Source organism: Coregonus lavaretus (assembly GCF_964263955.1).
Source record: "Coregonus lavaretus genome assembly, chromosome: 23".
NCBI classification, from domain to species: Eukaryota; Metazoa; Chordata; class Actinopteri; order Salmoniformes; family Salmonidae; genus Coregonus; species Coregonus lavaretus.
In genome coordinates, this window is record NC_140010.1 from 9,075,788 (window position 1) to 9,146,347 (window position 70,560).

At 42.4% G+C, this 70,560-nt stretch overlaps 2 protein-coding genes across 9 annotated transcripts; both read left to right on the plus strand.

Moving 5' to 3' along the window:
• Positions 1–24,360: 24,360 nt before the first annotated feature.
• erich2 (glutamate-rich 2) lies at positions 24,361–27,827 on the plus strand. 7 transcript variants are annotated; one of them, XM_084188191.1, is made up of 10 exons: positions 24,816–25,051; positions 25,328–25,370; positions 25,669–25,705; positions 25,836–25,872; positions 26,013–26,052; positions 26,134–26,275; positions 26,580–26,713; positions 26,897–26,954; positions 27,115–27,186; positions 27,412–27,827. In XM_084188191.1, exons 1-10 carry the CDS (start codon positions 25,044–25,046, stop codon positions 27,597–27,599), a joined length of 759 nt encoding a protein of 252 aa, XP_084044317.1. In that variant the 5' UTR covers positions 24,816–25,043; the 3' UTR covers positions 27,600–27,827. The 7 variants fall into 7 exon arrangements, with proteins under 7 accessions (XP_084044320.1, XP_084044319.1, XP_084044316.1 ...); XM_084188189.1 differs by having other exon boundaries at positions 25,839–25,872; positions 26,514–26,713; XM_084188192.1 differs by having other exon boundaries at positions 25,839–25,872.
• A 239-nt stretch (positions 27,828–28,066) lies between these two features.
• gad1b (glutamate decarboxylase 1b) lies at positions 28,067–53,802 on the plus strand. Of its 2 annotated transcripts, XM_084188408.1 has the most exons (17): positions 28,067–28,187; positions 30,560–30,701; positions 32,637–32,690; positions 34,931–35,083; positions 35,304–35,546; positions 36,808–36,898; positions 44,917–45,029; positions 46,069–46,184; positions 46,297–46,376; positions 46,511–46,565; positions 50,571–50,687; positions 50,780–50,844; positions 50,932–51,010; positions 51,240–51,389; positions 51,561–51,668; positions 51,869–51,961; positions 52,053–53,802. In XM_084188408.1, exons 2-17 carry the CDS (start codon positions 30,629–30,631, stop codon positions 52,224–52,226), a joined length of 1,764 nt encoding a protein of 587 aa, XP_084044534.1. In that variant the 5' UTR covers positions 28,067–28,187; positions 30,560–30,628; the 3' UTR covers positions 52,227–53,802. The 2 variants fall into 2 exon arrangements, with proteins under 2 accessions (XP_084044534.1, XP_084044535.1); XM_084188409.1 differs by lacking the exon at positions 32,637–32,690 and having other exon boundaries at positions 28,068–28,187.
• Positions 53,803–70,560: the final 16,758 nt, after the last annotated feature.

Sequence of the window (70,560 nt, forward strand, 5' to 3'; positions counted from 1 at the left end):
AGCATAATCCCAGAAACCCTAGACCCACTCCAATTTGCATACCGCCCCAACAGATCCACAGATGATGCAATCTCTATCGCACTCCACACTGCCCTTTCCCACCTGGACAAGAGGAACACCTACGTGAGAATGCTATTCATTGACTACAGCTCAGCATTCAACACCATAGTGCCCTCTAAGCTCATCACTAAACTAAGGATCCTGGGACTAAACACCTCCCTCTGCAACTGGATCCTGGACTTCCTGACGGGCCGCCCCCAGGTGGTAAGGGTAGGTAACAACACATCTGCCACACTGATCCTCAACACGGGGGCCCCTCAGGGGTGCGTGCTCAGTCCCCTCCTGTACTCTCTGTTCACCCATGACTGCATGGCCAGGCACGACTCCAACACCATCATTAAGTTTGCCGACGACACAACAGTGGTAGGCCTGATCACCGACAACGATGAGACAGCCTATAGGGAGGAGGTCAGAGATCTGGCCGTGTGGTGCCAGGACAACAACCTCTCCCTCAACGTGACCAAGACAAAGGAGATGATTGTGGACTACAGGAAAAAAAAGAGGACTGAGCACGCCCCCATTCTCATCGACGGGGCTGTAGTGGAACAGGTTGAGAGCTTCAAGTTCCTTGGTGTCCACATCACCAACGAACTATCATGGTCCAAACACACCAAGACAGTCGTGAAGAGGGCACGACAAAGCCCCCTCAGGAGACTAAAAAGATTTGGCATGGGTCCTCAGATCCTCAAAAAATTCTACAGCTGCACCATCGAGAGCATCCTGACTGGTTGCATCACCGCCTGGTATGGCAACTGCTTGGCCTCTGACCGCAAGGCACTACAGAGGGTAGTGCGTACGGCCCAGTACATCACTGGGGCAAAGCTCCCTGCCATCCAGGACCTCTATACCAGGCGGTGTCAGAGGAAGGCCCTCAAAATTGTCAAAGACTCCAGCCACCCTAGTCATAGACTGTTCTCTCTGCTACCGCACGGCAAGCGGTACCGGAGTGCCAAGTCTAGGTCCAAAAGACTTCTCAACAGCTTCTACCCCCAAGCCATAAGACTCCTGAACAGCTAATCATGGCTACCCGGACTATTTGCACTGCCCCCCCACCCCATCCTTTTTACGCTGCTGCTACTCTGTTAAGTAAGTATTTATGCATAGTCACTTTAACTCTACCCACATGTACATATTACCTCAACTACCTCAACTAGCCGGTGCCCCCGCACATTGACTCTGCAACGGTACCCCCCTGTATATATAGCCTCCCTACTGTCACTTTATTTTACTGTATATATAGCCTCCCTACTGTCACTTTATTTTACTTCTGCTCTTTTTTTCTCAACACTTTTTTTGTTGTTGTTTTATTCTTACTTTTTTGTTTAAAATAAATGCACTGTTGGTTAAGGGCTGTAAGTAAGCATTTCACTGTAATGTCTGCACCTGTTGTATTCGGCGCATGTGACCAATAAAATTTGATTTGATTTGATTTGACTAAATACTTTTTTTCCCCACTGTATAACAAGACCAAAAACAGTATAATCAATTCAAATTGTTTTCTGAGGGAAAATAATACATTGCACAGGTTTTAATTTCCAATTGAGGAATGAAGAAGATGTATAAGAGTTTTATTTTACAGATTAAATACATAATAATATATTGACAGTATCTGTAGAAAATCCCGTCTGAACCCTCTCTCTGACCCTGGGAGTTAGGGAGATATTTGTGATTATCAGGCTGTATCAAGTAGCTTACCATCCCCCAACCAGAGCCTGACTATTGTCTTGCAGTAGAGGGCAATTCACACCTCCGTTGTTAGGGAGGTTACTAGGGAGCCTTCTGGGAGAGTTCCAGAAATGGTCACAAACTCTCCCTTACTCCCAGGGTCAAAGAGAGAGGGTTCAGACGGGATTCTCTACAGTATCAGAGCAGTACAGTAGCATGGGCTAGCTAGCTGGTGGTTGGTAGGATAAAGTGACTGGATTTTAACAGTAAAATATATAGTAATAACGCTTACAGTAGGTTGGGTGGGTACATTGCAGTTAAGTCAGGTAAGAGGTAGTTGTTGTTGCATAGGTAGTGGTGGAGTGTGTGTAATGTATGGAAAAAAAACGTTTGAATCTTGACAAAAGGCAATATTTTAATACCAAGTATCCTGTGAACAACACACTCACTCACACACACACTGGCACTCTAACACACACTCACTTCATTTGCTCACACACATATAACTCGCACACTCACATACAATCATCACGTACGCTGCTGCTACTTTGTTTATCATATATCCTGATGCCTAGTCACCTTACCCCTATACTGTACATATCTTCCTATATCACTCCAGTTTCCCTATACATTGTAAATACGGTATTGGAATTTACCCTGTATATAGCTTACCTACTTTCTCGTGTTCTTCACATTTCTATTTCTCATGTGTTTTGTTCTACCTTACTTTATTTTATAGTACTACATTGATATTGATTACTGCATTGTTGGGATAAGAGCTTGCAAGAAAGGCATTTCACTGTACTTGTGCATGTGACATTAAAAACTTGAAACTTCATGTGTGCCACATTGACTTGAGTAGTTTGCCACTATTATGTAAATCAAAAAATACATCCATGTTGGCCTAGACCGGTTTTGATTACCATTTGTGTGCTGGCTGTGAATAGGGAGCAGGAACTCTCACTGGGGTGTCGGCACCAGAGTGGGAACGTTCATTTTGTCCTTTTTGAGCTACGGTGGTAAGGGGCAGGAGTCAGAATCGGGACTGTGTGCAGCTACAGTCTCTGCTTTGTCTGGTCTTGGAACACAGGCTATGTTCTTGGGTGGTCATCTTGGAAGTTGTACATGGGAGAGCGGGTCCTTGTACACCTGTCTTGTCCTCCCGTCTTTTCAGCACACGCTCTACCAGGTCCAACTGGAATGTCTGTTTAATTGGCTTGTAAATGTTCTTAGAAACCCAGGCTTTGGTTTGTTTTGAGAAAATCATATTGTACCTGGGTGTGCCTGAGGAGAAATTAAACTGCAATTAGCAATTTTCTCACTTCCGCGTAAGATTTACACACTAAGTCTGCAAGGTGTCTACCTTTCCTGAAAATAAGATTACAACATATGCACAATGACAGTGACAAGCATTACTGGGAAAATTGTGCAATTGTGTAACTTTCACCAAGCCTACAGAGATTTTTTTTTAAAATCTTTATTTTAACAGGGAAAAACTGACTGAGACCTGGATCTCTTTTACGGCTGTGCCCTGTTGACATGTACAGTTTTAGACATACAGACAAGAACATTTCAAACATACAAAACAAAAAACACAATTCAACAGAAACAATCACAGACAACATCATATTGATCCTCCATAACATTTTTAAAATGGGCAAGGGACACCAGAGTGTCTAACTTAAGTTGGATCTGCAGTTTGTTCCATAAATAAGGTGCAAAGGAACTGAAGGCAGTCCTACCCAACTCTGTGGAGACCACAGAAGTCTCTAATGTAATCCACATCTGTGATCTGGTTTTAAAATTAGTACATCTAGTGGAAATTAATGATGACATATATGGAGGTAGTTTTAAAAGAAGTGCTTTATAAATAAACAAGAGAGCATGTTGCTCTCGCCTCACAGATAGAGACGCCCAACCCACATATTGATATAGGATACAGTGATGAGTTTTGTAACTATCACCCGTGATAAACCTGAGTGCACAATGGTAAATAGCATCCAGTGGTTTTAATGTGTTTGCCGATGCATGCATATAGATAATATCACCATAATCTAATACGGACATAAAAGTAGCCTGCACAATTTGTTTTCTATTTACGGAGGACAGACAAGCCCTGTTTCTGTAAAGGAACCCTATCTTGAATTTGAGCTTTTTTCCCAATTCAGTAACATGTTTTTTAAAAGAAAGCCTATCATCTAACCATACCCCTAAGTATTTATATGCAGAGACCTGTTTGATTTGAGTACCATCCAAGCTAGTGATTACAAAAGTGTTTCTAATTGAGAGTTTAGACCTAGAAAAAAACATGACATTTGTTTTCTTAGCGTTTAAAACAAGTTTAAGCTGTAAAAGAGACCCCTGTAGTATCCTAAAATCAGACTCCAACTGCATTAAAGCTTGGTCCGCTGTTGGAGCAATAGAGCAGATCACTGTGTCATCTGCATATAAATGGAATTTACAATATCTGACATCATCACCAATGTTGTTTATATAAAGTGAGAACAATAGTGGGCCAATTATTGAACCCTGAGGGACCCCTTTAAGTAACTGTAAGGGGTCAGACTTGACCCCGTCGACCATGACGGCCTGAGTTCTATCTTTAAAATAGTCATTTGAAAACAATGACAATGTGATTAGCTTCTCCCTAACCCTAGACCACATGTCTCCAGTCACCATGGCCCTTTATAGAATCCATGACCTGTCCATTGCAAAACCATCCCATTTTACCTGCAGCAGTGGTTGCCTGTCAGATGTTTTTGTCCAGGGCTAGAACAGAAATATGTGATGTTGGCAGTACTCGAGAACCGGAGTTGGGAAACACTGATCTAAGGTGTAAGATCTACAAATTCTAACACATGTTGAATTCTGAAAAGCTTGTAAGAGTACAATGTAATCCACTCACTTGTGGTGCAACTTCATAGATTGGTTCTGGCTGACTTGGTGCAGTGGTCAATTCACTTGAGGTTTCCTGTGCGAAAAAAAAGCACACAACCAACAAGACAACAATGCCAATTCATTATTTTATACATATAAGCAAAATAATTAGTTGATTGTGGTACACTGAATCTCAGTCGCCATAGGTAATCCACTCATTTCTGTACTGCCACCGAAATCAGCCTACATAACATAGATAAATAGAAAAAACACAACTGGATCCACTCTATCCAGGGTCTCGCACTATTATGTATTCTACACATTAGCCACTATACAATACAGTGTTATCCGTATTCCACTGTCATCCTACCTCCAGCTCATGTTGCTCAATTTATGGGCATTTTCACATATGAAATTAAGTTCCAGGGACCATTGGTGAGAATTATACAAAACACGTTTAGTTTTCACAAGACCTGGATACCATTTCAGGATGCGATTTGCGAGACGCACATTCTCGTACATGACGTTAGCTAGCTACTGTAGCTAGCTTGTTTACAATGGACAAAAAGTTCCACGCGACTCGCCTGGGTATGAAATTGTGTTTCACTTATGCTTTATAGACCTAACTATAGATAGACCTACAGTTGAAGTCGGAAGTTTACATACACTTAGGTTGGAGTCATTAAAACTCTTTTTTCAACTACTCCACAAATGTCTTGTTAACAAACTATAGTTTTGGCAAGTCGGTTAGGACATCTACTTCGTGCATGACACAAGTAATTTTTCCAACAATTGTTTACAGACATATTATTTCACTTATAATTCACTGTATCACAATTCCAGTGGGTCAGAAGTTTACATACACTAAGTTGACTGTGCCTTTAAACAGCTTGGAAAATTCCAGGAAATTATGTCATGGTTTTAGAAGCTTCTGATAGGCTAATTGATATCATTTGAGTCAATTGGAGGTGTACCTGTGGATGTATTTCAAGGCCTACCTTCAAACTCAGTGCCTCTTCGCTTGACATCATGGGAAAATCTAAATAAATCAGCCAAGACCTCAGAAAAAAATGTGTAGACCTCCAGAAGTCTGGTTCATCCTTGGGAACAGTTTCCAAACGCCTGAAGGTACCACGTTCATCTGTACAAACAATAGTATGCAAGTATAAACACCATGGGACCACGCAGCCGCCATACCGTTCAGGAAGGAGACGCGTTCTGTCTCCTAGAGATGAATGTATTTTGGTGCAAAAAGTGCAAATATTTATTTGTATTTTATTTCACCTTTATTTAACCAGGTAAGCCAGTTGAGAACAAGTTCTCATTTACAACTGCGACCTGGCCAAGATAAAGCAAAGCAGTGCGATAAAAACAACAACACAGAGTTACATATGGGGTAAAACAAAACAAAGTCAAAAATACAACAGAAATAAATATATATACAGTGTGTGCAAATGTAGCAAGTTATGGAGGTAAGGCAATAAATAGGCTATAGTGCAAAATAATTACAATTAGTATTAACACTGGAATGATAGATGTGCAAGAGATGATGTGCAAATAGAGATACTGGGGTGCAAATGAGCAAAATAAATAACAATATGGGGATGAGGTAGTTGGGTGGGCTAATTTCAGATGGGCTGTGTACAGGTGCAGTGATCGGTAAGGTGCTCTGACAACTGATGCTTAAAGTTAGTGAGGGAGATAAGAGTCTCCAGCTTCAGAGATTTTTGCAATTCATTCCAGTCATTGGCAGCAGAGAACTGGAAGGAATGGCGGCCAAAGGAGGTGTTGGCTTTGGGGATGACCAGTGAGATATACCTGCTGGAGCGCATACTACGGGTGGGTGTTGCTATGGTGACCAATGAGCTAAGATAAGGCGGGGATTTGCCTAGCAGTGATTTATAGATGGCCTGGAGCCAGTGGGTTCGGCGACAAATATGTAGTGAGGACCAGCCAACAAGAGCGTACAGGTCACAGTGGTGGGTAGTATATGGGGCTTTGGTGACAAAACGGATGGCACTGTGATAGACAACATCCAATTTGCTGAGTAGAGTGTTGGAGGCTATTTTGTAAATGACATCGCCGAAGTCAAGGATCGGTAGCATTGTCAGTTTTACGAGGGCACGTTTGGCAGCATGAGTGAAGGAGGCTTTGTTGCAAAATAGGAAGCCGATTCTAGATTTAACTTTGGATTGGAGATTCTTAATGTGAGTCTGGAAGGAGAGTTTACAGTCTAACCAGACACCTAGGTATTTGTAGTTGTCCACATACTCTAGGTCAGACCCGTCAAGAGTAGTGATTCTAGTCGGGTGGGCGGGTGCCAGCGACGAGGAACATTTGGGGCGTGATGCGTCTCTCCAGTGTTCCATTCATGAGCTGCGAAGTGACTCCCGCTCAAGACGCCGGCTCATAAGGTGAGATTTCTCACAATTTTTGTGCGCTGGTTGGTTCGCTTGCTTATATGGGTGTGTGTGCTGGAGAAATGTACCGTTTAAAAGACTTATGTGTGCAAATTTGCTGTGGGATAGGAGTCCGTTCTAAATGTGTTTGCGCTGGTAACAACGCAAACAGGGGGGAGTGTCTATAACTATTGAAGAATAGAATGAAGGAATAAGGCCAAGGAAAAATGTATACAAATTAGGACATTGCGAATCTATGTTAAGCCCTCTAACGAGGCGATCATTAGGATGGGCCGAAAAATCCTAAAAGCACATTAGGTGAATTTAGGTAAGTCCCGGGGACTTGGGGTTGTGGTATATATATTTGGTTGCAAGTTACCGCTCAACTTATAGTTGACAAACTATATGTTTGATGTAACCGCTCATCGGATGTCAGCGAACTCGTGGTAGCATAAATTTAGGAACAAGGAAAAATACGGCGCAATGGAGGTAGAATACTGCCTTAGAGGTCCGTAGGAACGGAAAAAAGCCTCTTAAACTGTGTATGTGTGTGTGTGTGGGAGAGAGAAAAATAATAAAATAAAGACGTCTCTGTTGTGTTTAAACTGTGTGTCGACTCATGTTAGGATAAGATTTATGTTAGAGATATATACATATATATGTTTTGGTTGAGGATAGGGTTTTTTGTTTTTATAAGGAAATATGTAAGTTAAGGTTAAAAAATCTTATGAGTCTCCGTTGGTGAGAACGTTAATAATTGTTAACTATAAATGAGCCCCCTGGAAGGACGTTAAGGTAAAAAATCTTATGAGTCTCTATAAAAAGAGAACGTTTACTAACTATTAGAATATCATGAGCCTACAGGGAGGAGTTTTAACAGTGTATAGAGATGTTTTGTAATGGATAAGAAAATAACTATAAATCTGCAGATTAGGTTAAGTGAAGTTAAGAAACTTCAAAGTAGGATTTATGTTCCATGTTTTGTGTTGGTTTGTGAGCTCTGTTAAGTGTTACTGTTTGCCTCATGAAGAACGGAGGTAAAGTTGGTCTGTCTACTTTCTGTTGTTTAGCTGGGAGAGAGCTCCATCCACTCTGAAATCGCACTGGTGAATGTACTACGCATGCGTGTGATTTTATGAGTTTAGAGTTACGTAGAGCAAATATGCCACTCCTCTGCCTGCACTGAGCTGCTGGGAGACGCAGACTCAGAGCAGACAGAGAGGGTGGAGGAGATTTAAACACAAATGGAGTGTTCTGTTTGTTAAATAGGCTGTTGCTTAACGATGAAACTATTTGATTGAGATCTATTGAATTGATAAATGAGAGATATGTTGACGGATTAAAAATAAAACATAATTAAATAAATAAATAAAATAAAATGTTATTGAGCTATTTATACTATTCCTGAGTTAAGTTGTTTGCTTATTTTTTTAGAGCGAATGTGACTAGAGGAATATTGAATGGTTGAAATAACTCAGTGAGTGCATAAAATACTAAATTATTGTCTGTTCTTTGTTCTTCTGTGATATGAGAGACGATAAGAAGGAGGAGACAGAGAGAGAGGAAGTGCTGATGAGTGCATCATGCGACAGAGTGTGCTGCAACAGATCAAGTCAAATCAAGGCTAGTACTGTTCTATTCACAAAACATACCTTCCCATAGAGGATATTTTGGGTGCCTAGCATATTTGATGTTATGACAATTTGACAAGGACTTGGCAACAGACTGATCAATTGATGTAATTAAGAATTGCATATTGGAGTTTTTGTGCATGAGTGGGTTTGATTAGAGTTGAGTGGGGAAATCGAGCACTGACATTATTCTGTAAAATTAAGGTAATTGGGTGCTTATTAAGCAATGGGGTTTGTGAGTACTGTAGTGTTGCAGGATTAGAGGTCTTTATTTTTTGGATTGCTCTAAGGTGACTACTTTCATTTACTTTTCCTGATCGGATGTGGTAAGATTGCCACTAATCAATAATTTGGTAAAATAAAATAAAATAAAATGAACAAATAAGTAAATTGATGAATACATTTATAAATTAATTGATTAATTAATTAATTTGGGGAAAAAAAGAGAAAGAAAAAAAAGAGGGAACTATAAGCTATATAGTCTAAAATAATGAAATAATTCACAATAAAGGAATATAAAAGAGTTGTTACAAGGGGGAAAAGGACATAAAAACTATGAAAGTAATTACTCCTGTTTATGTAGTAGAAAATAGTAATCCTTTAGTTAATGGTATTGCAAGGTTATCTGGAAAGGGAATAAACGTTGACCTGGCATTGAACAACCATGGCTAGTGGAAGGGATTCTTAACCCTGACATCATCAACATGATGAAAGTGATTGAATAATAGAGAGAGGAAAAGCAGAAACGACCATAAAGATTAATCCAAAACTCCAAAAGTAGGAAGAAAACGAAATGTCTGGAAACTAAGGGTGGAGTGAGGTTCAGGAAGATGGAACTTGAAGATGATGATGATGATCAGAGTGATTGAGAAGAGATCATGGGTGGATATGACTCTGTGATCAGAAGGAAGTTGGCAAGAGAGGAAAGAAGGGGTGATGGAAGTTGAAGGAAGAAGAAGGATACTAGAGATTCGATCTCTGATGAAAGTGAAGATGGAGAAAGCGATGAAGATTTGGAGATTAAAGGTGCTTTATGTTAAAGAGGATTTTATCCTACAATTACTAGCACAGAAGAAATAGAAAGAGATAGACTGATGCGTATCATGCCTGGATAAGGGGAATAATTTAGAAGAAGAAAGAACTGAAAGAACAACTCAAGAAGCTGAAGATACAGAAGAGAAAAAACTGCTGAGAAAAGGATCCCAAGAATTGGAGAAGAATAATACATTGAGGAAAGGAAAGAGAGCACAAGTAAGAAGATGATGCAAGATGATATTTCGAGGACAGAACCTAGAATATAAGCCTTTGAAGAATATCGATATGTCAGATATACTTGAGAAGCTGTCTACTCTTCAAGATGGAGCATATCCTTGGATTTCAAAAAAAATTTGAAGAAATTATGGTGGGAACATAGTCTGCCATAGGAGACATTAAGAGACTTTTGGCTAATCTCCTTGGGATTCCAGATATGGAAGACATTTTTCAGAGAGCGGGACTTAATAGATATGTGGGGACTGCAGTGAATGACCCTGAATTGTTGGCTGCAAGTAGAAATCGGCTGTGGATACCACTGAAAGATATGTTTCCAACAAATGTGCATTCTGACAACATTCTGATTGACCCACTAGGTCAACAAGAAAATCTGAGAGCCTATGTGTCAAGAGTTCATCAAGTGTGGAGAAATATTGCTGGAAATGATCCAGATGTGAGTCAAATTGAGAAGTCAATTTTGAGAGCTAAACTGCAGATGGGACTGCCCTCACAAGTAAGGAGCAAACTGGCAGAGGTGGTTGGACTTGGAAGCATGACAAAAGGTGTCTATAGAGATCATATAGCCCATCAAGTGGATCTGTACAGGAAAAAGGAACACAACTAGAAAGAACAGGACCAAGAAACTCTCAGAAAACTTAATGAAATACAACTGGGGGAGAAGAAGAAGGAGAAGAAATAAGCTTTGGTTATGAAGAATCAGTGTGCACCAAATCAACAATCACTGCCACAGCTTCAACTGAACAAGGTCAAATGCAATTGTGCCAGCCACAACTAGTGGTACAAGTTGTTTCATATCCATAGATAGTTTCTGGACTGAAATAATTGGAGAGGAAGAGGACGAGAAGGCTTAGGAAGAGGAAGAGGAGGAAGATTTAAGCCATACTTCCAGCAATCTTTAGAAGTGTGTTATGATTGTGGACAGGTTGGTGAATTTGCTGTGAGTGTAATGGGCCAGAAGGAAACACAAGAGGGAATTTCAGAGGAAGATACAGGAGCAAGTGAAGATTATCTGGAGGACAGGTGAACCCTTATAGGGGCAAGGAGCAAGGATTCTAGGGGTGCCTAGAAGATCCGAAAGGGGGGTGTCAGCTGGTAGCACCAGTTAAGGGGAAAAATATCCAACAATTGAGGTGAAAATAAACAACGGGCCATGGGAAGTGATGATGGATAGCGGAACTGCTTTTATCTGTGTTCAGCCTGAAGAGGTTACACATCTCACTATGTCAAATCAACTAATTAGGACAGGGATTTGAAGGAGTGAAACAGTTGATTACTCTTAAGGAACCAATTGAGCTCTGCTATGAAAATGAAAAAAGTACAATACCCATACTGGTATCAGAACATACACCTATTGCATTGTTGGGAAGAGATGCATTGTGTAAGTTGAATTGTAAAATAAGATGTACACCAGATGGCTGTCTGGTAGAAGTGCCAAAGGAAAAGGTTTACCAATTGTTAATGATGACAGAGATGGATTTGTCTACAGTATTCTGGATTGGAAATCTCAGTGAAGATTTTTTGAAGCAGGCTAAGATATGGGAGAAATGTATTGTGGCAAAATGCCAGATGCGAGGCTTCCGGAATATCCATTTCATTGTACGCTCAAGTATTTCAAGAATGCTGCCCAATCGAACTCAGGGGAATGGTTGAGTCATCAACCAAAGAAAGTTCAACTCAGCTCATGTTGCATTATTTTAGGACTACAAGGAGCAGCTATGAAGATAAACACAGACGATTATCTGAATAAAGAATTTGAGATTGAGAAGAGTGTGCCACATGTGACCTTGTTGGTTTCGGAAGGCTATGAGCAGAAGCAAATAGGAGAAATGATGACAGAAGCAGAGAAAGCTGTTTTCGTACCGATTAAAGAGAATTTGGCGATTTGGAGGAGTGAAGATCAGCGATTTCTTAAAATAATGATTTTGGCTCAAGGACAAGGAGAGTCATAAGCTGTACGGATGAGACATGAATATATTTGCAGTGTGAAGATGGATTGAGAATCTATTAAAGAGGAGATGTTGCAAAAAGTTCAAGAATGTTTGTGATATCAAAGTAGTACTGATATTGGATTTGTGAAATCAGCCCAATTGAGGTGAAAGTTGAACTTCGACGAGGAGCAAGACCTCCTTGGAAGAATCAGTATCCATTGAAAGATGAAGCAATCCAAGGGATTGAACCAGAAATTGAAGGTCTTTCAAAAGCAGGTGTTTTGAAGACAATAGATAAAAATCCTTAGAGTAGCAATCAATTGTTGTTTTGGGAGAAACCATGAGGGGTTGATAGTAGCGCCTCTGGACCTATTAGGTCTGATGATTTAGGAAGATAGGGGTTAGCTAATGTTGCAAGGGGGGAGATTAGGAGAAAGATTACAAAGGAGTAGGGTTTTTGGGAATCATATTTGCTTGAAAAGATTGACTATGTCATAGGAAGGTGGACAATCTGTATGAAAAATAATGTTTACAGGGGGTGACTGTTATTCTTGGTTACATTCCTACACCAAGAGGTGAATAAGATGTCAAACTAAGCTAAAAGATGCTCAATCGTTTGCCAAGTATTTGTGTAAAGAAGTCATAAGCAGGTGGGGACTTCCGGATCAAATATCCTAAAATTAGTGGGAAAGGAATTTGTGGATAAATCAGTGAAATGGGTTTTGAAAAAATTAGGAGAAAAAGTCAGACTAAAAAGTTATGAAAACTAGGGTTGAAGGAACTCTAGGACAGTCAGCTCAGCTTCAATGTTAGTAGTAAGAGAGAGAGAACAGTGGTGAAGGGAAATTTAGAGTTCAGTGGGAAGATAGATATGGCAGGAGTTTAGATCTGTTAGGAGCAGTTGCATTGAGAAAGTATGAATGATAAGAGAAGAGTGAAGATTGAGGGTGATTGCAGTATCTATATTTACAATTCCCAACAGGAAGATCAAGGTGATTATAAATGTATTTTTTATAATCAACAGTTTGAAAGTGAGGGATTAGAGTTGGGACTGAGAGTTAATGTAGTGACACTAGTGGTGATAGATGGAAATACAAGTAAAGAGTTCAAAACTTTAGGGAAAATAGATGGATCGACAACAATGACATCAACACTTCAGCCTATTATAACAACAGTGAGAAGCAATTCAACTCTTTCAACATTGACAGTTATTAAAGCTATAAATATATCACATTTGATTACAAGGGAGCCAATTGCTCCAGAAACTAAATGGAAGACATATGGATTTGATTCTTCTGTTTTGGAAATTAAAGATGGATGGGCAGATAGGAATCTTTAGTTCAAGGAGTTAACTCATTCTGTAAGATCAGTGAGGAATCTTGAGGGTAAATGTCTTTTGAGAATTCCAGCACAAGGAACATGGGGTTGAATCTTAGAGAATGTAGCTCAACCTCTATCAAGTATGTGTCAATCTTATGCTTTATTATGGCTGTTGTATCAGCAACAATCATTAAGAGATAAAATAATGTCGTTGTGGAAGCATTTGTTTAGGCCTAGGTTTAAGTGTTCTTGGTTAAATGAATTACCCTATGTGAATTTGCTAGATGGGAAGGAAAATCAGTTAACAGAGCTTCATGAAGCATTAGAGGTGAAACCAGTGAGGGCTAAAAGCTGTTTTTGTTAAAATAAAACATATGATGGAAAGGGTATGTTTATGGGAATATCAGATTGTGATGATTATATGATGACTTGGGGTAAGCATGAACATAAGGTTAGTAATGAGAAATATAATGTAACTTTTGATGTTTCATTTAGTAAGAAGAGAAGGACTTTGATGGAGAGAGAAGTTTTTGCATGGCAATGTGACTATTGGGAATTTAGAGATATTTAGGGGGTTTGTGGTGAGAAATAATATATTCTTACCCTATGGATGGATAGGATGTTGTTACATGTTGATGTTGAAGCTTCCATATGAGGTTTAAAATTAAAAGAGGGGAAGCAAGGGACAGAGATAAATCTGATTCTGAAAGAGAGAAGTTTAATAGTCTGGAAGCCTACCATTGGAGGATAAGTCTAGGAGAGAAGTGGGAATTTTTCCATGGTATGGTGTAACATTTGGGAAGATAACATAGATAATATTACCTATACTTTGCAGGGTTTTGCAAATGAAACGATAAGAGGGTTTAACCTTCTGTCGAATACTCAAAGAAGTCACAGACTGACGCTGTTGAAACATGACATGGCTCTTGACTATATTTTAGCAAAACAAGGTGGCTTATGTTTGGCTATGAACTTGACGGGGGATGATTGTTATACTTTGATCCCAGATAGTTCCGATAATATCACTAGTGTTATAGATGCATTGAAGAATATAAGGGATGCGTTTGGTAGATCTGAAGGAGCTGGATGGTCAGCGAAGGCTTGGTTGCAAGATCAGTTAGGCCCAGTGGGAGCAGTGATGGTTCAGATTTTAGTAGCAGCTCTGACAGCGCTGTGTGTGATGTTTTGCTTTTGTACTTTGTTATTGACTTTTGCGAAGGCTATGATATTGAGATGGGTTGTTGTGATGCCTGGAGAAAACACTCAGATGCCGTTGTTAACTGTTACTGATTTAGATGAAGATGAACAAGTGGGACTGGATGGAGTATTGATGGATAGATATCCATTTTGAATATCCGATAATTTTTCACATGGTTTTAAATATTAGGGTGATTTTAGTATTTGGTGATGAATCAAAGGGGGGAAATGGTATGTGATTAATTTTATATATAATTTTATATATAATTTTTAGTTGATATTGATGTTTTAATTTGAAAGTGTTGTTTTGCAAAAGATACTGTTTGGTCTTTTCTTTTCTTCCAGAAGCATATGGGGGAATGTGTAGAGGGGATTCAAATACTCAAACATGGACAATATGAAGGTACAATATGAAGGGACAATATGAAGGGAAAATATGAGTGGACTGGAGGAAGTGGAACAAGGAAGGTGTGGAAAGGTTCAGATTCCATCATCGAAGTTGCATTGGAAGTCGACACTGCTGAGGAGATGAAGTGTAGTGGACTACATTCCAGTGTCTGCAATGATATATAGACATATTTACATGTGTACTACATAATTTGTGTCATATTCTTTCTGTATTAATTTTTGAAGAATGATATTTGCTGTTATTGGGTACATGTGGGGATCTCAGATGTTTTTGTTTATTTTGTGGATGCTTAGGGATATTGGGTCTAGGCAGGGATAGAGAGAATCCACAGGAGGGTCCGATGGGTCGACCAGCCTGAATGTGGACATTTTTGATTGTATTTTGTTCAAATTGCTTCATAGTTTAAAATGCATTGATAAAGATTTATGAATTGATCTGGAGTACTTAGGTGGTTGCCTGGGGCAGAGGGGCCGTGAGAGAATTTTACTGTCTTGATTGATTGATGGATATTTGGAAAGAAAGCTGCCAGACAGGTTTTTCGCTCTCACACTCCATAAAGATTTGTTCATATTTCATAGAAATGTATTTACACTCCATAGAAAAATTTTGGTTTATTGTTAAAGATACTCAATAAGAGAAATTGTTATTTGTCATAATCCTATTATTTTTGTTTTCGAGACATAATTAGTCTCGAAGGGGGGAAATATGTAGTGTTTAAACAGTTTATGACTTTGTTGATGTTTGCAAATGGTGTGTTAGAGGAAGTCTGTTAGGTGGCCTCCTGGGATTGGTTTATGGGAAAACACCCATATTATGTTACATAGGGCATAGGATATAAATACCACGGTTAAAACAAAGGAGGACAGAACAACATATTATTTTGAGTCCGTTGTTCTCCAGATGCCTGCAGATGTCTGTAAATTTATGCTGAAATCTTGTGATATAAATAAACCCTTATAATCAAAGTACAGTGTAAGCAGACTCCTTGTTCTCACAGCAAAATTAGCATCATTATTTAGATACCACACTTCAGACCAGAGAATCTTGTTTCTCATGGTCTGAGAGTCTTTAGGTGTCTTTCGGCAAACTCCAAGCGGGCTGTCATGTGTCTTTTACTGAGGAGTGGCTTCCGTCTGGCCACTCTACCATAAAGGCCTGATTGGTGGAGTGCTGCAGAGATGGTTGTCCTTCTGGATGGTTCTCCCATCTTCACAGAGGAACTCTAGAGTTCTGTCAGAGTGACCATCGGGTTCTTGGTCACCTCCCTGACCAAGGCCCTTCTCCCCCGATTTTTCAGTTTGGCCAGGCGGCCAGCTCTAGGAAGAGTCTTGGTGGTTCCAAACTTCTTCCATTTAAGAATGATGGAGGCCACTGTGTTCTTGGGGACCTTCAATGCTGCAGAAATGTTTTGGTACCCTTCCCCAGATCTGTGCCTCGACACAATCCTGTCTCGGAGCTCTACGGACAATTCCTTCAACCTTATGGCTTGGTTTTTGTTCTGATATGCGCTGTCAACTGTGGGACCTTATATAGACAGGTGTGTGCCTTTCCAAATCCTGTCCAATCAATTGAATTTACCACAGGTGGATTCCAATCAAGTTGTAGAAACATCTCAAGGATGATCAATGGAAACAGGATGCACCTGAGCTCAATTTCAAGTCTCATAGCAAAGGATCTGAATACTTTTGTAAATAAGGTATTTCTGTTTTTTATTTTTAGTAATTTTGCAAACTTTTCTAAAAACCTGTTTTCGCTTTGTCATTATGGGGTATTGTGTGTAGATTCCTGAGGAAAAAAATCATATTTAATCAATTTTAGAAGAAGGCTGTAACGTAGCAAAATGTGGAAAAAGTCAAGGGGTCTGAATACTTTCCGAAGGCACTGTATTTGTCCTTTGAACTCCTCCAGGCACACCAGGTCCTGGAGTTTTAGGTTGGCTTGAAAGGAATTTCAAGACCAGGGGGTTGAATAATGAAATGACCTTTTTCCATACTCTGTTCTAATTTTCGGGACTCCTAACATAAAACAAGATTGAGATCTGAGCTTGTATGTGTTTCATTTTGAGCTAGAAGAGAGGATAGATGAAATGGCAGTTTTCCTAAAATGGCCTCATAAATAAGAATGTACCAGTGTTTGTGTTACGATCGTCGACAGATGAAGCGGACCAAGGCGCAGCGTGATAAGCGTACATTCTTTATTTGTGTACACACACGAACCAAAACAATAAACCAAACGATACGTGAAGTCCTAGGTTATACACAAAACCCTACGGAACAAGATCCCACAAAATACTAGTGCCAAACAGGCTGCCTAAGTATGGTCCCCAATCAGAGACAAAGAGCTACAGCTGTCTCTGATTGGGAACCACCCTGGCCAACATAGATATAAACGATCTAGAACAAAAGCATAGAAAATGTAACAGAAACTCCACACCCTGGCTCAATATTTAAGAGTCCCCCGAGCCAGGGCGTGACAGTTTGAGCCTGAGTGTTGCTAGTTATGTTTACCCGACAGCACTGTAGAGATCACAATGGTGAGTTTGACATCTCTGATTAGTAACATAATGAAGGGCTGCATGATACACAGAGTCAAGAGCCTTCAGTGTAGAGCTTGAAGCTTGCACATTAATAGTATCACCATAGTCCAATACAGAGAGAAAAGTACAATTAATCAACTCAATACGCAGCTTGATATTAGTTCTCTACATGGGTCGTGGAGCTCCACTTCTCATCCACCCAAACTCCCAGATATTTGTAAGTTTTGACTTGCTCTATAGAATGTCCTTCCAAGTAATTACATGGTTTTGAGTGTTTAGTATTACAAAATACCATGCATTTTGTTTCACCTACTGCTCATCGGCGGCTGTAGAAGCCACCCTTCTACTCTACCAGAGTGGATTGTTTCGGACCATTCAACATAAAATGTGGATGTTGTACCGAAAAGAGATGTGACATTGTCTACAAATGCATGACCTATCGCTGCATCCACCTGGACCTCCTGGAGAGCTTGGATGCCGATGCTTTCCTGATGTCTTTAAGACACGACATTGCGCTTCGAGGGAAGCCCTTCGAGCTCCTTTTGGACAATGGTACGAACTTCGTTGGAGGAGACCGAGAACTGAGAGAGGCCTTTCAAAAGCGATGGCCCCCCACCTGAAGGAACAGTTGGGAGAACAGAGGATAACATTCCAGTTCAACCGGTCAAGCGCTCCTCACTTTGGTGGGGTGTGGGAAAGAGAGGTGAAATCAGTGAAGACTACTCTCAAGGTCATACTCAAGGAACAGACCGTCACCAAAATCGTGCTCAGCACTGTGCTTACCAAAGTGGAGGGAATATTTAATGCAAATCCCCTGGGGTAATCTCCTCCGATGTGGCGGACCCAGATCCCTTCACACCGAGCTTCCTACTCATGGGACGTTATGACACATCTCTTCCTCAGGCCTTGTATGACTCCAGTAACATCATAGAGAAACGCAGCTGAAGTCGCTTTGGATAAAAGCGTCTGCTAAATGGCATATTATTTATTATTATTATAAAAGCTGATCACTTCTGGTCCCAGTTCGTTCTCCTCTACCTGCCAAGTCTACAGGAAAGACAGAAGTGGAGGAAGGATGGAAAGGAACTTACTGTGGATCAAGTGGTTCCCTCGAGCTCTCTGGCCTGTTAGGAAGGTGACTCATACTTACCCTGGGGCTGATGGACGCATTAGGACTGCTGCTATCCATGCCAAGGGTCGGATTTACCTAGGACCAGTAGCCTGGCTGGTGCAGCTCCCAGCAATCCTTGATGACGATGCAGCAGAACCTGCTACCTAGAATGGATTTCTCTCTGGTTAGAATGTAGGTACAGTATTTGTTTCCCCCATGTTTTACTGACGAAGTTGTAACTAGTTTAATAATATTTTAGTTATTATTACAGCATTATGTATCTCGTTTTTTATGCTAGCTACACTGCATGACCAAAGGTATGTGGACACCTGCTCGTCAAACATCTAATTCCAAAATCATGGGCATTAATATGGAGTTGGTCCCCCCTTTGCTGCTATAACAGCCTCCATTCTTCTAGGAAGGCTTTCCACTAGATGTTGGAACATTGCTGCGGGGACTTGCTTCGATTCAGCCACAAGAGCATTAGTAAGGTCGGGCCCTGATGTTGGCCAATTAGGCCTGGCTCGCAGTCGGCGTTCCAATTCATCCCAAAGGTGTTCGATTGGGATGAGGTCAGGGCTCTGTGCAGGCCAGTCAAGTTCTTCCACACCGATCTCGACAAACCATCTCTGTATGGACCTGGCTTTGTGCACAGGGGCATTGTCATGCTGAAACAGGAAAGGGCCTTCCCCAAACTGTTGCCACAAAGTTGGAAGCACAGGATCATCTAGAATGTGATTGTATGCTGTAGCATTAAGATGTCCCTTCACTGGAACTAAGGGGCCTAGCCCGAACCATGAAAAACAGCCCCAGACCATTATTCCTCCTCCACCAAACTTTACAGTTGGCATAATGCATTGGGGCAGGAAGCTTTGTCCTGGCATCCACCAAACCCAGGTTTGTCCGTCGGACTGTCAGATGGTGAAGCGTGATTCATCACTCCAGAGAACGCATTTCCACCGCTCCAGAGTCCAATGGTGGCGAGCTTTACACCACTCCAGCCGACGCTTGGCATTGCGCATGGTGATTTTAGGCTTGTGTGCGGCTGCTCGGCCATGGAAACCCATTTCATGAACGAACTGTTCTTGTGCTGACGTTGCTTCCAGAGGCAGTTTGTAACTCGGTAGTGAGTGTTGCAACCTAGGACAGACGATTTTTACGTGCTATGCGCTTCAGCACTCGGCGGTCCCGTTCTGTGAGCTTGTGTGGCCTACCACTTCATGGCTGAGCCGTTGTTGCTCCTAGACGTATTCACTTCACAATAACAGCACTTACGGTTGACCAGGGCAGCTCTAGCAGGGAAGAAATTTGACGAACTGACTTGTTGGAAAGGTGGCATCCTATGACGATGCCAGGTTGAAAGTCACTGAGCTCTTCAGTCTATGGAGATTGCATGGCTGTGTGCTCGATTTTATACACCTGTCAGCAACGGGTGTGGCAGAAATAGCCGAATCCACTCATTTGAAGAAGTGTCCACATACTTTTGTATATATAGTGTATCTAACATTGTTAGCTGCATTTTCGCCTGTCATTACTAGTCTTCTTGTTGCTAGCTACTTGTATTTTCATTTCAATCAATCATTGGATTATAATAACAGATGAGAGCTGTACATCTTGTTTTGCTATTGCTAATTTAATGTGCCTTATTTTAGTATTGATGCCATTGTATTCATGTATATTATTTCCAGACCACATCTTGTATAGATAAATGGACAGTTAATTGGATAATCACAGCTGAGTGACATGGCACAGAATTGCAAACATTTGTTAATCTTCAATCAACATTAAAGAACCCTAAACTGAGGAACTGTCTCTCTCACGTCTCTCTAATAGGAGTACAATCACCTACTCAATCTGTGTACATTCCACAGCCACTATTTCACATATCAATCATCTAATGGGCCTTTGAGTAGTTCCTCTACCCTGTCTGGAGCTGAACCTTCTGCAGACTGACAGCACTCCACATTAGGTTTTTACCTCGCTGGCAAACAGAGCGAATCAAGACTCTCTGAGGCCACAGTTTTATGTAAATCTAAAAGCACATAATATTGAAATTCCACCATTTTCTTTTGCACGGAATGACTTGAATTCTGTGTCTGTGTCTGGTGAATTAACTGACCTGTCACTCATGTTTTTACCTTCTCAAAGGTGGAATTTCTCTCTAGGCTACTCTATGCCATAGAGTAGGCTAGCCTACAGATACATTCCACATGCACACACTTGCATGAGTGCGTATTTTCTGACAAGTGTCAGTTGAGCTAATTTGTCAGTTGCCCATGATCCCATGAGGTGTGATGATGCACATCACACTAGCGCCCAAGTTCGAGCCACACTCTCCTCTTGAAGACATTGCCTGCTTCCTGACCTAATAGCAAGCTAGCAATTTCTGCTAAGGTGCCTTGTATAGCCAGGGGTTGTTCCTCATGCAGTTGGAAATTTGGGACAAAATATCCACAGGAAAGCATTATTAAACCGACTTTTCAAAATGCTGGTAGGCCTTTTCTACTGGTTTTGTACATGTGAAGATATAACAATGAAGTACTCCCCACAGGCTGCCTAGGCCTTTTCTACTGGTTTCTAACATGTGAAACTATAACTATGAAATACTCCCCACAGGCTATTGGTAGCAAGTGTCCAGTTATCTTTGTTACTCATGTGAAACAATTTTCCTTCAATTTTTTTTAGTGTTTACTGTGTTTGTTTGTTGCTGTTTCTCAGAGCTATGCTTGTGCACCTCTGCGCTCAACAAAGAGGCTCACCCGCGTATATGTGCGTCACGAGTACTCAATTTATTATTTTATTAAATGAATTGTCTCACATTGAAGTGTATCCTGATTTGATTGAGAAAGTATGTGATGTTAACTTATGATGCTTATATGCACTCCTGCTTGTTGAGGCAATGGTTTTGGAATTTGTTGCCCAAGGTTGAGGCAATGGAATTTGTTGCCCAAGGTTGAGGCAATTTGTTGCCCAAGGTTGAGGCAATGGTTTTGCCCAGGTTGTTGCCCAAGGTATTTCGACAGGCTTTGCCAGTGTTCTGTAAGCTCTAATAGGTTAGTGTCTGTGATGTAGGCTGTATTTTAACTCTCCACAGTAGCCTAGGCCTACCGGCCTACCCATAGCATGTTTCCTTAGACCAATTGTTGTTGCAAGTCCTTTTTTCATTAGTTGCTGACATTTCATTCCACTGCCACCATCACTACTATATTATATTTGTGTGAATATAATTTTTCTCTGTCTCCTGCCTGCCTACCTGCCCGACTGTAAGACACGTTTACCCTTTCACCAGGAGGTAAGATATACACACATTCGCACACAAAAATCAATAGGACATGGCCATGACAAGGTCTGTCTCTGGAAGAGAGTAGAGAGTAGGCTACAGGCTGGCTGTCTGCAGCAGTAGGTGGCTGAGAGAGAATTTCATTTAAACAGAACCACATCTTCTGCCTGGCTCAGAGGCTTAGTTGCTGTACTTTCAAATCAGTGTTTCTTTGCACACCTCCCTCCAATGGTCAGCTGACACGAATGTACTCAGTGCTCATGCTACTTTTAATCTAAGAGGAGAATCATAGTTTGCCAGTCCATGCTGCAAATAAGGTTGATAAAGTCTGCTTTACAACTTCTACTTGTTAGGCGGTTCTGTTGTTGTTTAACCTACTAGCCTATAGGCAGTGGCGGTTCTAGACACATTTTACTAGGGGGGCCAAGGAGGGGCCAGTGTTTAATCAGGGGGGCACACATAAAAAAACTGGCAACACATGATATTCAAAGATTATAAACTTTATTTTACTTTAAAATCATATGACATTTATTATAACACGTATTTTGTACAAGAGTGCAGATGCAAGAGAGATAGTGCCATAAAAATGAAAAAACAAAAAAATAAAAATAAAATAAAAAGTACAGGGTACAAATACAGGGTTCATATTCAATGTGAACAAAACTCCAGGATACAACAAAGGGTACAACAATGTGCCATTTCCTATTTATGGAAGCCCCACTACTGTGGACAGTTGATTCCACATTTTGTTTTAAGAAAGAAAACTTTCTGAGTGATTTATAAACAAAACACACTACCCTGTATCCATTTAGGTAAAATAAACCAAATCAGAAAAGAAATTCAATTCAAAGAGGCTTTACTAGCATGACCATATTGACATACAGTATTGCTAAAGCACATAAACAGGGAAACGTGTTACACATTAACATCCAGTAGTCCAATAGGATGCAGACAATAAACATTAAGTTAACATTCGTTTAAAAGCAACAATCATGTCAACACAATGTAGCAATATGAACAACACTGATGGATATCAGCAACAACATGAAAACAAGAATATTACAGGTGTCTGTGTGTGTGTGTGTGTGTGTGTGTGTGTGTCTGTGTCTTTGTGTACTTCACTGTCAGTTGATGAGCAGGTGTACAAAAAAAGGCTTTACAACATATATGGGCAAGTCCATTTAGGACAGCACATTTCCACCATAGTTCACATTAGGAAAAAATGACAGCATGAATGCTCACTAAACAAACATATACTACATATACCTTTTTATACACATTTTTTTCCAGTAATTTTTTAAGAGTGAAAGGGAAGTAAGCAATCGCTCATCATAGGATCATACATATTTCAGTTACAATATTAGTTACAATATTAGTGTTAGTTAGATCATCATGTCAAAGCTGGACCTGCAAAGTCTGAACGACACAAGTGTGCAATGATTGGAGTGATTTTGTTTCTTTTTTTTCTTGCTTTGCTTGTTTTCAAAAGGAAAAATCATAGTTGGTAAAAAATAAAATAAACTTTCGTTGAAAGGTATCACACTGTATAATTTACAAATATCTAAAGAGGTTTAGTGGATGCCATAAAACATCTGTGGAGCTTGAAGATTTGTAGTACATAGATGTTTGGCAGAGATAATTCAAAAGAATAAAATCATAAACTCTATCTAACTTTTTTGTTTGCTGGGGCAAAAAATGACTTTATGTCCCTTCCTCGTTTCATGATAACTATTAGAAGAAGAAAAAACGTAGGGGCATGCATTACATTTTGTTACCTAACCATCCCTCCCTACTTAACACTGGCAGATAACCTGTTGATTACTTTACTAAAAATGTATTTGTTATCGCGATGCAACAGCCAAGACGGATGAAGTTACGTGGTTAACATCACAACATTGTGTAGACCTAGCAAGGATAGCCTACTAACATTTGGATATTTGCTTCTGCTTCGATGAGTTTGCTTAGATATGATTACATTTCTAAACAAATCGAGACCAGACATTTAAAAACTTGATTTGATTTATGTGTGAGGAACAAAAGGAACATGTAGGCTATGTGCAAGAACAACAAGTCACTTATGATATTAAATCGTTTTGCTTACCTTCGACCTTCGGGTGCGCCACTCTAATTTACCCGTGTAGAACGTTGCCGTGTAGAGCGTTGCATTAGTTCCGCTTTTGGCGCTCGCGTGTAAAATAGTTATAAATTCATAATTTTTTATTTGGTCAGCACGGGGGGGCCACAGGGGTGGCCAGGGACATTTCCAGGGAGGCACGGGCCTCCCCCGGCCTCCGTGTAAAACCGCCACTGCCTATAGGAGAAGTTGAATTTATGTTGTTTCAGCTGATTGTATCAACTGTCAGTATTCTATACTGCCCTATTTCACTCCTTTTCACCTCGGTAGCCCATATCTCAACACACACACACAATGGTGATTGAGAGCTCTATATGCAGTTAATGTAGCAGTTACAGCTACTTATCAGATTAAATTATGGCCAGGCCTCCCGAGTGGCGCAGTGGTCTAAGGCTGTGCAACTAGAGATCCTGGTTCGAGTCCAGGCTCGCAGCCGGCGCACAATTGGCCCAGGGTAGGGGAGGGTTTGGCCGGCAGGGGTGTTCTTGTCCACTAGCGACTCCTACTGTGTATCCTCCAGGACGTTGGTGCGGCTGGCTTCCGGGTTAAGCAGTGCGGCTCGGTTGGGTTGGGTTGTGTTTCGGAGGACATACGACTTTCTGTGTCCGTACGGGAGTTACAAGACTGTAACTACCAATTGGATACCAAAAGATTAGAGGAGAGGGAACAGAGAGACAATATGGTATCATATGCTTTTATCATGAAATTCTTGCAGGCGTTTTTTGAGGTGGTCCTAGGCTTTATGTTTGGTTTTGTTAAGACCATCAAAGTTAACAAGAAACCGAGTAGAAGCACCAACATTTTAGAACAGCAGTGTATTCATTATATCTTGCAACGGAAACCGTTCACCGTTTAAGAACCTGATGGATGCAAACAGAGCAAACGAAACAGGGAGGGACCTGCCTGAATTAGTCCAATAGAAACGTTGCAAAACTGTATTGCAACAGACTAAACGTTTTGCAACAGTGAATACACCCCAGCTCTGATAGCACCAACGCACTCATGCGAAGCTGTGGGGGGGAGGGAGTTGACCCGTTGTCATGGGAATGAGACTTTTTTCTTCTCATGTTTTATGCGCCCTTAAACTTGCAAGCAACACAGTGAGCTAGCTAGTTACTAAGAATCCATCGATAATAGAAAGCAAAAGATTGTTTCATATAGAAATATTTGTTGTAAAACTTTGTCGGACTGCTCGGGGTTTGGTAGTCATCGAGAATCGGCTAGATGAGCAGGTGAGCCAGCAAGCTGTTCAGCTAGTGTGAGCATTAGCTAGCTAGCTAGTTAACGTGAGCTATTGTGGTTACAAAGTTCAAAATATGATGTGTCAATGTAACAAACACAGTGCTTGCACAATGAATCGCTGAAATGACACGCACGTTTTTTCAAACGAGACATTGTAGCTCCAAGATGTCTCAACTAGGCCTAGCATTGACGTATGCAGTTGGGAGAGCGTTCGCATGTAACGACGTTCGATAGCTGTCAGTCTAACTGTCTGATGTTGTTTCCAGACTAGAATGTTTGGGGAAGTCTTCCAAGGTTCCACAGAAGCAGGTAAAACGTGTTTCTTTGGCTTTGTCAAAGACATGATGAAGCCAAGACTGGTTGGGAACATGATTTTATTTCAGATAAATATTTCATGATGAAGCAAGACTGGTTGGGAACATGATTTTATTTCAGATAAATATTTCATGATGAAGCAAGACTGGTTGGGAACATGATTTTATTTCAGATCAATATTTCAGTTGTATGTGAACAAACAATGAAATAAATATATTCATCTTTTTTTTTTTTTTATACATATGCATTTGTGATATATTAAATGCACATATTTCCCCTGCATCTGATATAGGTGGTCCCTGCACTTCTTGAGACACACATGCTTAAAGGTATGTAGGCCTACTCCATGTGTAAAGATCTGGTATGCAGGGTGAAACAAACAACGACTGCTGTGGTTTCCATTCTAGACTGACCTGGATTTATGACTCCCTTAACCAGTTTTTTTACTTTTTGTTCTAGAAGCAGTGGGAGCCAAGTCTTTTACTGCCACACCCGGGTAAGAATTCACAGCAAGACCAGTTCTAACTGCGTCTTAAAACATCAGACATGGTGTTGAGTTGCCATGATAGTAAAAACAAGTTGATGTGATGCAAAAACGTATATATTTTTGTGTGTGTGTGTTTTGGTATTTTTCAGAAGTAGCCTTCCTACACAAGCAGTATCAAATCCTGTGAAGGTCGGTAATCAACACTAAGCACAAAAAAGCTATTGCATTGATCATTTATTAGTCTGTATATCTAATGAGTTTTTCACCCAGGTCTCTCCACCTGGGAGATTGGAAGTGCTCTGTGCAGGAGGTGTGAATAACATTAGTGTTGGGTTCGCTGGACCGCCTGTGGTCCTCAGCCAAGACCTGAAGGACAATAAGAAACCACAGCAGTCGGTTTTAGCTGTTACAGGTCAGTAGAGCATGACAGGACTACTAGAATAGAAGAGCATTCCCACTGGGCACACGCTGGTTGAATCAACGTTGTTTCCACGTCATTTCAATGAAATTATGTTGAACCAACGTGGAATAGACGTTGAATTAACGTATGTGCCCAGTAGATTGGAACATAAAGAATCTAATTTTGCACCAATATTTTCAATCTTTTTTGCATGACTGCTGAAAAATGATGATGATGTTTTGTGGGGCAGGAGGAAGAGTGTTTATGCAGCACCGGGCCCGAACTACCCCCTGCTCTGTGTGTGTTCCCCCTCCAGCGGAGCCCCTCCCCCCTCTTGCGCCAGAAGGGGAGGAAGAGAACACTGAGGAGGATGATGGTGAGGAGGATGATGGTGAGGAGGATGATGATGATGAGGAGGGACACAGGGCTCCGATGGAGCTGATGGCTGAGGTAAATTAACTCTGCAGTTCACGTCAGACCAAGTCCCACGTTAGACTGACTAAAAATGAATAAATTCATATCAGCCAGAGATGTCATTTTCCCTGATTAATCGAGGAATCCAGATTTCTGATTAACAATGAGAGGGTTGGTCTGCCTGGATGGACTATGACTCCCATCTGTCTGTGATTTCAGTTCCTCAAGTCTGTAATGGAGAAAGACTTTGTGCTGGCAAAGAAACTGTGTCAGATGAGTAAGCCTGTTTGTCAAATATAAAAGTTCTGTCATTCATTGTTTTGATTATATGTGTGCATTTTGTTCATGTGTCTCTCATTGCGTCAATCAACCAATCAATGAATTCATGAATTAGCCAACCAGCGGATGATTGCTGTGTCTGTGCTCTGTTCTTCCAGTTCTGATCTATGAACCAAATAATCCAGAAGCCAAACAGTTCATTCCTCTCATCCAGGAGAAGCTGGAGAGAGGTGAGTGGCTCCGTCCAACACACACACACACGCACACAAAGGTTATTTTGGAAGAATACTTTTGGCCACTGTGGCTGTGTGACAATTGTTGGAGGTTGGATTCAAGTGGTCACACCAACCCTGGTTCTGGAGAGCTACTATGTGTGCAGGCTTTTGTTCCAACACTGACACACCTGATATAGCTAATCAAAGTCTTTGCTTTGTTCTAATACAATGTTCCATCAGAGCAAGAGGAGAAAAGCCAAGATAATGATTGTTCAGACTCCAGTGATGAAGATGACTCAGAGGACTCTGAGAGTGATCAAGATTCCGCTCAGAGCTCAGACAGCTCCTCATCATCATCATCGTCAGATGAGGAAGAGGAGCAGAGGAGGAGACACAAACCATGTCCACCCTCTCATCTTTCCCAATAGCTGTCAGTCACCAGCACACTGCCCAGTTTGACAGTCAAAAGATCAGTTAGTTTCTTTCCCTTTCGTATGAATATATAGATATAGAAATTGTGTCACTGTTTTGCATTTCACATTCGCACATTCTTACATTGCCTTGGTGAGGCCATCACAGCACAAACACATGGTTTCCTCATCAACATGTCACTGTTTAATCTTCATGTAAAGAACACAATAAAGTTCAGCATCATGATCTGTGTCTCTGGTTTCTTCAACACAAAGGGTTAGTTTCACTACTCATGGACTAAGTGGAAACGTACTCTTTAAATTTCTAGGAGAACCTGAATTATTACTAGACCTTTCTACACCCCTACATTTCAACATAAATGCACCTATACAGATCATCTTCAAAATTCCTGCGTATTTCAGAGGAGGTGCCACTATGTTGAGCAATAATGATCTCTATAAAGTCCTGACGGGGAAGAGAGAAGAAGTAAAGCGGGAGAGAAGACCAGAAAAGAACAGGAGGAGTGAAAGAGGACTGAGAGGGTGAAAGCAGAGGCATTAAGCAGTGGAGTAGACTGTGGATTTTAACTCCCTAAGCTCCCTCAGGTATGTACCATGTCTACTATTTTTTAGTTTGTTTTCTACTATTCAGCCTATAGGCCGAGGCTAGGAGGTATAGGATATTTATTTCCAAACGTGGTTTCAGCACAGCATAGGTAAGAGATATTACATGATTTTCACAATTTTGGAAATAAACTCCATCAACGCTCCTGACCACATAGATCTATCAACGTAGTCGATACCGCCACCTGGTGGTCTAAAGCCAACATATCATTCCCAATCTAGCTTCACAAGCCACATAATTGAAGATTATACACACTGTAGCCTAAATGTGGACAATAACACAAGAAGAAAATGAATAGGCTATCACTTGTCCATTTCTCGGTAATAACATTTCAGGGATATGCCTAGTTGCACAAGAATCGATATGAGCAAAAATGAGTCCATCCCAAGACTATATCTGGTAGGCTACTATTGTCCAACTATTTTTTTCACATTACTCCTTTGAAAGGTGCAAGTGACGAAAAGAAAACCATCTCTATTGTTTTTGGTCGTTCCCTAACATCACCTTCTAGCTCTAGGTTAGTAAGTAGCCTATTGAGGACGTGATGTTTATCAAACTTCCGAAGAGTGACACTTCGGGATTTTATCTTGAAGGAGATGGGCATTCCTCATGACAATCACACCAGCTGAAAAAAAGTCTCTGTGTCACAGAAAAGTGGGGAGTTGTCGTGAAGTGGGGAGTTTTTCCGATGCTTTTTTTCTGTCACGAGCAGGAGAAGCTTAATTTTGCGCCATAGGGAGGTAATGCTATGACTCACGCGTGCGTGCGTATATAAGGGGATAGGCGATTCAGGCGCTAATAAAAATAAATAAAAAATGAAACATTCTTGAGTGAAAAAAGGTCACTGGCACCCTGCTGGATGTAATTTGTCTCGCTATCTTTATTCCGATGTTGTTGGCTTTGGACTGTCTTGCGTCTCAGCACGTTGGGTGGATAGAGAACTGTAATTCGGTTGTTTGGTGATAGTTTCTCTCGACGCGACAACCTGTGCACCCGCAGACGGTAAGGTAGCCTATAGTCTCCTAGCGCGAGCGCTCGCACGTTTCCTAACAGCCTATTTTGTAATAGGCCTATTGATTGATTTTTCCATTATAGTGAGTTGTTTGCATTTCTTTTTTAAATATAATGCTGCACAACGCCCAACAACTGCAATATTGATGAGATGCACATTCTTATTGGGGTCGAAAATAGGATGGGATTGGTTAGGAAGGAATACATATTTTAGCAAACGACCTGTCGCTTAAATGTTCGGATTTCCAAATCTCTCTCGTTCAAAAGTGTGTTATTATGAAATAATTAACATGTTAATAGCAATGGTAGTCTATTGTTATTTATTAGCCTATATGCGTGGCAGGATTCATTCATTAGCCTAACTATTTATATCAACAATGACATTGACTGATGCTGGGCTTCGCTGTGGTTATTCAAAGATCATCATAATTGAAAAATCGATATGCTATATGTCAATAAATCTTCCAACGGATTTCAGTAGGACATCAATAATCAAGTGTCTGTCCAATATATATATATATATTTTTTCTTACAACCCAGATTTGTTTGAAAAAATGTGTCAAATAATTCCATTGCGCATAATTATGAAAGACTATTTCGTTTTGTATATTCCTAATTATGAATAGGTCTGATAAGGATGATTTGTTTGTGGATTACACGTATTTATTTGCTTTATATTGAAGACACGAAGACCTTTGTTTTCGTGCTCTCTGGTCTAAAAGTAGACTGAACGGTCTGGTGCTCTTCGCTTAGCTTGAGCGCCCAAGACTGATGTCTCAGAGATGAGGATGATTTCGCTCTAATGACCCATAAAAACGTCACTGGGGACTAGGGTTTATGTCCAATTTACTGCTGAAAATATTTTTTTTTCGTTCGTTTATATAAGGTAGAATATAGTGGCTATACATTTCTGTCAGATTTGCAGCCTTTATTTGGGTCCAGTAGAATTGAATGCACGTTATGTTATCGTCCAAAGGCATTAACGCCCTTGACAGAGGATCCCGCGCGCCCGGTGTGTGTGTGGCGCGAGACAAATCTTATCAAACCGGGTCCCACTCATTTATCTCCCCTCTGCACGTGCATGCAGCTCGCGAGCCTATTGACGTTGGAGAATAAATTATTCCGATCGTAGAGGCAGATAATAACAGCAAATGATGCATCATCCATCCTCTTCCTTCACTGCACTGCTACTAAAGCTCAATTTCACTGATCAAATTCAGTTTAGGTTGCCTATTTTAGGCAATTCAAAATAAATAATGCATAACTTTCAGACATAAATGCAGTTAATTATTTGTTTAATACTCAGAGACATCAATCTTAACCCTTGGCCGTTTGTTTTCAGCCACCGGTTGGTTATTTCCGTTCTGAATCTGATAAGAGTCCCGGAGCGCACGGGAATAACGGAGGACTAATGGCCACGTCTGAACCGACAGCCACTGGCGGGGACCAGGACCCCAACTCCGCCAATTTACGACCATCCACAAGTAAGTCTCTCCTTCCTCTTTCTCTCCCCATCTGCCTGATAAAAACGAGTCTCACCCGGGCTATTTACCGTGTGGGCGCTGTCGTTAATCATTCCGGTTAAAAACAGAGCTATCACAGCTGCCTGCCGCTGTCGAACGGATCAGCGGCGCGCAATGAGAAACAGACCTACTGTAATCGCCTCATAGAGTGTAGTCATAATGTCCTCAGCGCAGGGGATCCGGAAAGGAAATCGTTTTGGAATAGAAAATGTACAATTATTTGGAATAAGCCTATCGAATTTCCTTTGGCTAATTCTTTTTTTTTTTTACCAGGCCTATCAAATAATGTTTTAAATATATAAAGGTTGTTAAGGCTATAACCAATAGCCTAAATGTATGTTTATGCTATTATTTATTGGCTAACGATATATTGTGTATACAAGCATTAAAAAATATATATTGTAATTTAGCAGACGCTCTTATCCAGAGCGACTTACAGTTAGTGAGTGCATACATTTTCATACTGACCCCCCGTGGGAAACGAACCCACAACCCTGGCGTTGCAAGCGCCATGCTCTACCAACTGAGCTACACAGGAGGCCATTTAAATTCGTATTCTTACATTTTTAATTTTATTTAGATAATTTATCCCCTCAAAATCCTACCATCATGTAGTCAGTCCTGAATGAGAGAGCTGTTAACAGCGCAATTACGCAGGGAATGGCTGGTAATTGCAGCCACTCTGGTGTTCGTGATGATGACTTGCACTCGTTTTGTAGTGACCCGCTTGGATAATTTTGCCACCGAACACTGAGAGAAGGGGGCATTTAGAAACTGATTTCTGAAATTAGCATTTTTGTCTAGCCTACCACTGAAAGTTACATTTTCGTTAACAAAAAGCCACACAACCCTCCTCTCTATAGGCCTAGTCATATTTCGTTTGGAAAATGTATAGGCCTAAAGGGCTAGTTAACCAGCCAACATGTCTGCCATTAAAACCATTGGCCAAATATGGAAAGATGGCTTCATGGGCTATTTGACAGAGGAAGAATGTGGATAAATTGTGGATAAATTGTAGAATAGTAAGTCTGACATTTTTTCAGGTTTGACAGAATGCATAATGGTTTGAAAAAGCCTGTGATGTTGTTTTGGTGCTCTGCCTGTTTCTCTGCTGCTGCTGTTGGATGTTGCCATTATCTCGCTGCCACGCTCTGTCTCACTCGCGCTGACCTGAGGCGGCTCGTGGTGTCGCTGTGTGCGAGTGTGGCTTGGGTAGCGCTCGCCTTCATGCGCTCTGAGTGACACATCGAGCCGTTATATCTGGGTCTTGCATCCGAGTGACACATCGAGCCGTTATATCTGGGTCTTGCATCCTAGACAAATAACACCACCATAAAGCTCATATGCATATAGATATGCCTTGTTACCGTTCCATCGCTTTGCTCTGTATGCTTGTGTGTTTTTTTGTTGTTGCTATGATGGCATTCTCCATCTGTATGTTCATGCAATTCTATACTGCCCGGTGTGTGTGTGTGTGTGTCCAAACGGCCAGCCAGACATCGCCCGCTCGCGCAAGTCAAATACTGTGTTTCACCTAATTAATTTCTGCTCTCCTTCCGGAGGTCATTTCACGGATGTTTATTTCAACCCGCCCCTTCGCCAGGTGCGTGCCAGTATTTATTAACCCCGTGAGCCTCTGATGGCCCATTACGATTGGACTGTGTGGATTCGGACCATTCGAATGTTTAGGAATAATAACCGCGAGATAGGGTGAAGTTCCCCCAGACAGTGATCTACTGCTGCTTCTGATGCATGTGTCTGCTTCATGCTTCTTCACTCCATTGTGCCATGCATTCCATACGCTTTATAAAAACTCATCCGCTGTCACCCAAATCACACTATTCATATATTCCAGAATTTGATTTTCAGACGTTCTCCCCAAACATTCTGTTTTAGACTATGACGCGTGGATGCAAGGCTGCACGCGGAAACTGGGGTTGAAGATCTGTGGTAAGTTTTAGACCCATGAACCATAATGGAGGCTATATGGAACACTGATGTTAGAGCAGGGCCGTCCGGGACTGTCACTCCACATTCTCATCTCCTAAAGGTCAGTTAGCAATTAGCTTTAGGCCAGGCGCTGCGCGCCGGGGTTCCCGCCCGGACCTCGGCGAGGCACCCCATGTCTCTTCCTATCCATATCTCTACAGTTAGCAAAGGATATGATGTAGGCCCACACTACAGCAAGTAACAATCCGCCTCAGAAATATAGATACATGCCTAAACAACGAATATTTAGCGCGAGATGAAGGTGTCCAATATAGGCTAGTTGTTTTTAATGCTGAATTAGCTGGTAATATGTTTCGTGCATATAGGCGAGGCCTAAATATTGTACCTTCTAATGCCTTTCTATTTTATTTTATAAAGGCCTTATCAGAGTTTTTTTTAAAGCATTCATTTCCTCTCCTTTCCGTTTGGAGGTGACTGTGGATTTGGGTCCTTTCATGCAAAACTTCATTTTTTTATACGACCTGCAAGCCTTATAAAATGAAATGTGATGATGTCGATGAGATGACGTGGCAGTGCCTGTTTTAGGTTTGGTAAATCTGGGAGGTTCCATAAGGCCTCTGTTATCCAATCAAGCCAAGGTGAAATGGTTGAATCCAGTATTTTTCCAACAGGATTCTTAGACGTCCTGTTTTTCCTGGGCCCTATATTTAATCGTTTTTCGATTACGTCTAGGATTGGTTTGACGTCAGCATACACACATTGAGAAAAATATCCTTTCTTTAAAAAATCCTTCCAACCTTCACTGACGTCAGACCAACATATTTTTTTGTGGCAGGTTTTGATAATGTCAAGAATGTCAATGTCATTTAATTGCAAAATGAGGCATTGTTACCATGGCTTCAATCCAAACACAAAGAAGGGAATGTAATTAGACTAAGAATAAATGGATTTGAACTCGAGAGTTACGATGCAGGCCTATAATTCGTACTGAGGGCCCACAGAAGTAGGGCACCTGCCCCGTAATGCGGAGGACATCCCCTGCCAGAGAATAAAAACACAAAGTAACCTCCCTCATAACCCTGAACATAACCTTAATAACGAAATAATTCACCACAATGCACGAAGAAACATGTTTATTCGATCAACTGATTGATTATTTTAATAGAGGACATTTCTTTGGCCCTATGAGTAATTTTCAAATTTCTGTGCGTTGTGCATCAGGCCCAATAATTTACATAGCCTACCGTATCATATGAATATGTAGGCAGAGGGCTAAGTGCTTATAGGGTAATTTTATGCATGATAAAGAAATAATTTAGTTTCTATAAATATCCCCTCGGGCTGATGAGGAATATAGCTAGGGTTTGAAATCATTTTTGTGAGGAGGAAAAAAACAGAACAGTGACAATAGTCATCATAAAATGATGCCGAGTGTTAGATGTTGTCATATGTCAGTGTGTATTTACAGCCCATAATAGTCGTCAGCTCCTATCAATTAGTAAAGAAACGCGTCCTGTGGATGATAGGGAAGATTAACGAGAACCATATCAACCGGCAGTTTTTTCGAGGCCGCTGCTCTGGTGAGATAATCAGTGCCCTGTGTGCCAACCGAGATTAGCGGAATAAATTTAAATGAAAGGAGCTCTGAAACAGAAAAGGGGTTTGAGAGAGCCTGCTCTCTGTCTCATTCGATATTGCAAAAACATTTTTTACATCAGATTTTCATAGAATAATTTAATGAAAACTGTATGATGTGAAAATAAGTGTTTAAATCCATCCAAAATTATTAGGCCTAAAATGACCTTCTCTGGTGGTAGCCTGTTAGGCTATAGGTTTTTCTCTATGGGTTTTTTCAAAGATCAATGGGCTATTAATAGACACGGACTTTAATTAAAAATAGACTAGCCTATCCAGAGGCCGTATAATATCTCGCATCCTTCATTAACCCCACTCCATAATGTCTGCTCTATGAGCCGGTAATGACATGGACACTCCTCCGGGCCCTCCACACAGCCCCTGCACGCTCAGGCGTGAAAAGTCCGGGGGGACAGGAGAACATTCACCGCTGGACTAAATTGGGTATTTCTCGCTCTCGCTTGACTGGGTTATTAACATTTGTAACAGACCTAGATAAACTCAGGTCTCGGAATAAAAGTTATTATCGGGTTATTATCTAGAGATGTTGGGCAGTGATAACCGCGCATGTTCCCCCTCTCGTGCCCCTCCTTGTAACACCCTAGGGTTCCTGCAGAAGAACAACAGTCTTGGGGAGGAAGGCCGGATCGCAGGCTCACTCTCAGAACGCAAGAATAACCTGTTCTCCTGTGACAACAGCGATCGGGATGCCCGCTTCCAGCGCACTGAGACCGATTTCTCCAACATGTTCGCGAGAGGTGATAGATAACGAGTTAATTCTTGCCAGACTTTTAATATAGCCTAGTCCTACACTTTTGTTTTGTAATTCTTATATTTTCTAACATGTAGTGAACCGTAGCCTTACAATGTTTATAGTTTGATATACCATATTTATAGGCCCCATTCTGTAAAAGGGCATCCAGCCCCTACATTCGATTTTTGTTCGTTTTGTAAATGCTTTTTCCATAATTCTTCTAGACTTACTTCCCGCCAAAAATGGAGAAGAGGCGACTATGCAGTTCTTGTTGGAACTTGTGGACATCCTCACCAACTACGTCAGGAAGACATTCGACCGTTCCACCAAGGTTCTGGACTTCCACCACCCTCACCAGCTGCTCGAGGGCATGGAGGGATTCAACCTCGAGCTCTCTGACCAGCCAGAGTCCCTCGAGCAGATCCTCGTGGACTGCAGGGACACGCTCAAGTACGGCGTGCGAACAGGTACATACAATAGACCACTTAACTGGCAACAACAACATTAAGTGAAACAGGCTACAGCATTAAACCAGACGTTGCCTTCTTTATTATTTCAGGACAGTTTTTGTGTGCATTAATGACGTTTCCAATCTTTGTATTTCTCATATTTCCAATTGTGCAATTTCTTCCTTAGTTCTTCCGTTGAGCAGTTTAAATTAGTGTGAAATAAATAAAAGCAGTTCTCTTACCAAGCCAGGCAGTTTAAAAGCTTATTGCCATTGGAAAAAGCATTAGCCTATAGAGATCATTAAGACGGTTCATTCTGCTTTTTTTTTAGGAAACATTCCAATCCAAAACAACCAATATTGCTGTAGGCTAAAATGGTTAGGTTAGTCTATATGGAACTTGACCAACTGGTAGACCTATTTCCATATTGTTTAGGCTTCCTAAACATGTTTAACGCACCGTTGAACATTTCTTCATACATTATTGGGATGCAATTTGTTTTATTTTTATCACAGTGATCTGCTCGTGTTCACAACACTTGAGCAAAATCGAATTCTACACAAAACCATTTAAGCATAAGCTGTTCCCTTGATCAGCAACATCCAATCACAATGACGGGTCATTGTACCCCTGGTAATTCTCCTTCCCCGGTCTTATTAAACCAAGTACCGCCCGCGGGGACGCAAGCCTGCGTGGGATTTTACAAGCCGTTAGGAACGACTACAGTCAAACTATCCCTTGGGTTTACTTCCTAAAGACCTTTAGCTTAATTCATTGAACATTTACCCACACAAAGTGACGATAGTTTAAAAAACATTGTCGCACGATTTATGAGTTTGTCTGAAACAATTAGCATACCGCAGTTCAGTCTCATGCCTTCATTCCAATGACGCTATCACGGGCGCTGTCCATCGTGCTGAAATATAGCCTACCACGCGGGAGAAAATCCACCTGGTTATCAGTGGGTGCTGTGTCCCCATGTAGTTTCTCTGCACCGCCAAGGCAAATGTTCCACTGCATCTCAGGTCCCAATAGGAATACAGCAAAGAGTGAATTTGGGAGTTTCAGAAAATAACCTGTCTGAGTTCACATCAAATGGTTTGTTTTCATAACAGGAAAGAACACACACTGTTTCAACCCTTGTGGTAGAGCTGTGATTTTATAAGGTTATAGAAACCTTACAGGCAAATATTCCACTATGTTTTATTGTATTTTTTATTAACCTTTATTTAATCCATGAAGTCCCATTCAGATAGAATGTCTTATCTCTGTATTTCAGGTCATCCCCGGTTCTTCAACCAGCTCTCCACTGGGCTAGACATCATTGGCCTCGCTGGGGAGTGGCTCACCTCTACAGCCAACACCAACATGTGAGTCATACACTGCTGTTTTTGTGTATGTAAAGGTGTATCGAAATCACTGTGCTGACTAGCCAACGTTTTACATTACATTTACATTTTAGTCATTTAGCAGACGCTCTTATCCAGAGCGACTTACAGTTAGTGAATACATATATATATATATATTTTTTTTTTATACTGGCCCCCCGTGGGAAACGAACCCACAACCCTGGCGTTGCAAACGCCATGCTCTATCAACTGAGCTACATCCCTGCCGGCCATTCCCTCCCCTACCCTGGACGACGCTGGGCCAATTGTGCGCCGCCCATGAGTCTCCCGGTCGCGGCTGGCTGCGACAGAGCCTGGATTCGAACCAGGATCTCTAGTGGCACAGTTAGCACTGCGATGCAGTGCCTTAGACCACTGCGCCACTCAGGAGACCAGGAGTGTTGTTCGTATAACGATACAATGTAACTCGTAAAGGGAATGTGACGATTATAGATTGCTAGAAAGCCCCAGCGGGTTGTGATTGACATTTGAAGGATTTTCACCATGTAGCAAAAATAGAATCAAATCATTAGTTCTCAGGAAGTGTGGCTCCCCTCATATCTGCTCAGTTACAGTACCTTGAAGTTAAACGAAGGCCAAGGCCTTTGATTGGCTAGGTCAGAGAGGTTTAAAATGGCTGTCATATAGGCTTGTTATATAAAATGTACATTTTTCACCTGACTGCTGTTGGCACTGTACCAACCATGTACAGAACAGCAGCCCTGAATACTATACATCTCGGATAACACGCACACACCTACACACACACTCACTCACGCACACACAGACACTCACAGACACACACACATGCCCCATGGGCTGGTTAGATTGCATATTGATCAGAGCCCAGTGTTATATGACATGGTGGTCCACTCTGAAAGAGGTTATGAAGCCCTGCAGAGCTCAACAACACCGGATACAGGACACATCATATAGGACACATCATACAGGACACATTATCGTTTTTATGCACAATCACTCATACACTATGTATACAAAAGTATGTGGATTCGGCTATTTCAGCCACACCCGTTGCTGACATGTGTATAAAATCGAGCACACAGCCATGCAATCTCCATAGACAAACATTGGCAGTAGAATGTCCTTACTGAAGAGCGAAGTGACTTTCAACGTGGCACCGTCATAGGATGCCACCTTTCCAACAAGTCAGTTCGTCAAATTTCTGCCCTGCTAGAGCTGCCCTGGTGAGCTGTAAGTGCTGTTAATGTGAAGTGGAAACATCTATGAGCAACAACGGCTCAGCCGCGAAGTGGTAGGCCACACAAGCTCACAGAACGGGACCGCCGAGTGCTGAAGCACGTAGTTCGTAAAAATCATCTGTCCTCGGTTGCAACACTCACTACCGAGTTCCAAACTGCCTCTGGAAGCAACGTCAGCACAATAACTGTTCGTCGGGAGGTTCATGAAATGGGTTTCCATGGCCAAGCAGCCGCACACAAGCCTAAGATCACCATGCACAATGCCAAGCTTCGGCTGGAGTGGTGTAAAGCTCACCGCCATTGGACTCTGGAGCAGTGGAATCGCGTTCTCTGGAGTGATGAATCACGCTTCACCATCTGGCAGTCCAATGGACAAATCTGGATTTGGCGGATGCCAGGACAACGCTGCCTGCCCCAATGCATAGTGCCAACTGTAAAGTTTGGTAGAGGAGGAATAATGGTCTGGGACTGTTTTTCATGGTTCGGGCTAGGCCCCTTGTTCCAGTGAAGGGAAATCTTAACGCTACGGCATACAATGACATTCTAGATGATTCGGTGCTTCCAACTTTGTGGCAATAGTTTGGGAAAGGCCCTTTCCTGTTTCAGCATGACAATGCCCCTGTGCACAAAGCGAGGTCCATACAGAAATGGTTTGTCGAGATCGGTGTGGAAGAACTTGACTGGCCTGCACAGAGCCCTGACCTCAATCCCATCGAACACCTTTGTTGCATTCCCTGGCCATCAAGCTGTCCATATAATCAAGGAGGACTTTTACAGAATTACAGGTACAGTAGGCTATGGTCAGTTGACTGCCAGCAATGCTTTGCTAATCTCAAATTAATCAGCCTAGGCAACATGATAAAAATGATAAATAGCCTAATTCATCCCACAGATTTTCAAAACGTTATTGGTGCTATAGATGGGACACATATTCCCCATTCAAAGACCCTCTGGACCAAATGAAGGAGAAAATATTTTCACAGCATAAACAAACAGGTAGCTATTGAAACTGTAGCTTACACTTTCACTAAACCAAATAATTTTCAGAAACAGTCATTAAATTCAATGATCATCCTTACTTATTTTGTCAGATGATCTGTGACTCCCATGGGGTTACAACTAAACATAGAATATATTGTTGCCCGTGTTGTCATGACAAGCACTCTATGAATTCAATAAATTATTATTCATCCTACATAGGCTATGGCTGTGGAATGGGCCTACCATTGCAATTGTGACATAGGCTACTACAACATATTAGGCCTTGACCCTTAATAAGTGCTCTATAAAGTGAAAGCATTATTACTAATCACCCATGTGTGTAAGCTAGGCCTATTAGATATTAGAATCGTGCCACTTCACTTGCGCATTTATTCTGTCTGCAATTTTCTGCCAGGCTCCCTTTCTGGCTTTTGCGGCAGCGGATGTATTACTTTTTTTGGTAAATGGAACATATTTGTTGTATGTTGTTACAATTGTCTCTTGTTCTAGACTTGTGAAATTTTGGGGACTTGTCTTTTGGCTCCATATATATTGTTTTTTCTGTCATCGACATGAGGAGCTTTTTGAATGTTGCGTGCATGCGCCAGTTGTCAGATCAACCAATCTGCGCTTCGCTTAGCCTAATAACTTGAAGGAGAAGCAGCCGTTCTGGAACCAATAAATCCTGGACTCCCTCATCTGGTTAAGACAAGCTGGATATGTTCAGGAAATCCTGAATTTGGAATACCCCCCTGGACTACAAGAGAGACCATAACAACAACACAGGAAGAGAGGAGAAACGTGTTAATAACACAAGACAGGACTATCTATGAGAGACCAAATGAATAACAACAACACAAGACAGGACTATGAGAGACCAAATGAATAACAACAACACAAGACAGGACTATGAGAGACCAAATGAATAACAACAACACAAGACAGGACTATCTATGAGAGACCAAATGAATAACAACAACACAATACAGGACTATCTATGAGAGACCAAATGAATAACAACAACACAATACAGGACTATCTATGAGAGACCAAATGAATAACAACAACACAATACAGGACTATCTATGAGAGACCAAAAGAATAAAACAACACAATACAAGACTATCTATGAGAGACCAAATGAATAACAACAACACAATACAGGACTATCTATGAGAGACCAAATGAATAACAACAACACAAGACAGGACTATCTATGAGAGACCAAATGAATAACAACAACACAAGACAGGACTATCTATGAGAGACCAAATGAATAACAACAACACAAGACAGGACTATCTATGAGAGACCAAATGAATAACAACAACACAAGACAGGACTATCTATGAGAGACCAAATGAATAACAACAACACAAGACATGACTATCTATGAGAGACCAAATGAATAACAACAACGCAATACAGGACTATCTATGAGAGACCAAATGAATAACAACAACACAATACAAGAGAGACCAGACACACAAGTTACATGACTACAAAAGAGATCACAGACAATATAATATCACAACACATGGTTATGAGAGACCAGACATGTTAATAAATGGTAATAAAACAAGAAGTGTTTGATAGTGACAGAACAAGATTAAAAAGGAGAGACACTTCACTTCTTTCTTGAACATTAGCTTAGCCAATCACCCTGCTTGGAAAACTCGATCTCATCTCTCTGTTGGAACCATGCCCTGAGAGAGAGAGAGAGAGAACAGGGACACTAAAGTGTGACGCACACACACTCATACGCACACACACTCATATGCACACACACTCATATGCGCACACACACACCGAGTCATATTCATACACACACAAGCACACCAGTTCAGCCTGGCCCAGATTCAACAGATAGTGTAAACGCCCCATTGACTGCAGGCTCATTGTGAGCTGGTCTTAGCAGATAGCCCAGCTGGGCCCCACACTGACACACAATGGCCGCCCGGCAGCACTGAAAACCCTGTCACACTCAGCGACTGCCTGCCCCGGCTCCCTGTGGAGGACTCTATCTGGCTCTATTGTCCCTGTGGATACAGACTGTCTCTCTCTTACACTCGCACAAGCGCACACACACACACACACTCACACACACACATGCACACGACTGACACAATGGTTCTCAGAGTCACTTAGGGGGTCTGGGTTGGGGAGAGAGCCCTTGATGATTATAATGAGGGCATTTAGGGGCTGTCCCATGGGACAGGTAGGTGACTGAAGGGTAATTTTCACCCTGAAAAGACCAATGATTGGCTGTGATTGTGATAATGATCGTCATTATAGGTATTATTGGCAGAGAGGAAAATAAAGGATAGTGATTTGTAAAAGGATTGTCCCCTTGGTCTCAACCAGAATCAGTAGATCTGTAAAAAGAATTGTCCCCTTGGTCTCAGCCAGAATCAGTAGATCTGTAAAAAGGATTGTCCCTTGGTCTCAGCCAGAATCAATAGATCTGTAAAAAGAATTGTCCCCTTGGTCTCAGCCAGAATCAGTAGATCTGTAAAAAGGATTGTCCCTTGGTCTCAGCCAGAATCAGTAGATCTGTAAAAAGAATTGTCCCCTTGGTCTCAGCCAGAATCAGTAGATCTGTAAAAAGGATTGTCCCTTGGTCTCAGCCAGAATCAGTAGATCTGTAAAAAGGATTGTCCCTTTGGTCTCAGCCAGAATCAGTAGATCTGTAAAAACACGCTGTCTTCTTTATATAAGCTGATGCTCTGCTTGTATATTAGGCAAATAGGATGTTTTTCTACAGTAACATTTTATAACATGACTATAACATTTATTTTCTTCATACTTTAGTATGTATAATATAGTACTGCTACAGCACAAAATACATGCTTTTAAATCAGTCCATGTCAGTGACAGTGTGTAGGTGTGTGTGTGTGTGTGTGTGTGTGTAATTAGGGCCCATCAGTCATAATCTGTGCTGGCGTATTGACTGGCACTTAATGTTCTAATCAAACCCTCCCCAGCGTGGCTGCACATGAATGATAGTGCTGCTGCTGAGGGCTCTCTCTCTCTCTCTCTCTCTCTCTCTCTCTCTCTCTCTCTCTCTCTCTCTCTCTCTCTCTCTCTCTCTCTCTCTCTCTCTCTCTCTCTCTCTCTCTCTCTCTCCCATTTCTCTTCCTTCTCTCGTTCTCCTACCATCCTCTTTGCCACATTTTCTTCCACTCCTCTCTCATTCACGTCTCATTCCCCTTCCCCTCTCTCCTCCTCCCCTCTTCTGTCTGTATCTGTCCACCAGTGCTGCTTTCCCTATCCCCAGTTGAGAGGACGAGGGTGGGGGGGTGGGGGGGGGATGTGAAGGGTAGATTGGGGGATGTGTGTCTGTTGTGTAACTGTCTTTGTTTGACACTAGAGGGGGGGTGTCATGCATCAGAGGGACAAAGCCTAAGGGCCCCAAAATTCACACAACCCACAAACATACTGTACATATGTAACACCCAACCTGGAGTCACTTTGCCCTATCTTTCAGAAATGATGAAATGATGGAACCACAACATTCAATAGAAATCTAAACAAAAGCTTCTCTATTGTCCTCTTCATCTCCTCTCTCCATCTCCCTCTTCGTCTGCTTCTTGTCATCCTTTTCTCTCCATTCCATTGGTTCCGCATCGGTGTCCCTCTCTCTCCTTCAATCTCTCTTTCTCTTTCTCTCTCTCCACTCTCTGAAGCAGGAAATAGATTTGGGCCTTCTTATCTCTCCCCAACACAAACCCCCACCCCACTTCCCTCCCCTCACACACATGCACGCACACACACACGCGCACACACACACCCTTCAGCTGGTCGCATCAAAAGCCTCCATTGAGATTCACAGAATTGACAGATAGCTATCAGAGTTTTGTGTGCTTTAATTAAACGTTGACTGAAACTTTAAAGGGATTTGAATATGAATGTCTACTCTCTATCTCATATCAGACAGATTTTAATTAGTTCAACTCTGTCAGAAGAATTACGTGTGTGTGGGGCTAATTTAATGGAGCTCTGTGTTCTCAGCTTAGTTTAGCCATGCAAAAATAACATCCTTGAATATCTTTTGCTTTTGCTCACCTGAAGTAAAGTTAGCTAGATGGCATGTGTGTAGGAGAAGGATCAAAGGTCTATGTGACTGAAACATTTTAAGTGAAATGTTGTAATTGTCAATAAATGTTTGTGTTTACAACACACAATGTTTTGAGTGAATCGGTACAGTGCCTTCGAAAAGTGTTCAGACCCCTTGACCTTTTTCCACATTTTGTTATTCTAAAATGGCAAAAAAAAAAAAAAAACATCCTCATCGATCTACACACAATACCCAATAATTATATTTTAGAAATTGTAGCTAATTTATTAAAAATAAAAAACAGAAATACCTTATTTACATAAATATTCAGACCCTTTGCTATGAGACTTGAAATTGAGCTCAGGTGCATCCTGTTTCCATTGATAATTCTTGAGATGTTTCTACAACTTGATTGGAGTCCACCTGTGGTAAATTCAATTGATGGGACATGATTTGGAAAGGCACACACCTGTCTATATAAGGTCCCACGGTTGACAGTGCATATCAGAGCAAAACCAAAACCATGAGGTCGAACGAATTGTCCGTAAAGCTCAGAGACAGGATTGTGTCGAGGCACAGATCTGGGGAAGGGTACCCAACAATTTCTGCAGCATTGAAGGTCCCCAAGAACACAGTGGCCTCCATAATTCTTAAATGGAAGAAGTTTGGAACCACCAAGACTCTTCCTAGAGCTGGCCGCCCGGCCAAACTGAACAATCGGGAGAGATGGGCCTTGGTCAGGGAGGTGACCAAGGACCTGATGGTCACTCTGACAGAGCTCTAGAGTTCCTCTGTGGAGATGGGAGAACCTTCCAGAAGGACAACCATCTCTGCAGCACTCCAAAAAATCAGGCCTTTATGGGAGAGTGGCCAGACGGAAGTCACTCCTCAGTAAAAGGCACATGGCGGCCCGCTTGGAGTTTGCCAAAAGGCACCTGAAGGACTCTCAGACCATGAGAAACAAGATTCTCTGGTCTGAAGAAACCAAGATTTAACTCTTTGGCCTGAATGCCAAGCGTCACATCTGGAGGAACATGGCACCATCCCTACGGTGAAGCATGGTGGTGGCAGCATCATGCTGTGGGGGTGTTTTTCAGCGGCAGGGACTGGGATACTAGTCAGGATCGAGGCAAAGATGTACGGAGCAAAGTACAGAGAGATCCTTGATGAAAACCTGTTCCAGAGCGCTCAGGACCTCAGACTGGGGCGAAGGTTCACCTTCCAACAGGACAACGACCCTAAGCACACAGCCAAGACAACGCAGGAGTGGCTTCGGGACAAGTCTCTGAATATTCTTGAGTGGCCCAGCCAGAGCCCGGACTTGAACCCGATCGAACATCTCTGGAGAGACCTGAAAATAGCTGTGCAGCAACCAACCTGAGAGAGCTTGAGAGGATCTGCAGAAAAGAATGGGAGAAACTCCCCAAATAGACGTGTGCCAAGCTTGTAGCGTCATACCCAAGAAGACTCAAGGCTGTAATCGCTGCCAAAGGTTCTTCAACAAAGTACTGAGTAAAGGGTCTGAATACTTATGTAAATGTGATATTTCTAAAAACCTGTTTTTGCTTTGTCATTATGGGGTATTGTGGGTAGATTGATGTGGGGAAAAAAACAATTTAATTAATTTTAGAAGAAGGCTGTAACCTAACAAAATGTTCAAAAAGTCAAGTGGTCTGAATACTTTCCCAAGGAACCTGTATGTATGGATTGATTGATTTATGGATTCAAATATTGATTGGCAGGTTCACCTATGAGATCGCTCCAGTGTTTGTCCTGATGGAGCAGCTGACGCTGAAGAAGATGAGAGAGATGATTGGCTGGCCCTCGGGAGAGGGGGACGGCATATTCTCACCAGGTATGTAGAAAAATGAGGTGGTTCTGTCCAGGGGTTGGAATCCAAATTATTTTCCAATCGTTTTGTTCTGAACAGAACCATTTTTTTTTTTTCATTCCGTTCCACTGTTCTGAAGTTCTGAACCGGTTCGACCCCAAAAAAGTAGCTGTTTATATCATTAGTTTCTGTTCTTTTTTAAACCTCAGAATCAACATTTTATTTTTACATTTAGCTTGACATTAAATTACTTCACCAATAGAGCAGCTCGCTATGGAGCGGCAAAAGCTATAGTTGTTTACATGCATTCAACAGACAAGTATAGGGTACGAGATGCGACTGAGATTTTGCGGGTGAAGGAGGCTTTCTTTGACACTCCGGACATATTTTTGTTATGACATGCATTATTTGAATTAGGACCACAGAATTATACCTACGGAGGCCCAGCTTCTATGAAGGAACTTTGAATGTCTTTGAACTCCAAGGAGTTGGTTTAACATTCGACCAAAACTAGCTAGCTAGCTAACAAGCTTGTGTGTGCAGAGCAGCACCAGAACGTTAATAAAAACACGTCTTACCTTTTTGTAGTTAATAAATCCAATGTGAAACATGATAACTATAGTATCCTTAACTAGCGTTGAAAAAATGTATACATTCTTCACTAATTCAAAATCTCTTTCCCTAATTTCTAAATCACACTTGTAATGTCGGAGGGGCAGGTAGCCTACACGCACTCACATTGGTAAAGATTTTCAGCTGGCAGGCAGGCAGACACTGGAATAAGAGTGAGGGCTTTGCATATGTGCTTTGTTGCGTTTTTTGTGCGACTGGAAAAAAGATCCTGGATGGTAAAATAACGTTATTAACCGGTTCCCATGCTTCTAAAATAACTGTACTGTTCCGGAACAGTATAGATCACTTTCATTCCCGATTTTGATTCTGTTCCTGTTAAAATGTCAGTTATGTTCCCTGAACCGGTTCCAACCCTTGGTTCTGTCTCTCCGTGTTGGCCTAGCTGCTGTCCCAGTCATGGGCTGACCAGTTATTCCCTCTCCGTCCACAGGGGGTGCCATCTCTAACATGTACAGTGTGATGATTGCTCGCTACAAGTACTTCCCTGAGGTCAAGACCAAGGGCATGTCTGCCGCTCCCCGCCTGGTGCTCTTCACATCAGAACATGTATGTCATGCACACAGACACACACACGCACACACAGACACACAGCCTCACACACTGAAGAAATGAAGGTTTTAAGTTGTTTATATTCCGGTATTTTCCTGTATTCCTACAGAGCCACTACTCTATCAAGAAGGCCGGGGCAGCTCTGGGCTTTGGTTCTGAGAATGTGGTCCTGCTGAGCACAGATGAGAGGTACACTAGAACTACACACACACACACTTCCCGCATTCATTTACCCCCATGCAGTAGATCGGGTTGCACCTGACCCACTGTAGATATACATTAAGATAGATCAGCTGATTCTCTGTTCCTGCTCTCTCTCTCAGGGGGAGAGTTATTCCTGCTGATCTAGAAGCTAAGATCCTCGATGTCAAGCAGAAGGTGAGTCTCTCTCTCCTTCCCTCTCTCTCTCGCTCTATGCCTCTCTCTCTCTGTCTCTGCTTCTCTCAATTCAATTCAATTCAATTCAAAAGGCTTTATTGGCATGGGAAACATATGTTTACATTGCAAAAGCAAGTGAAATAGATAATAAACAAAAGTGAAATAAACAATAAAAAATGAACAGTAAACATTACACTCACAAAAGTTCCAAAAGAATAAAGACATTTCAAATGTCATATTATGTCTATATACAGTGTTATAATGATGTGCAAATAGTTAAAGTACAAAAAGGAAAATAAATAAACATAAATACAGGTAGTATTTACAATGCTGTGTGTTCTTCACTGGTTTACCTTTTCTTGTGGCAACAGGTCACAAATCTTGCTGCTGTGATTGCACACTGTCATATTTCACCCAAGAGATATGGGAGTTTATCCAATTTGGATTTATTTTCTAATTCTTTGTTTGTCTGTGTAATCTGAGGGAAGTATGTGTCTCTAATATGGTCATACATTTGGCAGGAAGTTAGGAAGTGCAGCTCAGTTTCCACCTCATTTTGTGGACATAGCCTGTCTTCTTTTGAGAGCCAGGTCTGCCTACGGCGGCCTTTCTCAATAGCAAGGCTATGCTCACTGAGTCTGTACATAGTCAAAGCTTTCCTTAAGTTTGGGTCAGTCACAGTGGTCAGGTATTCTACCACTGTGTACTCTCTGTTTAGGGCGAAATAGCATTCTAGTTTGCTCTGTTTGTTTTGTTAATTCTTTCCAATGTGTCAAGTAATTATATTTTTGTTTTCTCATGATTTGGTTGGGTCTAATTGCATTGCTGTCCTGGGGCTCTGTGGGGTCTGTTTGTGTTTGTGAACAGAGCCCCCAGGACCAGCTTGCTTAGGGGACTCTTCTCCAGGTTCATCTCTCTGTAGGTGATGGCTTTGTTATGGAAGGTTTGGGAATCGCTTCCTTTTAGGTGATGTATAATTTAGCGGCTCTTTTCTGGATTTAGCGTGTATCGGCCTAATTCTGCTCTGCATGCATTATTTGGTGTTTTATGTTGTACATGGAGGATATGTTTGCAGAATTCTGCATGCAGAGTCTCAATTTGGTGTTTGTCCCATTTTGTGAATTCTTGGTTGTTGAGCGGACCCCAGATCTCGCAACCATAAAGGTCAATGGGTTCTATAACATATTGAAGTATTTTTAGCCAGATCCTAATTGGTACAGTGCCTTGCAAAAGTATTCATCCCCCTTGACATTTTTCCTATTTTGTTGCATTACGACCTGTAATTTAAATGGATTTTTATTTGGATTTCATGTAATGGACACACACAAAATAGTCCAAATTGGTGTAGTGAAATGAAAAAAAAAAACGTATTTCAAAAAATTCTACAAAATTAATAACGCAAAAGTGGTGTGTGCATATGTATTCACCCCCTTTCCAATGAAGACCCTAAATAAGATCTGGTGCAACCAATTACCTTCAGAAGTCACATAATTAGTTAAATAAAGTCCACCTGTGTGCAATCTAAGTGTCACATGATCTGTCACATGATCTCAGTATATACACACCTGTTCTGAAAGGCACCAGAGTCTGCAACACCACTAAGCAAGGGGCACCACCAAGCAAGCGGCACCATGAAGACCAGGGAGCTCTCCAAACAGGTCAGGGACAAAGTTGTGGAGAAGTACAGATCAGGCTTGGGTTATAAAAAAATATCAGAAACTTTGAACATCCCAGGGAGCACCAATATATCCATTATTAAAAAAATGTATGAAAATGGCACCACAACAAACCTGCTAAGAGAGGGCCACCCACCAAAACTCACGGACCAGGCAAGGAGGGCATTAATCAGAGAGGCAACAAAGAGACCAAAGATAACCCTGAAGGAGCTGCAAAGCTCCACAGTGGAGATTGGAGTATCTGTCCATAGGACAACTTTAAGCCATACACTTCACAGAGCTGGGCTTTACGGAAGAGTGGCCAGAAAAAAGCCATTGCTTAAAGAAAAAAATAAGCAAACACGTTTGGTGTTCACCAAAAGCTATATGGGAGACTCCCCAAACATATGGAAGAAGGTAATCTGGTCAGATGAGACTAAAATTGAGCTTTTTGGCCATCAAGGAAAATGCTATGTCTGGCGCAAACCCAACACCTCTCATCACCCAGAGAACACCATCCCCACAGTGAAGTATGGTGGTGGCAGCATCATGCTGTGGGGATGTTTTTCATCGGCAGGGACTGGGAAACTGGTCAGAATTGAAGGAATGATGGATCACACCAAATACAGGGAAATTCTTGAGGGAAACCTTTCAGTCTTCCAGAGATTTGAGACTGGGACGGAGGTTCACCTTCCAGCAGGGCAATGACCCTAAGCATACTGCTAAAGCAACACTCGAGTGGTTTAAGGGGAAACATTTAAATGTCTTGGAATGGTGTTGTCAAAACCCAGACCTCAATCCAATTAAGAATCTGTGGTATGACTTAAAGATTGCTGTACACCAGCGGAACCCATCCAACTTGAAGGAGCTGGAGCTGTTTTGCCTTGAAGAATGGGCAAAAATCCCAGTGGCTAGATGTGCCAAGTTTATAGAGACATACCCCAAGAGACTTGAAGATGTAATTGCTGCAAAAGGTGGCTCTACAAAGTATTGACTTTGGGGGGGTGAATAGTTATGCACGCTCAAGTATTCGGTTATTTTGTCTTATTTCTTGTTTGTTTCACAATAAGAAATATTTCGCATCTTCAAAGTGGTAGGCATGTTGTGTAAATCAAATGATACAACCCCCCCAAAAATCTATTTTAATTCCAGGTTGTAAGGCAACAAAATAGGAAAAATGCCAAGGGGGGTGAATACTTTCGCAAGCCACTGTATGTTGAATTTTATGTTCCTTTTGATGGCATAGCAGGCCCTTCTTGCCTTGTCTCTCAGATCGTTCACAGCTTTGTGGAAGTTACCTGTGGCGCTGATGTTTAGGCCGAGGTATGTATAGTTTTTTGTGTGCTCTAGGGCAACGGTGTCTAGATGGAATTTGTATTTGTGGTCCTGGCAACTGGAGCTTTTTTGGAACACCATTATTTTTGTCTTACTGAGAATTACTGTCAGGGCCCAGGTCTGACAGAATCTGTGCAGGAGATCTAGGTGCTTTTTTGACATCAACAAAGCATGAGAAGACTTTGCCTTTGTTTTGGTTTGTTTGTTTGTCAATTAGGGTGTGCAGGATGAATATGTGGTCTGTTGTATGGTAATTTGGTAAAAATCCAATTTGACATTTGCTCAGTACATTGTTTTCACTGAGGAAATGTACGAGTCTGCTGTTAATGATAATGCAGAGGATTTTCCCAAGGTTGCTGTTGACACATATCCCACGGTAGTTATTGGGGTCATATTTGTCTCCACTTTTGTGGATTGAGGTGATCAGTCCTTGGTTCCAAATATTGGGGAAGATGCCAGAGCTAAGGATGATGTTAAAGAGTTTAAGTATAGCTAATTGAAATTTGTGGTCTGTATATTTTATCATTTCATTGAGGATACCATCAACACCACAGGCCTTTTTGGGTTGGAGGGTGTGTATTTTGTCCTTTAGTTCATTCAATGTAATTGGAGAATCCAGTGGGTTCTGGTAGTCTTTAATAGTTGATTCTAAGATTTGTATTTGATCATGTATATGTTTTTGCTGTTTGTTCTTTGTTATAGGGCCAAAAAGATTGGAGAAGTGGTTTACCCATACATCTCCGTTTTGGATAGATAACTCTTTGTGTTGTTTGTTTAGTGTTTTCCAATTTCCCCAGAAGTGGTTAGAGTCTATGGATTCTTCAATTACATTGAGCTGGTTTCTGACGTGCTGTTCCTTCCTTTTCCGTAGTGTATTTCAGTACTGTTTTAGTGATTCACCATAGTGAAGGCCTCTCTCTCTCTCTCTCTTCCGCTCTCGCTCTCTTTCTCTCTCTGTTTCTCACATGAAGGGGTTACATCCCATTGTGACTTCTGTGATATTGTGTTCCTCCAGGGTTACCATCCTCTGTTTGTGAACGCTACAGCTGGTTCTACAGTCTACGGAGCATTTGACCCCATCAACGAGATCGCTGACATCTGCGAGAAATACAACATGTGGCTGCACGTAGACGTGAGTACTGTGTGTGCGTGTGTCCGTTTGTGTGTTTGGGGACAATATTGTTTTGTCCTATTGATCTAATGCTGTGTGTGTTCTTTCTCCAGGGTGCATGGGGAGGTGGTCTCCTGATGTCCAGGAAGCATCGCCATAAGTTCAGTGGTGTTGAGAGGTACTGACACGCACACACAGACACACAGACACACACTCCTTATTTAACAAAACCAACACACACTAACAGCTGCATTTCCTCTCTCAGGGCTAACTCTGTCACGTGGAATCCTCACAAGATGATGGGAGTGCCTCTACAGTGCTCCGCTATCCTGGTCCGAGAAAAGGTGAGGAACCACACACACACACACCACATGAAGTTGGTGGCACCTTAATTGGGGTGGATGGGCTCGCGTTAATGGCTGGAGCGGAATAAGTGAAATGGTAATAAATACATCAGACAAAATGTTTGCAGGTGTTTGATGCCATTCCATTAGCTCTGTTCTAGACATGATTATCATCCTCCTGTGACACACACACACACACCCTTTAACCATGCTCTCTCTCTCTGTGTAGGGTATTCTGGCAGGCTGTAACTCCATGTGTGCTGGCTACCTGTTCCAGCCTGATAAACAGTATGATGTCAGCTATGACACGGGAGACAAGGCCATCCAGTGTGGCCGACACGTCGACATCTTCAAGTTCTGGCTCATGTGGAAGGCCAAGGTGAGCTAGTGTAGCCAGTATTTGCTCATATCCAGCCTTCCAATTACATACGGTATAGGCCTAAACCACAAATGGGGTTTCCACACTTATGGGGATGCCCTGCCGTCCCCAGTCAGCACCTCTGTAATTTTTCATCCCTAAATAAATAATTGTAATATTCTCCTTCCACAGGGCACTATAGGATTTGAGCAGCACATTGACAAGTGTCTGGACCTGTCTCAGTACCTCTACGACAAGATCAGAAACAGAGAGGGATACGAGATGGTGTTCCAGGGAGTGGTAAGCTACTGTCCTACTACTTCCTCTATCCTCTCCTCCCTCAGTCATCCCCTTCCTTCCTTCCTTCCTTCCTTCCTTCCTTCCTTCCTTCCTTCCTTCCTTCCTTCCTTCCTTCCTTCCTTCCTTCCTTCCTTCCTTCCTTCCTTCCTTCTGTAGTTCCATAGGTCCAAATATTCCAAATGTGTGTCTTCTCTCCGTAGCCCCAGCACACCAACGTGTGTTTCTGGTACATCCCACCCAGTCTGAGAGGTTTGGAACACAACAGCGAGGAGTATCGAGAGAAACTTCACATGGTAAGTGTTGTACAATATTCTAACTTTTCAAGTGTTCTAGAAACGTTATCTTAGAGTTCTAAATATGTTATATTCCCCTCCCATCCTTCAGGTGGCGCCCAAGATCAAGGCGATGATGATGGAGTCAGGGACGACCATGGTGGGCTACCAGCCTCAGGGCCAGAAGGTCAACTTCTTCCGCATGGTCGTCTCCAACCCCGCAGCCCTCCAGTCAGACATCGACTTCCTCATTGACGAGATCGAGAGGCTGGGGCATGACCTGTAGACAGCGCCACCTCAGTGAGCGGAGGCCGAAACTGAAGTTTTCAATGTTTTAGCTGTGACCATAAGAATCGGCTCTGAGATCAAATTTTAGCTGTTCTTGATTTGTCCTAAACAATTCACTCCGTAGGTAGAATGTGTAAACCGTAGCCTTCATGGCGTGTTGGGTACACACTCTGATACTAAGGTTTTACTAACGTGTGTAGAGTCCTGTGTTGTGTGTTTGTGTTCCAGTCCGTTTAACAGTCGTCCAGTAGTCATCTGTCTATCTGTGTTGTACAGTAGATTCATAAGAGGAACCATGGTAATGGAACACAGGGAAACCCTCTACATCAGTGTGTGTGTGTGTGTGCGTGTGAGTGTGTGTGTGTGTAAATACAAATAAATGTTTGAGAGCACAAATAGTATACAGTATACACTGAGTGGACAAAACATTAAGAACAGCTTTCAATTATTGAGTTGCTGGCCCATGTTGACTCCAATGCTTCCCACAGTTGTGTCAAGTTGGCTGGATGTCCTTTGGGTGGTGGACCATTCTTGATACACACGGGAAACAGTTGAGCATTAAAAGCAGCAGCGTTGCAGTTCTTGACACAAACTGGTGCGCCTGGCACCTACTACCATACCCCGTCCAAAGGCACTTAAATCTTTTGTCTTGCCCATTCACCGTCTGAATGGCACACATACACAATCCATGTCTCAATTGTCTCAAGGCTTAAAAATCCTTCTTTAACCATCTACACTGATTGAAGTGGATTTAACAAGAGACATCAATAAGTGATCTTGGCTTTCACCTGGATTCACCTGATCAGTCTATATCATGGAAAGAAATGTTCTTAATGTTTTGTACACTCAGTGTATTGTGATATTATGATATACGTGATTCACTTGAGCTCAGTGTATATATAGGATCATTCTAGAGCCAGATGTACCAACTCTAAGCGTTAAACCTTGAACTCAAGTGTGTGTTTTGTGGAGGTGTGTGTAACAGTGTGTGTACCCCGTGCTGTAAACTAACAGTGTATTGACCTTTGAACTATGACCTTAGTGTTGACTGTCGGATGACGTTGCCCCTATATACTGATCTAGGGTCACTATCATGTTTTTCTCCCATATGGTTAATATTAGGGTTTGTGGAGGGTAAGCTGATCCTAGATCTTTGTCTAAAGGCAACGTCTACTTGCAGCGCGTAAAAAACGGTCTCCTTGCGTGTGTGGAACAAGCATACAGTATGGGTCAGTGCTATCCGGGATCATTGGGACATCCCTACCCTAACCCTAACCTTAACCATAACCCTTACCCAACCCTAAACCTTACCTTAACCATTTTACATTTCTACGTCAATGGGGTAGGGACGTCCCAAGGAATTCCGGATAGCATGGACCAAACAGTATGTGACCATTTTTGAAAATGTTTCAATACTAACATAATGATATATATATTTACACAGTACCAGTCCAAAGTTTGGACACACCTACTCATTCAAGGGTTTTTCTTTATTTTTACTATTTTCCACATTGTAGAATAATAGTGACGACATTAAAAATATGAAGTAAGACATATGGAATCATTTAGTAATCAAAAAAGTGTTAAACAAATCAAAATATATTTTATATTTGAGATTCTTCAAATAGCCACCCTTTGCCTTGATGACAGCTTTGCACACGCTTGGCATTCTCTCAACCAGCTTCACCTGGAATGCTTTTCCAACAGTCTTGAAGGAGTTCCCACATATGCTGAGCACTTGTTGGCTGCTTTTCCTTCACTCTGCTGTCCGACTCATCCCAAACCATCTCAATTGGGTTGAGGTCGGGTGATTGTGGAGGCCAGGTCATCTGATGCAGCACTCCATCACTCTCCTTCTTGGTCAAATAGCCCTTACACAGCCTGAGGTGTGTTGGGTCATTGTCCTGTTGAAAAACAAATGATAGTCCCACTAAGCCCAAACCAGATGGGATGGCGTATCGCTGCAGAATGCTGTGGTAGCCATGCTGGTTAAGTGTGCCTTGAATTCTAAATAAATCCTCCTCCATGCTTCACAGTGGGAACCACACATGCGGGGATCATCTGTTCACTTACTCTGCATCTCACAAAGACACGGCGGTTGGAACCAAAAATCTCAAATTTGGACTCATCAGACCAAAGGACAGATTTCCACCTGTCTAATGTCCATTGCTCATGTTTCTTGGCCCAAGCAAGTCTCTTCTTATTAGTGTCCTTTAGTAGTGGTTTCTTTGCAGCAATTCAACCATGAAGGCCTGATTCACACAGTCCCCTCTGAACAGTTGATGTTGAGATGTGTCTGTTACTTGAACTCTGTGAAGCATTTATTTGGGCTGCAATCTGAGGTACAGTTAACTCTAATGAACTTATCCTCTGCAGCAGAGGTAACTCTGGGTCTTCCTTTCCTGTGGCGGTCCTCATGAGAGCCAGTTTTATCATAGCGCTTGATGTTTTTTGCGACTGCACTTAAAGAAACTTTCAAAGTTCTTGAAATTTTCCGGATTGACTGACCTTCATGTCTTAAAGTAATGATGGAGTGTCATTTCTCTTTGCTTATTTGAGCTGTTCTTGCCATAATATGTACGTTGTCACAACACAACTGATTGACTCAAACGCATTAAGAAGGAAATCAATTCCAGAAATTAACTTTTAAGAAGGCACACCTGTTAATTTAAATGCATTCCAGGTGACTACCTCATAAAGCTGGTTGAGCGAATGCCAAGAGTGTGCAAAGCTGTCATCAAGGCAAAGGGTGGCTATTTGAAGAATCGCAAAATATTAAATATATTTTGATTTGTTTAACACTTTTTTGGCTACTACATGATTCCATATGTGTTATTTCATAGTTTTGATGTCTTCACTATTATTCTACAATGTAGAAAATAGTAAAAATAAAGAAAAACCCTTGAATGAGTAGCTGTGTCCAAACTTTTGACTGGTACTGTATATAAAGAAAAATATGTTTTATTTATAGCATTACCGGTGTTTTAAAAGTCAGGTATTTTCTTCCATTTGTATGAGTATCTTTTATTGATATTCTATAGCCTCTATGTAATCTGTAAATTCTGATTGATAATGTCATTAACCAATTATAAATTAATATATTATAGTGAATCTGTGAGCCAAAGAAAGTGAATCGGGAACATACAGCAATCAACAGCCCTTGTGATCGCAGGAATACACTAGATCGTATGTAAGATATTTAAAAAAAGACATACTTATTGACCCTAAACCTTGTGCAATCTTTATGGTGTGTATCTGTGATTGTGTCTTTCTGACTGAATGTTTTGCAGTGATCAGATTGTCTGTATGATACTTAATTATTATGAGATTATAAAGAAATAGATGTTGCCCAGAGCCGTGTGTACAGTACACTACATTTATATAGTACCGAGGGCGTCATTTGAGAAATAACAAAACTCCCAAGTCGTTGTCACTAGTTACCAAAGCCACAAAGTCATAATTATGGTTAAACCCCGCCTATTTCTACAATGTATCTTCTTAAAATCTGATTTTTTTACCATAACCCTAACCACACTGCTAACCTTATGCCTGACCCTAACCTGAAATTAAGACCAAAAACACATTTTTACGATATAGCCAATTTTTGTTGTAACTAGTGGAAACCAAACTTCTATGGCTCTGCTGTCAACTCCCTGCTAGTCCATCATTCAGCGAGAAACACAAGTCTAAAAAGAAGGGAATGTACTCTTCAAAGAAGAGGAGAGAGAAGATTGTTCTTGTCTGACAGGAATACAATTACAGTAATGTAATATACTAACTTATACTGTACCTTCAGTGTTTTGGGAACTCATTGGAAGATCAAAGAGTTTCAGTTAGTGTCTTTAATATTATCCTTCTTTATTTATTTCATTTTAAATGGATGCGTATTGCAGTAAGTTAATTATGTAATTATAAAAATATATATCTTTATGGTATGTAGGGACCAGCTAAGTAAACTGCACAATGACCTAAATCATGTGACTAATCTTGATTTGTATGAAGCCGTAGTGGGAGAATTGTCCTTAGGAAGGTACAGTAGGCACTTTAACTCACAGTCATACTGCAGCACCAATAAAGTCTATGAAAGAAACAGAGTGTGTGTCTGTTGTTTCAACTGTTTCTGGTAGGGCAGGAGTGTGTGTCTGTTGTTTCAACTGTTTCTGGTAGGGCAGGAGTGTGTGTCTGTTGTTTCAACTGTTTCTGGTAGGGCAGGAGTGTGTGTCTGTTGTTTCAACTGTTTCTGGTAGGCAGGAGTGTGTCGACATTTGCACCCCTTCATGCTGATAAATGTACAGAACACATAGAACGTACACAGACAAACACACACACACACACACACACACACACACAGACACAGTAAACACACACGCACACAGTAAACACACACACACACATAGTGAACACATATACTGTAGGCCTACATAAAGCACAGGAAACAGACACACAAACAAAAGAGCACATCTAGGAGAAAGAAGATGACACCAATTTCCTCCATTACAGTCAGGAGCCAGTTCTCTCTCTCTCTCTCTCTCTCTCTCTCTCTCTCTCTCTCTCTCTCTCTCTCTCTCTCTCTCTCTCTCTCTCTCCTCTCTCTCTCTCTCTCTCTCTCTCTCTGTATCAGCCCCCTCTCCTTCACCTCTCGTCCTCTCTCCTCCACCTCTTCCTGTATCAGCCCACTCTCCTCCACCTCTCTTCCTCTCCCTGTATCAGCCCCCCTCTGGCTCTCAGCCACCCATCTGAGTGGAACGATGTGGCATGACTCCCCCTGGTGGTGGCTCTCGACCATGCCTCCATCAGAGCTAAGCAAGCAAGCCGATTGCCGACAAAGGAACCCTGTAAGCTCTAAGACATTTCTACCTCAAAGTCATGAAGATATAGATGTGTAATAAAATGAGATTCCAATTTAAAAACAGAAAACTCTTCATTAAGTAACCAAAAAGGCTATTGGCAGCACCCACACAGTAGAAGGTGATGATATTGTCTGGACTGTAATTGCTCATTACAGCAGTAATTTGGAAGCAGGTGTTCCAATCCTGGGACAATAATGAGAACTAATGAATATGGAGGAGGCAGCGAGAGAGAGAGAGAGAGAGAGAGAGAGAGAGAGAGAGAGAGAGAGAGAGAGAGAGAGAGAGAGAGAGAGAGAGAGAGAGAGAGAGAGAGAGAGAGAGAGAGAGAGAGAGAGAGTGCACACAGACACACACAGGGACAAGAACATGTGTGGCTGCATGTATGTACACACAGACATCACACCACAAGACATCAGACTGGCATAACATTACAAGATCTCAATACAATTACCCAGTAGAAATAACAGTCAATAAGAGTAAACTCCATTTAGCAGAGGGCAGTCTGAGTGAGGGCAGCATGCTCTGTCCTCTGTCGAGTGTTGCCCTGTCTGAGGATTGGGTCATTCGGCACATTTTATACAAACCCAGTGGAGGCTGCTGAGGGGAGGACGGCTCATAATAATGGCTGGAACGGCGCAAATGGAATGGCATCAAACACTTAGAAACGATGTGTTTAATGTTTTTGATACCATTCCACCTATTCCGCTCCAGCCATTACCACGAACCCGTCCTCCCCAATTAAGGTGCCACCAACCTCCTGTAAAATATACACTGAGGTCAAGCATGGGTCAAACTTGTTCCACATAACTATTATTTTTTACGCATTGTTGCAGTTATCATACTTTCCTTGTTTATTTGAAGACTGTTATCAATATTAACCCTTTTTGTTAATTGACTGGATGTTCTTTCTATTTTATTTGTGTATTTAGCTCCTACCCAGGCTATCATGTTTGGGCTGATTATCAGTTACTAGTAAAAACCTAAGATGGAAGCTACATATAGTTATAAAATATACAGTAAACACACTTTCACACTTTTCACATACGCTGCTGCTACTCTGTTTATTATATATCCTGATTGCCTAGTCACTTTTACCCCTACCTACATATACATACTGTATTACCTCAATTACCTCAACTACCTCATACCCCTGCACATTGACTCGGTACTGGTACTCCTCGTATATAGCCTCATTATTGTTTTTATTGCGTTACTACAAATATTTGTCTTACTTTTTAACTCTGCATTGTTGGGAATGGGCTTGTAATTAAAGTCAACACCTGTTGTATTCGGTGCATGTGACCAATACAATTTGATTTGATTTAAATCATAACCTGCTGCTTTAGCTTTGTAAACTAATCACAGAAAGGTTTATTTTTTCTGTTGGTTATTTGTCTCTATTCTTGTATTCTGTATTTTATGTTGCTGTTTGTTTAGTTTTTTGGTATGTTTTTGTCTTTGTAAAGTAGGAAATAGAAGAACAAAAAAACGTTATAGTGTACACTGGTTCTGTCCATAGACATTAAAGCCAGTAGATAGTGATAGCGCTGACGTCATCCACGTATTGCTATGGAAAACTCCCGACGGCGCAAGAAGCCGGAAGTAGTTTAATTTGAAGCGCACCATATTACCAAATATTTTTATACCTAAACAAGGATAGACCACAGCCTGTCGTTTCCAATTGGGAAAAATGAGTCATAGTGGGCAGAAAAAGGAAGGAGATGGGCAGGGCCAAGCACGAGCTAGCGAGATCCTATTGGCGGGTTCTAGCATGCATCTGCTTATTTCCGTTAGGGAACGCCTACTCTGTGTGCAATAACTCAATTATTCTTTGCACTCCTTCTAAACAACGCCATTTTTTAAAACTTCTGCAAAGGGTAAAGTCTACAAAACTTAGTCTGTGCACCACTAATGTTAAAGCATGATCCTCAGGAGGAGACAGTAGGACACTTACATACACAATGTTACAGCATCCCCACCCTCTCTTGAAGCGTCCTCACCCACACACAAAGCCCTGCATGCCAACCAATACTCTCCTACAAAGACTATCCCACTGCTGCCACCAACGTAACAGTGCGATGTGGAGAGAGGGTAAGCTGCAACGGGTGATCGGTCCATGGACATTGCGTGATAAAGCCAGAGCCTCTGGTGGAGGCAGTAGAAGACTCCCAGATGTCATGTTACAGTGATAAAGGTTCAGATGAGTGTCCTTTTGTTAGTCCTGTTTCTCCTGTACTTTCAGACCAGGCAGGTTCACGTCTGTCATTATTCTCTCTCTCTCTCCGCCTCCTGATTCCACCGCTTCGCCTGACTTATGCCTTCATGTGGCATGTGGCTCAGCAACGTGATGTGATGCAGTATGGCAAGCTGGAGGAGATTGTGACCATTGTGACAGAAATGGTTCCAGAGCTGCTGACTTCCAGGCAGAGGACCCAACTCATCCTGGGATTGAGAACGAGGATGGTTTTAGAGATGTTTCGCTGTGAAAACCCACCGGGTCCCCAGACCATCCAGACTAATTTGGATATAATCAAAGTTTCTACAGTAACAGTACCCTCCACGGCCATGAACAACAGTCCACAGTGTAGAAATGAGTTGGAGTTGGAGGCTGCAGAGTCTAACTTTGTGGAGCTGGTCCAAACACTGCTAGAAAACCCTTCTGAGAGGGAACACTTCTTCTCACAAAACACCAGTGACATTCAGGTGCATATTTATACACATCCACAGGTGTTATCTGGCATAGCAATCACATCCAATGTCTTATTCACTAATTAAATGATTTATTATATTACACTTATTGTATGCTGGACAATCTGTTTTCTCAGGAGGTGTTCTCAGTGCGTTACTTTCCTCTGTATGATACAGCACTACAGATACTGGTGTGGCAGTTCCTCTCCAGACTGGAGGAGCTGCTGCCTGTAGCAGACCTCCATCAGATAGCCTCCTATCTCCACAGCTCCCCCTCTGACCTGGATGACCTCTGGATGTCCCACGCTGACCCTGAGCAGCTGAAGACCCTGCTACAGCATCACAGACAACTGGGACACCTGAGTAAAGATACCGTTGTTGTCTCCAACAACAGTGTGGCAGACACCATCTTGTCTACATTGTCACTGACTCAAACCCACCACCCCAAGTCAAGTCTAGATGGACATGAAGGATTGGAAGTGAGCACAGAGGGGAGAACAGCAGGATGTGGCGAGGAGAAAGGGGAGCAGGGACTGTTGCATAGTGAGGAGGAAGAACAAGACAAAGGAGGAGAGTTGCATTGTGAAAATACCTTGGAAGATGACACAGACAGCGGTGAAGTAGGTGTGACAGAAGGAGGTGAGACAGGGGGAGGTGAAACAGGAGGTGGTAAGACAGGGGGAGGTGAGACAGGGGGAGGTGAGACAGGGGGAGGTGAAACAGGAGGTGGTGAGACAGGGGGAGGTGAGACAGGGGGAGGTGAGACAGGGGGAGGTGAGACAGGAGGAGGTGAGACAGGAGGTGGTGAGACAGGAGGTGAGACAGGGGGAGGTGAGACAGGAGGTGGTGAGACAGGAGGTGGTGAGACAGGGGGAGGTGAGACAGGGGGAGGTGAGACAGGAGGTGGTGAGACAGGAGGTGGTGAGACAGGGGGAGGTGAGACAGGAGGTGGTGAGACAGGGGGAGGTGAGACAGGAGGTGGTGAGACAGGGGGAGGTGAGACAGGAGGTGGGGATGAAAGAGGACCGAAGGATGGAAGGTGACGTAGCAAACATTTACATTTACGTCATTTAGCAGACGCTCTTATCCAGAGCGACTTACAAATTGGTGCATTCACCTTATAGCCAGTGGGATAACCACTTTACAATATGTTTATTTTTATTTTATTTTTATTTTTTGGGGGGTGGGGTAAGGAGGGGTAGAAGGATTACTTTATCCTATCCCAGGTATTCCTTAAAGAGGTGGGGTTTCAAGTGTCTCCGGAAGGTGGTGAGTGACTCCGCCGTCCTGGCGTCGTGAGGGAGCTTGTTCCACCATTGGGGTGCCAGAGCAGCGAACAGTTTTGACTGTGCTGAGTGGGAACTGTGCTTCCGCAGAGGTAGGGGGGCCAGCAGGCCAGAGGTGGATGAACGCAATGCCCTCGTTTGGGTGTAGGGACTGATCAGAGCCTGAAGGTATGGAGGTGCCGTTCCCCTCACAGCTCCGTAGGCAAGCACCATGGTCTTTTAGCAGATGCGAGCTTCAACTGGAAGCCAGTGGAGTGTGCGGAGGAGCGGGGTGACGTGAGAGAACTTGGGAAGGTTGAACACCAGACGGGCTGCGGCATTCTGGATGAGTTGTAGGGGTTTAATGGCACAGGTAGGGAGCCCAGCCAACAGCGAGTTGCAGTAATCCAGACGGGAGATGACAAGTGCCTGGATTAGGACCTGTGCCGCTTCCTGTGTAAGGCAGGGTCGTACTCTCCGAATGTTGTAGAGCATAAACCTACAGGATCGGGTCACCGCCTTGATGTTAGCGGAGAACGACAGGGTGTTGTCCAGGGTCACGCCAATACTTTTTGCACTCTGGGAGGAGGACACAACGGAGTTGTCAACCGTGATGGCGAGATCATGGAACGGGCAGTCCTTCCCCGGGAGGAAGAGTAGCTCCGTCTTGCCGAGGTTCAGCTTGAGGTGGTGATCCGTCATCCACACTGATATGTCTGCCAGACATGCAGAGATGCGATTCGCCACCTGGTTATCAGAAGGGGGAAAGGAGAAGATTAGTTGTGTGTCGTCTGCATAGCAATGATAGGAGAGGCCATGTGAGGATATGACAGAGCCAAGTGACTTGGTGTATAGCGAGAATAGGAGAGGGCCTAGAACTGAGCCCTGGGGGACACCAGTGGTGAGAGCACGTGGTGCGGAGACAGATTCTCACCACGCTACTTGGTAGGAGCGACCTGTCAGGTAGGATGCAATCCAAGAGTGAGCCGCGCCGGAGATGCCCAACTCAGAGAGGGTGGAGAGGAGGATCTGATGGTTCACAGTATCAAAGGCAGCAGACAGGTCTAGAAGGACAAGGGCAGAGGAGAGAGAGTTAGCTTTAGCAGTGCGGAGAGCCTCCGTGACACAGAGAAGAGCAGTCTCAGTTGAATGACCAGTCTTGAAACCTGACTGGTTTGGATCAAGAAGGTAATTCTGAGAGAGATAGCAAGAGAGTTGGCTAAAGACGGCACGCTCAAGAGTTTTGGAGAGAAAAGAAAGAAGGGATACTGGTCTGTAGTTGTTGACATCGGAGGGATCGAGTGTAGGTTTTTTGAGAAGGGGTGCTACTCTCGCTCTCTTGAAGACGGAAGGGACATAGCCAGTGGTCAAGAATGAATTGATGAGCGAGGTGAGGTAAGGGAGAAGGTCTCCGGAAATGGTCTGGAGAAGAGAGCAGGGGATAGGGTCAAGCGGGCAGGTTGTTGGGCAGCCGGCCGTCACAAGTCGCAAGATTTAATCTGGAGAGAGAGGGGAGAAAGAAGTCAAAGCATAGGGTAGGGCAGTGTGAGCAGGACCAGCAGTGTCATTTGACTTAACAAACGAAGATTGGATGTCGTCAACCTTCTTTTCAAAATGGTTGACGAAGTCATCCACAGAGAGGGAGGAGGGGGGGGAGGGGAGGATTCAGCAGGGAGGAGAAGGTGGCAAAGAGCTTCCTAGGGTTAGAGGCAGATGCTTGGAATTTAGAGTGGTAGAAAGTGGCTTTAGCAGCAGAAACAGAGGAATAAAATGTAGAGAGGAGGGAGTGAAAAGATGCCAGGTCTGCAGGGAGTCTAGTTTTCCTCCATTTCCGCTCGGCTGCCCGGAGCCCTGTTCTGTGAGCTCGCAATGAGTCGTCAAGCCACGGAGCAGGAGGGGAGGACCGAGCCGGCCGGGAGGATAGGGGACATAGAGAGTCAAAGGATGCAGAAAGGGAGGAGAGGAGGGTTGAGGAGGCAGAATCAGGAGATTGGAGGGAGAAGGATTGAGCAGAGGGAAGAGATGATAGGATGGAAGAGGAGAGAGTAGAGGGAGAGAGAGAGCGAAGGTTGCAACGGCGCATTACCATCTGAGTAGGGGCAGAGTGAGTAGTGTTGGAGGAGAGCGAGAGAGAAAAGGATACAAAGTAGTGGTCGGAGACATGGAGGGGAGTTGCAGTGAGATTAGTAGAAGAACAGCATCTAGTAAAGATGAGGTCAAGCGTATTGCCTGCCTTGTGAGTAGGGGGGGACGGTGAGAGGGTAAGGTCAAAAGAGGAGAGGGGTGGAAAGAAGGAGGCAGAGAGAAATGCGTCAAAGGTAGACGTAGGGAGGTTAAAGTCACCCAGAACTGTGAAGGGTGAGCCATCCTCAGGAAAGGAACTTATCAAGGCGTCAAGCTCATTGATGAACTCTCCAAGGGAACCTGGAGGGCAATAAATGATAAGGATGTTAAGCTTGAATGGGCTAGTGACTGTGACAGCATGGAATTCAAATGAGGAGATAGACAGATGGGTCAGGGGAAAAAGAGAGAATGTCCACTTGGTAGAGATGAGGATTCCTGTGCCATCTCCCCGCTGACCAGATGCTCTCGGGGTATGCGAGAACACATGGTCAGACGAGGAGAGAGCAGTAGGAGTAGCAGTGTTTTCAGTGGTAATCCATGTTTCCGTCAGCGCCAAGAAGTGGAGGGACTGGAGGATAGCATAGGCTGAGATGAACTCTGCCTTGTTGGCCGCAGAACGGCAGTTCCAGAGGCTGCCGGAGACCTGGAACTCCACATGGGTCGTGCGCACAGGGACCACCAGGTTAGAGTGGCAGCACCCACACGGTGTGAGGCGTTTGTATAGCCTGTGCGGAGAGGAGAGAACAGGGATAGACAGACGCATATTTGACAGGCTACAGAAAATGGCTACAATAATGCAAAGGAGATCGGATTGAAATGAACTAAACATCTGGGAAAGCGAGAGAGCGGGGCCTCCCTCACTTACGTTTCACTGAAACACCCAAATATAACTCTCCCAACTTCCATCTCAGAAACTATAATTGTTGTAAACTTCAGCGGTTCAATGTTTTCTAGGAATAGACTAATTTAGTTTATTCAGCTAGCTAACTTGGTACAGTGTTCTTCCGTGAAAACCGTCCAGGGCACCGAATCCTATGACGTCACAGCCAACTAGCATGCCAGCCTCCAACAACACGGTTTAGCACCAATACTCGGCCACAACAAACCACCAGTGTGTCAACACGCCAAGCAGATCATTCATGTCCGTGTCTAACGTTGTGGGTTAGTCCCGACAGCTTGAGCGAGTCCGTCGTCAACTTATTCAGCCAGTTAGTTAGCTAGAATAGTTAGCATACTAGCTAGCCATTGCTTTCTGCCAACAAATAAAAAAAACTCCTCCCACGGCACGAACACACAGGTCAACAGCAACAAAGAGTGACTTCCTCACCATCAGTGACCTCCTCTCTGAGTGAACACGAGGACTCAGGAGGACAGACTAGGGTCTTGTCCTCTCAGGTCTTCTCCTGGCCCCAGTGCCCATTCTCCCATGGAGACATGGTGGAGCTCAACAAGCACTTCTGGAAGAAACAAGAAACACCCACAGAGGAAGAGCTCCTCAGCCAAGAAGTACACCTGCTTTAAATGTGGGAAGGTTTTCAAAGGCCCAGCACACCTGAAGCGACATCAGAGCATTCACACAGTAGCATGGTCCTTCCACTGTGACCAGTGTGATAAAAATGCTAAATCAAAAGGCGGTCTAAGAGTGCACCAACGACATCACGCGGGGCAGTCATTTCTGTGTAGCGTATGTGGGAAGGCTTTCAAAGGCCCAGCACACCTGAAGCGACTTCAGAGCGTTCACACAGTTGTGCAGCCCTTCCACTGTGAACAGTGTGATAAGTGATTTAAATCAAAAGACGGTCTAAGATTGCACCAACGACATCATGCGGGGAAAAGGCCACATGTATGTCCACAGTGTGGCAAGGGTTACACTGCTGCACAGGTCTTAAAAATACACCTGCGCATTCACAGTGGGGAACGACCTTACAGGTGCTCTGTCTGTGGGAAGAGGTTCATTTAGAAGAATCCATTGGTTCGACACCTCATGATGCACAAAGGGGAGAAGTCGTTCCTGTGTAGCGTATGTGGAAAGGCTTTTCTAGTGTCCGGGGAGCTGCACAGGCACAAGCGTTATCAGACAGGGAAATGACCTTTCATTTGTACACACTGTGGAAAAGCTTTCATCACGTCCATGGCTGTCAAAGTACATGAGCGATGGCACACAGGTGAGCACCCGTTCGCCTTCTCTGTGTGCCCAATGCGGTTCGGCTCCGGAACTGGCCTTCAGAGACACAGGTTTGTTCATAATGATGAGAAGCCCTATCTTTGCTTCAAGTGTGGGAAGGGTTTTACTCAAAGGTCCAATATGAGAATACATTTAAAACTCATCAGAAATAATCTAATACTTGGAGCTATATTGCTGTCATTCATTTTTGTCTGACTAAAGTGATTTTTGTTTATTTATTTTGTATTTAATTCACAGAGATTGAATTAATGCAGGTGGTGTCCACATGAACACACAAAATAAACCGTTAGTGGATATAAACTGGTTCTATCACGTGTTTTTGATCATGGGGCTGCACAAATATATATTTTCTGTTAATCATTACATACTTTTGCTGATGAGACTGTATATTAGTAAGACTGTATATTAGTAAGACTGTATATTAGTAAGCCAAATTCAACATTATTGGTCCCAGAAGAGGACTTTTTCCTCTTTGAATCCGGAAGTTAAACTCAAGTTTTTTTCTATTCCCAGAGATTGAAACAATGCATTGCCCATAGTTACTCATTCGTATAGTTTTCATTTTAGGTAATACAGATGAATACACTCAATTTGTACAGTTGAAGTCGGAAATTTACATACACTTAGGTTGGAGTCATTAAAACTTGTTTTTCAACCACTCCACAAATGTCCTGTTAACAAACTATAGTTTTGGCAAGTCGGTTAGGACATCTACTTTGTGCATGACACAAGTAATTTTTCCAACAATTGTTAACAGACAGATTATTTCACTTACGATCCTCTGTAGCTCAGCTGGTAGAGCACGGCGCTTGTAACGCCAGGGTAGTGGGTTTGATCCCCGGGACCAACCAAACACAAAAATGTATGTATGCACGCATGACTGTAAGTTGCTTTGGATAAAAGCGTCTGCTAAATGGCATATTATATTACTAATAACTCACTCTATCACAATTCCAGTGGGTCAGAAGTTTACATACACTAAGTTGACTGTGCCTTTAAACAGCTTGGAAAATTCCAGAAAATGATGTCATGGCTTTAGAAGATTCCGATAGGCTAATTGACATCATTTGAGTCAATTGGAGGTGTACCTGTGGATGTATTTCAAGGCCTACCTTCAAACTCAGTGCCTCTTTGCTTGACATTATGGGAAAATCAAAAGAAATCAGCCAAGAACTCAGAAAAATATTGTAGATCTCCACAAGTCTGGTTCATCCTTCGGAGCAATTTCCAAACGCCTGAAGGTACCACGTTCATCTGTACAAACAATAGTACGCAAGTATAAACACCATGGGACCACGCAGCTGTCATACCGCTCAGGAAGGAGATGCGTTCTGTCTCCTGGAGATGAATGTACTTTGGTGCGAAAAGTGAAAATCAATCCCAGAACAACAGCAAAGGACCTTGTGAAGATGCTGGAGGAAGCAGGTGCAAAAGTATCTATATCCACAGTAAAACGAGTCCTATATCGACATAACCTGAAAGGCCGCTCAGCAAGGAAGAAGCCACTGCTCCAAAACCGCCATAAAAAAGCCAGACTACGGTTTGCAACTGCACATGGGGACAAAGATCTTACTTTTTGGAGAAATGTCCTTTGGTCTGATGAAACAAGAATATAACTGTTTGGCCATAATGACCATCGTTATGTTTGGAGGAAAAAGAGGGTTGCTTGCAAGCCGAAGAACACCATCCCAATTGTGAAGCACGGGGGTGGCAGCATCATGCTGTGGCGGTGCTTTGCTGCAGGAGGGACTGGTGCACTTCACAAAATAGATGGCATAATGAGGAAGGAAAATGTTGTGGATATATTGAAGCAACATCTCAAGACATCAGTCAGGAAGTTAAAGCTTGGTCGCAAATGGGTCTTCCAAATGGACAATGACCCCAAGCATACTTCCAAAGTGGTAGCAAAATGGCTTAAGGACAACAAAGTCAAGGTATTGGAGTGGCCATCACAAAGCCCTGACCTCAATCCTATAGAAAATGTGTGGGCAGAACTGAAAAAGCGTGTGCAAGCAAGGAGGCCTACAAACCTGACTCAGTTACACCAGCTCTGTCAGGAGGAATGGGCCAAAATTCACCCAACTTATTGTGGGAAGCTTGTGGAAGGCTACCCGAAACGTTTGACCCAAGTTAAACAATTTAAAGGCAATGCTACCAAATACTAATTGAGTGTATGTAAACTTCTGACCCACTGGGAATGTGATGAAAGAAATAAAAGCTGAAATAAATAATTCTCTCTACTATTATTCTGACATTTCACATTCTTAAAATAAAGTGGTCATCCTAACTGACCTAAGACAGGGAATTTTTACTAGGATTAAATGTCAGGAATTGTGAAAAACTGAGTTTAAATGTATTTGGCTAAGGTGTATGTAAACTTCCGACTTCAACTGTATGTGTCAAGAGGAAAGCTGTCATTATCTGACCCCGATAACACACATATCAATCAAAGTGTATTGGTCGCGTACACCAGTTCTTGACTTGGGAGTACCGGCACCTCAAATGTTCTACTGCCTGAGCTCCTGCTTCTCTTATAGAATATTAGCTCAAAAGTATTGTGGAGCTCCTGCACCTAAACATAAACAGTACTCAAATCAAATCAAATCGTATTTGTCACGTGCGCCGAATACAACAGGTGTAGACCTTACAGTTAAATGCTTACTTACAAGCCCTTAAAAAACAATGCTGTTCAAGAAATATTTACAAAATAAACTAAAGTTTTAAAAAATACAAATACAAATAAATAACACAATAAAATAACAATAACTAGGCTACATACAGGGGGTACGGTACTGAGTCAATGTGTGGGGGTACAGGTTAGTCATGGTAATTTGTACATGTAGGTAGGGGTAAAGTGACTAGGCATAGATTATAAACAGCGAATAGCAGCAGTGTAAAAACAAAGGGAGGGGTGGGGTGCCAATGTAAATAGTCCGGGTGGCCATTTGATTAATTGTTCAGCAGTCTTATGGCTTGGGGGTAGAAGCTATTAAGGAGCCTTTTGGTCCTAGACTTGGCGCTCCGGTATCGCTTGCCGTGTGGTAGCAGAGAGAACAGTCTATGACTTGGGTGACTGGAGACTTTTTGAGGATCTGGGGACCCATGAAAAATATTTTCAGTCTCCTGAGGGGGAAAAGGTGTTGTCGTGCCCTCTTCACAACTGCATTGGTGTGTTTGGACCATGACAGTTCGTTGGTGATAAGGACACCAAGGAACTTGAAATTCTCAACCTGCTCCACTACAGCCCCGTCGATGAGAATGTGGGCCTGTTCGGCTCACCTTTTCCTGTAGTCCACGATCAGCTCCTTTGTCTTGCTCACATTGAGGGAGAGGTTGTTGTCCTTAGCTTAGTGATGAGCTTTGTGGGCACTATGGTGTTGAACGCTGAGCTGTAGTCAATGAACAGCATTCTCACATAGGTGTTCCTTTTGTCCAGGTGGGAAAGAGCAACGTGGAGTGCGATTGAGATTGCGTCATCTGTGGATCTGTTGGGGCGGTATGCGAATTGGAGTGGGTCTAGGGATTCCTGGATGATGGTGTTGATGTGAGTCATGACCAGCCTTCCAAAGCACTTCATGGCTACCAACGTGAGTGCTACGGGGTGGTAATCATTTAGGCAGGTTACCTTCGCTTCCTTGGGCACTGGGACTATGGTAGTCTGCTTGAAACATGTAGGTATTACAGACTTGGTCAGGGAGAGGTTGAAATTGTCAGTGAAGACACTTGCCAGTTGGTCCGCGCATGCTTTGAGTACACATCCTGGTAATCCGTCTGGCCCCGCGGCTTTGTGAATGTTGACCTGTTTAAAGGTCTTGCTCACATCGGCTACGGAGAGCGTGATCACACAGTTGTCCGGAACAGCTGGTGATCTCATGCATTCTTCAGTGTTGCTTGCCTCGAAGCAAAACAGTTCTGTAGCGTAGCATCCGCGTCATCTGACCACTTCCGTATTGAGCGAGTCACTGGTACCTCCTGCTTTAGTTTTTGCTTGGAAGCAGGAATCAGGAGGATAGAATTATGGTCAGTACTGGCACCCAAAATGAGTACCGGCACCTATTTCAGTCCAAGTCAAGCACTGGCTTACACAGATTTGCAGATTTTGTCGCAGGTGCAGCGATATATACAGTGAGGGTACAAAATATGAAGTGCACCTTCCTGAATAGCACACACACAAAATCCATTTCTCAATTGTCTCAAGGCTTAAAAAGTATTATTTAACCTATCTCCTCCCCTACATCTACACTGATTGAAGTGGATTTCAAAAGTGACATCAATAAGGGATCATAGCTTTCACCTGGTCAGTCTGTCATGGAAAGAGCAGGTGTTCTTAATGTTCTGTCCACTCAGTGTACATGTACACATTCACACACATGTTAAGTGAGTTTTTAACACCCTAGAAGGCAGCTAGGTGGAAGATTATACTGGTAGGCTAGTGGTAGTAGTAGAACCTGTTAAGTTGCGTCCATTCAAATCTGGTATTGGGAACAAAAGAGGTCAACACGACTTCTAAGATATACTAGTATTTTAATTAATGCAAACACTTCAATGGTAAATATTATGTTCGTATATACGGGTCCACTGAAATACCACACAGGGCACTCAGAGAACTGATCCATTGTTCTAAGTTCTTCTCCAAATACTCTGACAGAGATAGTTCCCGCTCCCTGCTGGCCAATCAGAGTAGAGTCTGAGCGTGGTTTAGACTTACTCAGCCTATCGTTGGCGCACAGGCTGGTCCCAGTCCCTTGGCGCTTCACTGTTGCCAGGTGTCTAGTTGTTTTGCAACTTCAGACATAGTCTGTTCCTCTCCACTGTAGCAGAACACATGTCCTTGAGCGCGGTTTAACAAAGAGGCGGTGTGTATGTGTCTGTGAGAATCACAAGTCTGTCTCACCCTACTCCCTAACATTCCTCACATGAATCACAGCTTGTTATGTTAAACAATTTATATCAGTACAGTACAAACCTATTATGTTTAATCATTAATGCATTCTTTCTAAGCTAGGCATCACATCCAGTTATAAGAAAATAGATCCCCACAAACCATAAAAACATACATTATTAAATACCTTACGATTGAAAGGTTTACACAGATTTACAAAGGTTTAAACTGTCGTAAGTGTATATTATCAGTGACAGTTTAGATTCATATTCACTTACCAGTGACACTTTATCAATCTGTTTCCCCTTCTTTTTTTTAAAGGTGACAAACGTATGGTA

Coding starts and splice junctions, on each gene's coding strand:
- erich2 (XM_084188189.1), top strand. Junction 25,873..26,012: donor TCTTTTACTGCCACACCCGG/GTAAGAATTCAC, acceptor GGTATTTTTCAG/AAGTAGCCTTCCTACACAAG. Junction 27,187..27,411: donor CCAGGAGAAGCTGGAGAGAG/GTGAGTGGCTCC, acceptor ATGTTCCATCAG/AGCAAGAGGAGAAAAGCCAA.
- gad1b (XM_084188408.1), top strand. CDS start 30,629: ATGGCCACGTCTGAACCGACAGCCACTGGCGGGGACCAGGACCCCAAC. Junction 35,547..36,807: donor CAAGTACGGCGTGCGAACAG/GTACATACAATA, acceptor TCTGTATTTCAG/GTCATCCCCGGTTCTTCAAC. Junction 51,962..52,052: donor ATCGAGAGAAACTTCACATG/GTAAGTGTTGTA, acceptor CCCATCCTTCAG/GTGGCGCCCAAGATCAAGGC.